This window comes from Homalodisca vitripennis, chromosome X (assembly GCF_021130785.1).
Source record: "Homalodisca vitripennis isolate AUS2020 chromosome X, UT_GWSS_2.1, whole genome shotgun sequence".
Lineage (NCBI taxonomy): Eukaryota > Metazoa > Arthropoda > Insecta > Hemiptera > Cicadellidae > Homalodisca > Homalodisca vitripennis.
Genome location: NC_060215.1, coordinates 12,196,061 through 12,268,149, shown reverse-complemented (window position 1 = coordinate 12,268,149; position 72,089 = coordinate 12,196,061). Strand labels below are relative to the sequence as shown.

The following is a 72,089-nucleotide window of genomic DNA, read 5'->3' as shown; positions in this document are numbered from 1 at the left end:
GGATGTTGTGGTTTGGAGGGTTGAAGATTACACAAAATGCTTTTAGTTAAAGATCTCTTTAAACCTGAACCAAAAATGTATAGTTTTCAAATTTAGCAACATTGAGAAGAACACTTTTAAAATGCACTCTTCGTAGAAATATGTAAAATAAATACAGTTGTGATTAAAGCATGAGGGTGGTTACATTCTTCTTATTCCAGTATACAGACGAAAATTATTATTGTTTCCAAAATATTGTACTATACCTTATCAAACAGTTCCAATATCTATACATTATTTTTTTATTATTGTTTCGAATTATTTCTTTTGAAATATTAATGTATAAGTAGAGTTATATTTTGATATTGTATTTTTACAGAGATACAATATAGCAATTATTAGGATGATTCAGCATCACGTAGACAAACACCATTAGATAGTTAAATGAATTACATTTTAACAAAGCTCCTATTTTATAACTATGCACTTTATTCTGTTTCTTCAACATCTGCCTGTTTAAGATTTTAGTTTAAAATTGGGCAATGAATTGTTAATTCACATTACTTTTTATTTATCTTAATAAATAACTTAATACATATACAATAACCAGTTAAATATATATATATATATATATATATATATATATATATATATATATATATATAATTATTTGTTTCAGAATGGTGGGCGTTAAAAATGTTACTATAAATTTAGAATTAGCAACGTGTTTGCCACTTTGTACCTTTCCTTGTGTGGAGTTGTTTTGATTTTTTGCAGGGAAACTGTATCTATGCAAACACCCTTTAATTGTATAACTCTAGTCCACTCATACATGTTTATTTTATAAAAATTGTTAGTTTACACAGACTTGGTGACTACGAACTAAGAATACGAACTATACGACGTTAACAGAAATATTTTAATGCAGAAGTAACTTTAATTTTGCATACTTCTTTACAGTACAAATAATAAATCTTTATGTTTGTTTTTCAGATTCTCTGTCATACAGAATTAATTTTGTCATACAATCAAAATTAAACCGTTCAGAGACCGAGAAACGCTATGTAAAATTTTTCAATTTTGTGGTGATATTTTCTTTGTGTACTGTACAGTGGGTATAATAAATATCAGTATTTATTTTAAGATAGTTGTATGTTTGATTGGAAAACAGTTTTTCAATAGCAAGTTTTGAATATTTCCTATTACATTTACCATTCATATGCATATTTGAATATGTTCCTTTATTCAATTGTTAAGAACTTTGGTACAACTAATTTGGCTGTTGCCTAAGTAAAAGATTAGGCTTAGATTTGCAGGAAAGATGAGTTAATTTTCACACATTGATGTCATTTAAAATGTTGATAACATTTTACCCACTCCAGATAATATGTAATCTCCGTTGATGATTCCATTTGTTCTAACTTTTTCCATCTGATTGTTGTAATCTTTGTTTGATACTTGAATATTTGTAAATGATTTAAAAGTGTAAGTAACCTACCTCACTGAATTTTAAAACTATTAATTAAGCCATTTGATCTGCTTGTTCGACCTATTGCCTATTAGCGTAAAACTTAATAAGTTATAAACTTTATAAATTACGTCATTATAGTTTTAAATAGTCAATTACAATTTGTCACTCATCTGGGGGTAGGCTACCTCGCACTGACCATGACTACGAATTACATGTTTAGGTTATTAGTATTTTAATACGTCAACTATTAAGCAGTCCTTCTCCCATATTTTAAGATAGAAACTACAAAAACACAAATTACTACTATTAAAATGAGGGTAAAAATCATAATCCATGGAATAAAAAACCACACTGATTTTCGTTAAAATAAAAATCACGCTTTGTTGTTTACCCCTTTATGTAGGGACGGGTGGGTTATGTCAGCACCTATAGAATTAATTAATGTCATACAGAACCCCGTCAGTTTTGTTCAATCTAAATCAATAGCAAAATATCACTTGAAAATAGATATAACCTTATTAATGGGCTCTGCCAATGAATTAATAGCTTCAAAATTTTTCCATTTGGTTGGGAGGAGGATGGTTACAGCTACAGGAGGATGGTGTGTTTGATTACAGCTACAGGAGGATGGTGTGTTTGATTACAACTACAGGAGGATGGTGTGTTTGATTACAGCTACAGGAGGATGGTGTGTTTGATTACAGCTACAGGAGGATGGTGTGTTTGATTACAGCTACAGGAGGATGGTGTGTTTGATTACAGCTACAGGAGGATGGTGTGTTTGATTACAGCTACAGGAGGATGGTGTGTTTGATTACAGCTACAGGAGGAGTGTTTGTTTTATGACAGCTACTGGAGAATGTTACATCGTTTAGCATAAACTGTACATAATAGTGGATAAAATTGAATTTGGAAAGTAAATAAAGGTTTGATGTTGTTCTTCTCTGAGAAGGGGATTTATATGTCATTTATATAAAACATTTATATCAAATTAAAAAAATGGAAATGAGAATTAAAAAAAAGTGTAAACATATTTTTAAACTTACATTTAGTTATCTGTCAATTTAAGTGCGTTTCCCCTTTTTGAATGAGTAGACTACATTTTTAAAATAGTAATTGAAATTGTATTTTACTCCCTTTGATTTTGACAATGAATTTTTTTTCTATTCTTTTAATTTTAAGAGAATATGGTCGAATTCTAAAGTATCAATTTTCAAAACACATTGTTAAATATGTTTTTTAACTCTCAATAATCAAGTAAGGACTGAATTCGACCAGTAGCGGAATTTTCATTTTACTCTTTTAGGTGAGGCTTCGTCAAGAAAAGGTGAGAAAATCACAAATCAAAGACTATATAAACCGATAAAGTTCGTATTTGTACTGAAATTTATGACAATTCCATATTTGGTTGTAAACTGGATATGTGGAAAAAAGGTCATCCAATCCTACAGATTTTTTATTGAGTTAGTGTAAATATTTATACTATATGTAAGGCCTACAAAACAATGGTGCATGGAAGACTGTTTTTTCATATATTGTGATCTTATTTTATTGTTAAAGACAATTTAGGCATTCAGCTAGCCAGCCACTTTCCTTCATATTAGGACCATTTTAAGGTCGTGTAGTTACTGCTTGGTAAAGTTAACTCACTATCAGGTTCAATATAAAACTGTTGAAGGTAAGCATACATTTTTTACAGTAAGTATATGAACGATGACTGGAGTAATGATAGTAAAAAATATGACACGTTTTACTTTACAAGACGTTTAGTTCTATTGTTAAAAGCACATTTATTTAAAAACATTCCATGTTCTTGAATGATGTATATTTCATAGTAAAACTTTAATAACATTAAGTCACATAACATTTTAAAAAATTATCTTCAAAATTCTCTCGAAAATATTTAAAGTTTAGAGTAAATATTTGCCTCTTTTAAACTAATTTGACTTTGAATACAATACAAATGCTGGTAATAGTTTATAACACAAGGTTCATATTTTTTTGTATTACATTTTTTTAGAATTTTTCAGCGGACACCAACAACAAATGTTTGTTCCTGTGATTTTTTCTAGAAACTAAATATGCTACGTAGTTATAAATATTTTATTTCTAATAATATTTTCAGTATATATATATATATATATATACTGAAAATATATTGTTATTATTATTATTGTTATATATATTGTTTATTAGAGTGAGTTTAGCAAAGTGCCATGCTGTGCTAAGTGTGAGAAAAGTAAAAAATACTATTCTAATAAAATCAGATAGTAACCTTGCAACGTGCTACGGTAAGTAACCGGAATAATTTTTTTATGATTCTGTAGCTTACGCTTGAAAAACTCTGTATAATATGTCTTTGTTAATGTTGATGTACTTATTATTTACTTTCAACATACAACGGTAAGTAACCGGAATAATTTTTTTATGATTCTGTAGCTTACGCTTGAAAAACTCTGTATAATATGTCTTTGTTAATGTTGATGTACTTATTATTTACTTTCAACATACAACGGTAAGTAACCGGAATAATTTTTTTATGATTCTGTAGCTTACGCTTGAAAAACTCTGTATAATATGTCTTTGTTAATGTTGATGTACTTATTATTTACTTTCAACATACAACGGTATGTAACCGGAATAATTTTTTTATGATTCTGTAGCTTACGCTTGAAAAACTCTGTACAATATGTCTTTGTTAATGTTGATGTACTTATTATTTACTTTCAACATACAACGGTAAGTAACCGGAATATTTTTTTTATGATTCTGTAGCTTACGCTTGAAAAACTCTATATAATATGTCTTTGTTAATGTTGATGTACTTATTATTTACTTTCAACATACAACGGTAAGTAACCGTAATAATTTTTTTATGATTCTGTAGCTTACGCTTGAAAAACTCTGTATAATATGTCTTTGTTAATGTTGATGTACTTATTATTTACTTTCAACATACAACGGTAAGTAACCGGAATAATTTTTTTACGATTCTGTAGCTTACGCTTGAAAAACTCTATATAATATGTCTTTGTTAATGTTGATGTACTTATTATTTACTTGCAACATATGCTTGTAAGACTTCTACGAATGTTATATTACTGCAAGTGAATATAGCCAGTTTTTCGATAGGGTTAGATGAAATAGAGGACTCTTGAGTCTTAACTTCGCCCCTATACGAAAAACATTTTCAATTTCATTTCAGTTCCAGTTAGTTATCCTCTACACACACGTTTGAGTTGTTCGTTTAGTACGCTGTTCAAGCAAGATATGACACTCATACAATGCGGGTATCTTCACACACAATTTGTTGCGGGCAAAAGAAAAACAGAAAACTCAATCCAGATGATCATCAGCGGAGTGTTCGCGAGGAGGTTAAAAGCGTGCTGAGGCAGGGCGAACTGAGGGCAAAGCGAGGGTGGGGGCGGCACGACGGCGGAGGCGGCGGGGGCGGGGGGGCCGTCAACTTGTCAGGGTTGTCACAAATTAAGCAACGCTCGCTTTGCGTGGGACCACCCAACCATTGGGACCACTCCGGCGTAACTAAAAGCGTCACAACTTACCCGACTGGAAATGGTATTATGATAATTTCATACAGATTTCATTAAACAATTCAACATTGTGCTGCTGCCGCCGCTCTGACAGGCCCCCCCTCACTACCCCCCGCCATTACTGCTAATGACGTAGTTTGGTTCAATTTGCTAAGCGATATCCGCAGCGATTGTCGCGATGCAAATATCACATTATACAGCGTTGATCGCAAACAAGGCCGTTGAAACTTGATACTGTCGTCTCCATTAGCGTCGGAAATAACAATCAGTTTACTTTTTGCCACGATCGCTTTGTCGCAGTGTTACAATGGTGGGGGGGAGTGGGGAGTAGTACACATAACCACTATTGCGTCTATAACTACTACATCCAACAGTTAATCTCTTAATATCGTCCAAAGGATTGGAGTTACTGTTAGTTAGGGGCAGACGTTTTTGGAAGTATTAGACGAATATATTTGGTCTGTGAACATAAGAATTATATTGAACTTCGCTTTATTGAAAACACAAACCGTTTTACATGAAGTTGAATGCCTGCTGCAACAATCTCTAGCAAATGCACGGTAAGTTGAATGCCCGCTGCAACAATCTCAAGCAAAACGCACGGTAAGTTGAATTTCCGCTGCAACAATCTCAAGCAAATGCACGGTAAGTTGAATGCCCGCTGCAACAATCTCAAGCAAATGCACGGTAAGTTTAATGCCCGCTGCAACAATCTCAAGCAAACGCACGGTAAGTTGAATGTCCGCTGCAACAATCTCAAGCAAACGCATGGTAAGTTGAATGTCCGCTGCAACAATCTCAAGCAAACGCACGGTAAGTTGAATGTCCGCTGCATCAATCTCAAGCAAACGCACGGTAAGTTGAATGTCCGCTGCAACAATCTCAAGCAAATACACGGTAAGTTGAATGTCCGCTGCAACAATCTCAAGCAAACGCACGGTAAGTTGAATGTCCGCTGCAACAATCTCAAGCAAACGCACGGTAAGTTGAATGTCCGCTGCAACAATCTCAAGCAAACGCACGGTAAGTTGAATGTCCGCTGCAACAATCTCAAGCAAACGCACGGTAAGTTGAATGTCCGCTGCAACAATCTCAAGCAAACGCACGGTAGGTTGAATGTCCGCTGCAACAACCTCAAGCAAACGCACGGTAAGTTGAATGTCCGCTGCAACAATCTCAAGCAAACGCACGGTAAGTTGAATGTCCGCTGCAACAATCTCAAGCAAACGCACGGTAAGTTGAATGTCCGCTGCAACAATCTCAAGCAAATGCACGGTAAGTTAAAAGGGGACATACAGGATTCAGCCCTTGAGCTGCAAATCATCTAGGAGTAATTGAGCTTGGTCAAAGTCTAGATAAATAAATAAAAATACCTTTATTTTGCATGTGTCTCTCGGTTACAAAATTGCTCTTAGGAACACCTAATATCGAAATCGCCGGATGCCAGGAACATGAGGAGTATGTATATATTAATGCCTCCACTTAAGACCACCAATATCCGGTTCTTAAGTCAAGACGTTCGCTATCCGGCTATATCTACTCTTCATAAAACTTATCAATGTCCTGATAACTGCTCAGTTTGTGACTAGGGAAGAGAATGAAGACTTCTCTGTCGCTATCCGGCTATGTCTGTTCTTCATATAACTTGTCCATGTCCTGATAACTACTCAGTTTGTGACTAGGAAAGTAAATGAAGACTTCTCTGTCGCTATCCGGCTATGTCTGTTCTTCATATAACTTGTCCGTCCATGTCCTGATAACTGCTCAGTATGTGACTAGGAAAGTAAATGAAGACCTCTGTCGCTATCCGGCTATGTCTATTCTTCATATAACTTGTCCATGTCCTGATAACTGCTCAGTATGTGACTAGGAAAGTAAATGAAGACCTCTGTCGCTATCCGGCTATGTCTGTTCTTCATATAACTTGTCCATGTCCTGATAACTGCTCAGTATGTGACTAGAAAGTAAATGAAGACCTCTGTCGCTATCCGGCTATGTCTATTCTTCATATAACTTGTCCATGTCCTGATAACTGCTCAGTTTGTGACTAGGAAAGTAAATGAAGACTTCTCTGTCGCTATCCGGCTATGTCTGTTCTTCATATAACTTGTCCGTCCATGTCCTGATAACTGCTCAGTATGTGACTAGGAAAGTAAATGAAGACTTCTCTGTCGCTATCCGGCTATGTCTGTTCTTCATATAACTTGTCCGTCCATGTCCTGATAACTGCTCAGTATGTGACTAGGAAAGTAAATGAAGACCTCTGTCGCTATCCGGCTATGTCTATTCTTCATATAACTTGTCCATGTTCTGATAACTACGCAGTTTGTTACTAGGAAAGTAAATGAAGACCTATGTCGCTATCCGGTTATGTCTATTCTTCATATAACTTGTCCAAGTTCTGATAACTACGCAGTTTGTGATTAGGAAAGTAAGAGAACAACGGCTGGCGGCTGCGAGTAAGAACAAGAACATGACTGCGTCTGACATCGACCCAGCGGTGATCAACGGTATGAGTACAGTGTTCATAAACTACAAAGGCAAATTCTTGTGCGAGCGGAAAGACGGCAGGGAGGTAGTTTTCGCAGGATTCCTCAATGGGAAATATATATAATTCCCTGTATAGGCATATAATTCCCTGTATAGGCATATAATTTCCTGTATGCCTACATCATTTCTAAATGTTTAGTCCAGCTCTACAAATCTTTATTTAAAAAGAGTGTATATAAAAAATATTTATTCTTTTAGTATATAAAGAGTTTATTATTTACATTAAAACTGTTTTCATAAGTAATACAAGTTAATAACGTGTGAGTAGAGCAATTAGATTTGGTTGACGTAACAGACTTTAGTTTAATTGCTTGTTATCTTTATAAAACCCATGCTACATTTATAATCATAATCATATATAATTAAATAACTAATTTTAATATTTTGTAAATGTTTTAATTTTTAAATATTACAGATAATTTTATTTCATTAAGGTAAATTATTCTGTGAAGGTTAAAGAGTGCTTCCTTAGCTGGGCGGGTGGTGTGTAGTGGTGATCCTGATCGTTAATGTATAAACATGATAACTCTATGTATTAACGAGTCTTTAGTACTTTTTAGTACACAACATTTTTCGTCATAAAAACAATAACTAAAACAAAAATATTTCGCTGCAATATTAGACATCATTGAAAAGGTGTTACCGACCTCCTAGGTTACTTGAGGGATATTCATGCATGGTATAATTGTAACCACTGTACCTTGAGGGGCTAGAAGGATTCGGAGGGTTACACCACTGTACTAACAAAGTTATTGTTTATTTTAATAAATGTTCAACCACAGCCACTGGCTCACAAGTAACACTCGACTTCTACGGCGTTTACTTGGAAATCAATTAATGTAGTAAAACCTTTTACATACGTACCTTTGACAGGGAATTGAATTTTTATCTGAAGTAATACATATATGTAATGTTAATATGAGAGCAAGAAGGGTATAATATTGCGTAGTACAAACATCGACTTAAAAGTAATCTACGCTTCAGAATGTCGTGGTCTCACAGTGTTCATGTCAGCATATTAGTAGAGTGCCAGTGGCAGCGATAGTACCGGTGTACCACAGGGCTCGGTCCTCGGTCCTGTGCTGTACTCGTGGTACACCAACGACATCCTAGCAGGTCCCAGAGGTAACTTAGCTCTGTATACAGCTGATGCTTTATTTTATGTTAAATCAAGAAATATGAGAAATGGACTTGCTGGAGCCATGGCTGCAAAAAATAAACACAAGCCTTCTTCACAAGAAAACGTGAATCTCTCCTATTACGAGGTGGAGATACATCAATTGCCTCGGGCTCAACTTCAACAGAACACTCACAACTACGGCTACAGCACCTTCAGGACTAAACCTAGCGAGTTACTTGCCCGCTGATGTACTAATCATCACTGCTGAATTTCAACGCTAAGCTCATGCTCATGCCAATATTCGACCTGACCTTACATATGCCTCTCCTGCATGGTACCACGCTGTTCAACCGTCCACCAGGAGCACACGGTTCCAAAACAAGACGTCTCGTCTCCTAACCGACTGTCCACGGTTTGTTAGGAACCGAGTCCATCGGCTAGTAATAGTCCAGGAACACATCGAGATCAAGACTCAGCAAACGGACACGTGAGAACTTGAGCAACCAGTGTGGGCCCACCATCAAGGAAGGCTCAACGCCCACGACACTACTAGATGATCCACGGTAAAATTTGATCCTTGGACGATCCCATCTGACCAATAACTTACTCTCGATGACCGATAACAGCACTCCTACTTCCTATTCCCCCGAATTCCTTACTTAACTAATTCACCACTACACTCCGCGACATAAATCCACTGTTCAAGTTCTTAAAGCCTACAAGCTAGAATCACAACTGACCCACAGCCACGGTGTGAACTTCACAGAAGCTGCCTGAGAAAGGGAACATCACACCCGTCCGAGTTCCTGACTACCTGCCAATGAAAGGAGCACTGAAGTGGCTGACGACTCTACCACACAGTACTGTGATGACATGAAATTTCAGTTTCAGAGGGATTTCATTTTATTGTATGGAGGAGTAGTAAGTCTTTCACAACTTTAATTATTAGTAAAAGCTATTAGTAGAAATGGTTGTGTTTTATGAAATACGTCACCACGTTTTATATTTAATCAGTTGCATATAATTAATGTTTAAGACAGTAATACGCTTCAGCATTATATAGTTAATTATCGGTGTTAATTACGCGTGTGCCATATTACGAGTTTGTTTCTACTCTTGGCAGTTGTTGTAAAATAATAAACTATCCTTAGCATTCTTGAAGAAAGTCTATTGGTATATATTATACCATCGACGGAACAAAAAAAACTGGTTTTTGCTATAAATACCCATTGAAAATTTGTACGTTATTAAAAATGTCATGCACTTAGCAAATAGCCAAGAATAATTAAAACTAACCTACTGCGTACAAAAATATTACTACACAGAATAATTGCAAGAACAATTAAAAGACGTACATACAATTATTTTTAAGTATAATGTTTTATTATTCATATAATCATTTACTGCTTTCACAGTTTGTTTAGAAAACGAATCACAATTAATTACTATACGATACTGATACTTGATAGTTCAAATTTTGGTTTGAATAAACTATTAATATTTACGTTATAAGAATGGAAGCACCACTAGGGTGAAGAGTGTTGAGGTTGAACACTGCTTCACAACCGTCAAAGAGGTAGGATTTTTAATCTACAAGAGTCGGAGTAGAAACTAGATTCCAGTCACCATCGTCAAAATTAAGAGTAGACTTACAGTACAATATTTTTATTAAAGTTTTATTACTTTATTATAAAATAATAAAGGAAATTAACCATATTTTTTAAAAGAAAGCATATCCAGAAAGCAGTTTAAAAATTTGCCATACACGTTTCTACAATATTTAATTTTGATTTTGTACAATCATACAATTTAAACTATGAAGAAACAAACGAAGTCCTGACATAGACTTCCAGTATTCTCTGGTGAAAAGGCATCGTAAAATCAAATTCATATTGATGGAGACTTTTTAAAATTTATTATTGACAAAAGACGATTTGAAAGGGCAACAGTATTGACTATTGCCATCGCTATTTGTTTTAATATATATAACTACGTTTCGAAGATTACAATCCACCCACTTCCTCAGGTGACATATGTTTAAAGCACAGTTAGGCTTATTTTTGTAATTAATCGCCACGTTTAGATGAATTAAAAGTAGTAATTTTTAGTGCATGTTTAACTTTATGTCTTTATGTGTATGTTATTATGAATTTAACACCTGAGGAAGTGGGTGGATTCCAATCTTTGAAACGCCGTGTTATATATTTTTGTAACATATAACGACCTTAATTTCTGCTACGTTTAGACACTCTCATATTATATTACTTAACATTGCGATGTTTAGCGTGTTCACTCCGTATAAACGTTCTTGTGTAACGTGGAGGGTCGAAGTGGAGATGGACGGGACGGAGTGAAAGGAGAAAGAACGAAGGTGTGGGACAGAGAAAGTCCTGGTGGTGAAAGGAGAGGGCGGGCTGAGAGAGGGCGAGAGAGAGAGGTGCTGAGTGAGCGTCCGGAGAACGAACAACGACAAGACCGGCAACGACCGAACGTCTCTAAACTACCGTCGTTGTCCACGCCTCCGAAGCTGACAATTACAACAGCCTAACGATCGATTCCGCATTAGGCCAGCTATTCCACCACACTGCTTAATTCCCACAGGCGTTTGTCCAAGACGATCATAGTTAAACCCGACCACGCCTCCTCTGAAGACCCATAAAAACTATCGATCATATTTTATTTAGCACGCTCCTAGATCCTTAGCCAGCAATGTCGGCTGGCACGCGACTGTCCCCCCTCGTAGTTACGCACGTTATCTGCTGCTGTACAAATTACTTTAAATTCTATATTATATTGTTATGGATCATTTCATTAGTCTGTTTATTACGTTTTAGTTATGCACAATGTTGTTTAATCTGTAGATTTTTTTTATTTATCTAACAACTCATTAAAGTTAACTATCATCGATATGTACTCTATAATGTCAGGTGTCAGCAGCAAGCAACACGTTAGTAGACAGCTACAACGAAAGTTTGGGCAACGAAGTTTTACAATTCAAGATTTTTCCAACCAGTTTCAAAACGAATATTAGAAAAGTAAAACGCACATTAGTAAAGAAAGGTGGATGTATCAACTTGTGTTGAAAAACAACGTAAAGCATCGCTTTTCTAATATATAAGTGGCGTTAAGATTGTTCCTTTCCTTGATGGTAACTAATTGCTCTGAAGAAAGATCGTTCTCTAAGCTGAAGCAGATCAAGAACAGACTCCGGACCTGTATGTCGGAAAACAGGCTAAACATTTTAGCCTTGCTTAGTATAGAAAACTACATTCTGAGATAAGTAAACGATGAGGACATCATAAATGGCTTCATTGCGGACCAATTTAGATGGAAACCAATCAGCAAGAATGACTGAAGTGAACATTATTTGCAGTACATTTAATTTATGTAAGTACTTTTATTATTTAAGTGAGTACTTAATAGTGACGTGTAGGCTACTCTTTTTGTTGACTTAACAAATGTACAGTAAAGTGTTCAAGTTATGCTTACTTTTGTGGTCAATTTTTACCTAAAATAAGTACCAATATTATGTTAATAACTGACGAAGCCATCCGACAAAACCACGAAGTAATTATTCGTAAACTATTTGCTTTATATGTAAAAACGCAGAAATAAACAAGCTACATTTAATATATAACTCCCGCTAATGTGGTTATGTTAGTTAGTTTGTAGTAAATATTCAAACTCGAGTATTTATATTTTTAGATCCGAGAGTACGCTCAATGGCAGCCATTAGGTCGTGGAACGCTACCGATGCCTGCCTCACTTGGTACTTTGTGATACATGTCCTCAATGGCAACCATTAGGTTGTGGAACGCTACCGATGCCTGCCTCACTTGGTACTTTGTGATACATGTCCTCAATGGCAACCATTAGGTTGTGGAACGCTACCGATGCCTGCCTCACTTGGTACTTTGTGATACATGTCCTCAATGGCAACCATTAGGTTGGGGAACGCTACCGATGCCCTCCTCACTTGGTGCTTACTCTATGATACATGTCCTCAATGGGTGCCATTAGGTTGTAGAACGCTACCGATGCCTGCCTCACTTGGTACTTACTTTGTGATACATGTTCTCAATGGCAACCATTAGGTTGTGGAACGCTACCGATGCCCTCCTCACTTGGTGCTTACTCTATGATACATGTCCTCAATGGGTGCCATTAGGTTGTAGAACGCTACCGATGCCTGCCTCACTTGGTACTTACTTTGTGATACATGTTCTCAATGGCAACCATTAGGTTGTGGAACGCTACCGATGCCTGCCTCACTTGGTACTTACTTTGTGATACATGTCCTCAATGGCAACCATTAGGTTGTGGAACGCTACCGATGCCTGCCTCACTTGGTACTTACTTTGTGATACATGTTCTCAATGGCAACCATTAGGTTGGGGAACGCTACCGATGCCCTCCTCACTTGGTGCTTACTCTATGATACATGTCCTCAATGGGTGCCATTAGGTTGTAGAACGCTACTGATGCCTGCCTCACTTGGTACTTACTTTGTGATACATGTTCTCAATGGCAACCATTAGGTTGTGGAACGCTACCGATGCCCTCCTCACTTGGTGCTTACTCTATGATACATGTCCTCAATGGGTGCCATTAGGTTGTAGAACGCTACCGATGCCTGCCTCACTTGGTACTTACTTTGTGATACATGTTCTCAATGGCAACCATTAGGTTGTGGAACGCTACCGATGCCTGCCTCACTTGGTACTTACTTTGTGATACATGTCCTCAATGGCAACCATTAGGTTGTGGAACGCTACCGATGCCTGCCTCACTTGGTACTTACTTTGTGATACATGTTCTCAATGGCAACCATTAGGTTGTGGAACGCTACCGATGCCCTCCTCACTTGGTGCTTACTCTGTGATACATGTCCTCAATGGCAACCATTAGGTTGTGGAACGCTACCGAGGCCTGCCTCACTTGGTGCTTACTCTGTGATACATGTCCTCAATGGCAACCATTAGGTTGTGGAACGCTACCGATGCCTGCCTCACTTGGTACTTTGTGATACATGTCCTCAATGGCAACCATTAGGTTGTGGAACGCTACCGATGCCTGCCTCACTTGGTGCTTATTCTGTGATACATGTCCTCAATGGCAACCATTAGGTTGTGGAACGCTACCGATGCCTGCCTCACTTGGTGCTTACTCTGTGATACATGTCCTCAATGGCAACCATTAGGTTGTGGAACGCTACCGAGGCCTGCCTCACTTGGTGCTTACTCTATGATACATGTCCTCAATGGCAACCATTAGGTTGTGGAACGCTACCGATGCCTGCCTCACTTGGTGCTTACTCTATGATACATGTCCTCAATGGCAACCATTAGGTTGTGGAACGCTACCGAGGCCTGCCTCACTTGGTGCTTACTCTGTGATACATGTCCTCAATGGCAACCATTAGGTTGTGGAACGCTACCGATGCCTGCCTCACTTGGTGCTTACTCTATGATACATGTCCTCAATGGCAACCATTAGGTTGTGGAACGCTACCGAGGCCTGCCTCACTTGGTGCTTACTCTGTGATACATGTCCTCAATGGCAACCATTAGGTTGTGGAACGCTACCGATGCCCTCCTCACTTGGTGCTTACTCTATGATACATGTCCTCAATGGGTGCCATTAGGTTGTAGAACGCTACCGATACCTGCCTCACTTGGTACTTACTTTGTGATACATGTTCTCAATGGCAACCATTAGGTTGTGGAACGCTACCGATGCCCTCCTCACTTGGTGCTTACTCTATGATACATGTCCTCAATGGGTGCCATTAGGTTGTAGAACGCTACCGATGCCTGCCTCACTTGGTACTTACTTTGTGATACATGTTCTCAATGGCAACCATTAGGTTGTGGAACGCTACCGATGCCTGCCTCACTTGGTACTTACTTTGTGATACATGTCCTCAATGGCAACCATTAGGTTGTGGAACGCTACCGATGCCTGCCTCACTTGGTACTTACTTTGTGATACATGTTCTCAATGGCAACCATTAGGTTGTGGAACGCTACCGATGCCCTCCTCACTTGGTGCTTACTCTGTGATACATGTCCTCAATGGCAACCATTAGGTTGTGGAACGCTACCGAGGCCTGCCTCACTTGGTGCTTACTCTGTGATACATGTCCTCAATGGCAACCATTAGGTTGTGGAACGCTACCGATGCCTGCCTCACTTGGTGCTTACTCTGTGATACATGTCCTCAATGGCAACCATTAGGTTGTGGAACGCTACCGATGCCTGCCTCACTTGGTGCTTACTCTGTGATACATGTCCTCAATGGCAACCATTAGGTTGTGGAACGCTACCGATGCCTGCCTCACTTGGTGCTTACTCTGTGATACATGTCCTCAATGGCAACCATTAGGTTGTGGAACGCTACCGATGCCTGCCTCACTTGGTGCTTACTCTGTGATACATGTCCTCAATGGCAACCATTAGGTTGTGGAACGCTACCGATGCCTGCCTCACTTGGTGCTTACTCTATGATACATGTCCTCAATGGCAACCATTAGGTTGTGGAACGCTACCGAGGCCTGCCTCACTTGGTGCTTACTCTGTGATACATGTCCTCAATGGCAACCATTAGGTTGTGGAACGCTACCGATGCCTGCCTCACTTGGTGCTTACTCTATGATACATGTCCTCAATGGCAACCATTAGGTTGTGGAACGCTACCGATGCCTGCCTCACTTGGTGCTTACTCTATGATACATGTCCTCAATGGCAACCATTAGATTGTGGAACGCTACCGATGCCTGCCTCACTTGGTGCTCACTCTATGATACTATAAGTATAAACTATATTAAAATAACTTTGATACTACTTATACTGGTAGTTTTTGTACTTATTAGTCATATGAAGTAATCAGGTATATTTTGTGAGCTCACTCCAAAACGTGCAGAGTTTTATATACGAAACTATAACACTTTAATAGTTATTAATGAGGTTATACATTCTGCGGATGTATATTTTACCTTGTTTTACAAGAATGGGGATAAAGTGCCGTTCTTATCTTATCTTATCTAATAGTGCCTTCAGCCATCAGTTCGCTATGCGGTGGCTCTGCACTGATGGCGATGAAACAAAATCATCCCTTGAGGTTGTGCCTGTCAGATAACATAATAAATTTCTAAAGGGTCTGATCACAATTGTTTGAGAGAGCCATCAAACATTAGAATGTATAAAAATCTATAAAACTGTTTGAGTGGCTTGGTGTTGAACAAAAAGACGCAATGACAAATGACAATACACAAGTTAATGAGGATACCGAATCATGAAGATTTCAGTCTTAACTTTGAACCCCAGTTTCGCATGTCACCACTGGACACCTTTACAAGGGTTCAGGTGACAGAGACCGTGGTGCTCTTGTGGTGCGGGGAGGCGAGTTATCAGTGATTGCTCTTTAAGTAAATAGAGTAATATAATTTCAAACACTTAACAAACAGATGATTGTTGCTGTGGCGGTGAGAGGCGGGCTGCTGTTGGCCCTACAGCTCACCAATCGCGTGCAGGGGGCGGGATCCTGGCTGCCTTAGCTGCCTTCTCTCATCACTTCTCACTCGAGTGTCAGTGTGTGTCGACAACCCGGGATCGTGACACGCAGGTAGGTAGTGTAACTCTCTACTTACATTGTTTATATCTCTAACTCAACTGTATTGCGTATCCTGTACAATAATAAAATGACTTAAGTAGAAGCAATTAATATAAAACACTACAGTGCAGTCGTACTGAACATATTTACATAAATCTATTTATTCACATACCATTAGTTATTAATATAACTTCAATCTGGAAACTTGACATATTTTCAGCAACTCTTGGTTAGTCACAATAATACTAGATTGTAAAATTGATCCTGTCACAGTTTAGTATTTGTAAGTACGCAGTAGCTTTGTTCACCTCTGTGTTATTTACTTCTTTGGTGTATTTAAAATATAACAAATGTCAATAAATCCTACAATATTATAATAGTATGCTTTAATTTACTAGTAAATTTAAAATGTCCTATTGGTTTAGGAATTTATATCCAACAAGCATACTCGGATACTACAAAAAATGTGTTATTATTTGACAGCAAACAACATATGTGTACAAGAAGGAACCAATAAATGAACTTATATTTTAATTCCGTATTTTTTTAAATGATAAGATTTTTTTCCAAAATTTAAATTCTGTAATAAATACAAACCGTAATATTGATTATGTACAATAAAATTATACAATTTTTAAAAGATAAAAACATTCCTTAGCGCTTAAAAAAAAGAATTTCTTTTGTCGCAAACAATATAGACATAACAAATATGGTTTTATAATAATTGAAAATTAAATATAGATGACGGTATTGTTGTATAAGAATGTCCATTAATGTGTATTAGTAATTAATAGAATTCAATTTAATCTTAAATGAAGCCAAATTTTAAAATCATAATACGCAAAAAGTAAAGAAAATATAACTATTAAAATCTTATTAAACTAAAAGAAATATTCTGAAGATAGGCTATAGATAATAAAGCCCAGCTGCTCGAGCAATAAATTTTGAAACAATTAATAATACACAACAATTATTGGTATGAAAATAAAACAAAACAAGACCAAGCAAAACTAGGGCGACCTTCATGTAATATGCGTAGATCCACAGTAGACAACTGTACTGCCTTTATAGCAGGAAAAATTAATATTGCGTTATTCAGTTGTTTTATTACATTTCACGGAAAGAACGAAATAAGTAAAATAAAAGATTTTATCAGTATGGGGGTAGTTAAATTAAAAACTTTGACTACACGCGCGTCGCGCACTCAGAGAAAAATATTTTAGAATAACTTTTGTTTTAAATTTTACAACGAAGAATTTCTGTCTTCATATCAATGTTATCCTTAGTCATTACATACGGGGAACGTTACTGCATGTATGCGCGTTACTATCCAGTAACACCCAGAGAACTGTTATGCGTACGCTGCCCTGGTATAACTTATTCACTAAACAGCATTACTGTAGTGAAAATTATTTTTATATTATAATGCCTATCGACAACCTGTATTATTGGTTATATATAATAACAGCAAAATGTAAATACGATACTAAAACAGTCAAAGACCCAGCTGTTATATCATTAGTGGCACAGAAGGGTATTTGGAAAAAGATACATTTATCTTAAATGTGAACCAATTAGGTGTTAATATTTTAGAATTACACGATGGCTAGTTCGAGATTTTTAAAATTTAAACCTATTTAAATTTTGTTCATGGCAAGGGAAGATCTTATTAATTTCTTTAAGATCATAACACTCTTCAATTTTGTCTTTTTTGTGCTCAGCAGCAAGCTTGGACAATGTCTTTATGAAAAATATTAAATCTGTGCCCTGTAATTCACATTGTAATTTGATTAGATGTTTTCCCAATGTATTGATTGTTACAAAATTGACAATTACTTTGATAAATTACATTCTTCTGTAGCAATTTACTTTACCAGTGATAGGATATGTTAAAACAGTTATGCTGCTTTTGAATTCCCTAGAGTTTTTCATAATTTCACAGAACAGCAACTTTGCTTGTTGCACGGTTTACACCCCTTAGTAACGGGTTGTTGTATTACCTAATTTAGGTTGGACAAGTTTTTTTTTCAAATTTAGAGATTTGCTAAATATTACTCTAGGTGCTTTAATCATAACATTTTGGATGTCTGTAGAGGTATATAAGGTATTATGGGCAATTTGCATAATATTTTTTTTGTCCAGGAAATATTGTGTAATAAACTTTGGTTGTGTTTTATAATTGAAGCTACTTGATTGAATTTTTTGGCTCATTTGTTTTTTTTTTATTTTGTCAGGATAATTAAATGTTTAAGAGTGTGTAATTTAAGCCCATATCATTCCTGCATAACTTCTTAGTTCGTATAGATACACTTTCTGGTATAGACATTTTTATATACATTGTATGGCAACTTAAAACATTTACATAGTTCATTGTATTTGTTGTTTTGAGTTGTAGTTTTGTTTGTATGTAGCCCGATTCGGAAAAAATTTATAAATCCAAAAAAGGGACCATTACATAACAATAATTTAATGTATATTTCTAAGGAGAAAGCTCTTGAATATATTTCAGTAACTCGTGCAAAGATTCCATGCCGTGATGCTCATAGAAATATAAATTTATATTGATTTGCATTTAAGTTATTTAACCCTGAGTAGTACAAATAGTATTGCAAATAGACTTTTCGAAGTGTTCGATCGGCACTCGATACGGATTGCTGTAAGGTTGGAGTGCCGGTGTTTTGGGAATGTATTAAACTTTGACCTCTAGGGCTACATGGTCCCACTCTGATCTCGGGGTCACCACCAGAGAGGCTGTGGTGTCGGGGTCCTCCTAGCAAGTGTTAGTCCGGCACCAGGGAGCCAATGTACAATGTATAAGCACACAACCAAGGGTTTTGTTCCCTGAACACCGATGGTCAGCCACGCTTCAATAGGGGTATGCCGAAAAGGTTAAAAATATCAAGTAATATGTTTCATAGGTCACACTCATTCCCTTTATCTTTACGCATTAATAAACAACCTTCAGACATCGAAATAATTACATTAACATCAGCCAACGAGATTACAAAAAAAAGAAAGTTGCCATTCTCCGCTAAAGGTCGGCTGATGTTTTTGTAACCATTATTAACATGCCTGCCGGCTCATTTGAAACGTGAAGAACTAACAAGTATGTACCGTGCAATATGACCGTAATATGTTTAACCATTTCGAAATTCGTTCATTCCTCTGACCCCACAACATCTAGCGTGGCTGACACTCGGCATATATTTAAAGGACATTCTTTTTTTAAACTGATTATCTGTTTAAGCAATGCTATTGGGTCTCGGCTCGTAGACTACCAGATACCTGAGCGATGACATTTCTTTTTGTTAGCCCGCACCAAACCAAACTTTTCTATATGTTTGTATACATTTTAATATGTATTTGAATGATCTCTCAGATATTTGTGATTAGACCCTCTAGAATTGTATTCTGTTACGTGATAGCCACTATCTATAGCCGCACTAGTCACGGGTATCTAGTGAGGCCTTGCACTATTTCGAGGGGCAGCTGTATTCCGCACTGATGGCCGTAGGAATTAGTAGATAAGATAAGATAAGAACGGCACTCGACCTCCATCTTTGTAAAACAAGGTAAATTATACATCCGCAGAATGTAATACCTCATTAATAGCTATTACAGTGTGATAGTTTCGTATATACGAATGTTCGAGGTTTAATGTGGGGGAGGACTAACAAAATAGATCTCCCGAAGGCTTTATCGGTCAAATAAAAATTATCTTAATAGATCACACGTCTTGTAAAATGGGATAATTCATTGGCTGGATCAATGGTCTTAGTTTTGAGAGTGAGCAACTCAGTGATACAAGGCAACAGAGGCTTGCAGCCTATTGCGTTCGCCTTCGTCTATACAACTCAATACTCTGTAGCTACAACTAAGTGTTCCAGTGTAACATTTCTTTGATCATTATATTAAAAAGTGTTTAAATTATTGATGAAAAATACATTTTATATCGGATTTGTCCAAAATGGTTAGTTTTTACTAACGTTTTCTCAAGTTTTCTTATTTTAGTTTAAATGCATACTATTCTGTTTTATTGAATTTATAGAAAAGTTATATGAACTGATGCCATTTATTAACGATTTTAAACGCTTTTGATATAGTCAACCTTGATATTTTAAAAGAGATATTTGTGATTTTGAATTTTATATGAATTGCAAACAAAATATTGTATGTAGTACTTTTATGACATTTTAACTATGATATAATAATTATAAAATATATTTGTAAAGCTAGCTTCTTTTTCTATTAAGCAGATGCCTTTCAATAAAATATCCATTTATTCTACTCGTAAATTTTCTTTAATATTTACCAGGGTATTGTAATATTTACCCGAAGATAATTTAAGATACAAAGTTTAATTATTCAAAATTGATTTTATGGCCTAAGCGACTTCCCATTCAATATGTGCTATATTTATTTTCTATCAATACATTTTCTTTAAGAAGAAATTAGTTAAATTTTCTTAATTGGTTCTAAAGTAGTAAACGATGTAATCAATATGTAGCTTTTTACTAAGAAATATAAAATATAATCTCAGAAACGATACAGCCTAAGATCGAAGAATATGTATAATTTAAATTTAGCCTTTCACGTAACTCAGCACTTTTTATAATTTAGATATTATATAATAATAAATATTGAATAAAACATTAGTACGCGTTCATGGTAGTTTATTGTTTTTCTTATTATTTTCGTATGTTTTGTAGTAACTGCTGTCTCATTATGTTGACATTTCTATTGGTCAATATAACTTTATAGGTTAAAAAGCCTATATCTTTCAAATTTTTAAATAAGTAAATACAGTAATCATTGACAGTGCATAGTATCATCGATAGTGACCGACCGCCAATAAAACTATGTTTAATTATAATTATTTACAATTTTATAGGAATAGTATAATAAATGCGGTATCATTAAGTAAGGAAAATATTTTGTCTTCTAAAATTTGTAAGCATGTTAATAGAAAATCATATTTTCATTTACACAAACATGTATACGAAATTAAAGGCTTGTCCTACCACTAAAATAGTTCAATAATTAACATTAATGTGTTTTAATTCGTACCCCTAAATAAAACTTTAACAAACCCATATGATCGTGTAAAGAATCGCAAAAATTGCTGCTTTAATCACACAAGGAGTTTGCCTATCTCTTATATAAGCTACTCGTCGTCACCCTTCATTTCATCGAAGATTCTTACCTGAGCAAATAAACAATTCATGAGATATATCGTTCAGAGATGTCTGATATACATGTGTTGAAGAATATTTTGTCTCCTGAGACTCGACTGAGTCAACTATTAATGCAACTACAGTGCATGCTATTATAAAATATATTTTATAAAATACTATTTCAGGTTACTTGTTCTGCGATTGGATATTTTGTAGAACTGTAATTAGAAGTCAAACTTTAAAGTGTTGATCTTGTAATTGTACGAACTGTTCTAGTTCAATATTGTGCAAATTAGGATAGTGACAGTTCTTGTTAAATCTGTAATATTTAAGGATCATTTTCAGCCGGTTTTGCTTAAATCATCATATTATTTGATTACCATTTTACAACTTTAATTTTTAGGACAACATTAAACTAGCTAATGCGTCACTAAAGCATGATTATACTTGTTTATTCCACTAGCAGAAATACGCCATCTTTCCGTCAGGGACACTATACACATTCACCATAAAAATTATTTCAGTAACGCGTATGTACTCTATAAATATTAAATTTGAAGCAAATTCCAAGGAGAAAACAAAAGACATATAGAACAATGTAAAATTCTCCCAAGTCGTGCCTTTCCATTCATACAATTATAATTTAACTACTTATCTACAGTTTGCCTAAATCAGAAAATTTCTCCCATATAAAAATTAATTTCTCTGAGGAGACAAGTAAAAATGAAGGGTGTACAGTCGGCCATCTTGAAAACAGTTTTATAACCTTAGTTATCTTGGGATCATGAGAGGTATAATTGTGAAGATGTGATTGAAACGTACAAACTATTTTTAGTTTACTTTTATATTTATATTGATTACTTAGAAAAAAATCTCAAATATTTTGTACTTCTTCGATTAAATATATTTATTTAATATATTCTAAAGAAGAAAAACTGGTTTAGATACGTATAGTCACATCTTTAAAATTATACGTCTTGCATAATCCCAAAATCCCAAATAAGGTTTAAAATTGTTATTTTGGGGTAAAACTCAACCCTAAACATTTTTTAAATAGTTATTCAGAAAAATATCAAACCTTTTTGTTCTCCATCACTTACATATTCCAAAGTATACGCTTAACACAAAACACTAAAAAGCGTTTGATTGCGTATTACTTACTAGGCCTACTTACGTCTTTAAAATGAGACGTCTCTCATAACGCAGTGATAAAAAACGAGAGCTTAAAAGTCCATTAAGAACATTGTTCTTATAAGGAAAATTTAAGGTCACTTTATGATAGCCGGCGGAAAATTTAAAACGAAACTCACTGTCAGGTAAGATACACTAAAACTTTAGTGGCATTGCAATTCACTAGTTAGATAAATTACCAATAGCGGGAAACTTTGCTGTCCAGGAGTCGAGAGCCGATATGGCGGAAAACTAAGATTTCCATTCATTCTCTGAATATTGACCATTTTCAGCCAAATTGTCAGCCTAAATTTGGTTGGTTGAGACTAGTTTTATTTTTATTTTCGCGTATGATGGGTCGTGTTAGTGCGTCAAATTTAAAAAAAGGTCTGTAAAAATATTCTCGTTTGCTTGCTATCTTTAACCCTTTTGATACCATTCTATTTGAGGCCCACAAGTGGTTGACCATCGGTTGTCCCAGGAAACTCTATGGTTTGGTTCTTGGCTCTTACCGTAGTGTTCTATGTGCGTGAACGTGCCACTAGCGCCTCAGACTCCAAAGGACGTGATAACGTGTTATCATCGCTGCGAATGTTTTAACGATACATAATATACACATAGGCCTTATTATTGTTTTTATCTTTAATTTAATTGGTCGGAGTATAATGGACCACTAGTTACAATCAAACTAACCTGCCCAATCAGAAAGGTGGAACGACGAGTGTTCAAAACTCTCCGATAACTTAGCGGTTGCAATAATATTTATATCGCGTGCTATAATCAGAACCTTGGGGTAGTGATAATAATTGGTGTCACTGTAATGCGGCCCTCCCCTCCACAATCGATACGGCTTCGACTTGTGCAGGGCCCGGCCAGTTTTTGTGACCTGTGAACTCTGCCAGGTGTGCATCTCCCGGCTCTAGGACACCGGCCTGTGGTCACAAGCGTGGTATAATACGCTACATCGGATTGACCAGTGCTATAACTGCTTCAAGGAAGGACTGAGTTTACTGTTGGATATCTAAATAAAAAACACACATTCTTCACCAATTCTTTCGTTTGGAGTTGGTATCAGATTTCATAATAACGATTCCATAATACCGTAAAACTGTTAAAACTAACTTGTGCTTTGGGTTTGATTTATATGTCTGTACCTATTCTGATATGTTCAGAATGGAGAAGTGCAGAGGAGCTAGAAAATGGGTTGGGAGCTAGTGAACAGTAGCAGTAAAACAAAGAGCCGGAGTATATTTCTAAATATCTTATATGTTATAAATATATTAGAGTGGATTTTATCCCTACGGAATTTAATGTCTTCTTCATTTACACTGACCAAGTGTGCTACGAGTGCTGACCTGTGAGCTCTAGCCTTGAGGGAAAATTTCAGAACTTGGCATAAAATAACTACAAGTGATTTGTTGATGTCAGACCTGTTAATGGATTCCTTGAGTATATAAAGAATTTTTCAAGTGATTATTTTTTAGGATGGCGTTTCAAGCGGATTTCTAATAACGTTTTACTGCAGTGAAATGCGCGCGAAACATAGACAAATGAGTGGCTGCATAACTCCTATACTAAAGCTGTTCTATGTACACCTGGAGATCATGAAACACGCCTAACAACATTGGTAGACCTCTCATGGAAAGAAGAGAACGAAGGATTGACAAAGGGAATAGTCGGCAAATGACGGAGATATATATATTTGGAGGCTACAGGGAAATTCCTATGATTGTGACTATCATTGCTATAGTGTTGCTATTATCATAGGAAAATAATGAAGACTATTGCAGAAGTCCAAACGTTAAGTAGTAGAAACTTATAATTTAGAATGTGGGTGGTAGTGGGTAATTTTGCACTGATGGGCTAGCAAGTTTATTAATTTAACTTATAAATAGTATTATTTTATTTGTAATATAAATAAAACAATTGTAGTTCAATTGCACCTGATTGCATAAAGATGATTACCTAAAACCGTCCGTAATATTCAATAATCCAAAATTACAAAAGCGGGCAGATCTAACTCTAGGGTTTGAGTCGCAATGTGTGCTAATAATTTTCCTATGAGGAACAACTGACAGTTAATCCAGGCTACCGTTTTAGTATCCTCCTTCAAGCACCGGCCTTGTTTTGTGAAGGAGGATAATACCAAGCTGAACTAGACACAGGAATAATATTCGTTTTGGTCAACTATCCACGTGCTACATTCACCCACATAGTTTTCACATTTTTACTTTAAGAGTTTAAAGTAGCAATTTGTAGAAGGACAAGCGATGTACCAGGACCTTCTACAAGTGCTCTGCTCAATCAGGAAAAGTCTATACCAAGTCCTGTAGCAATGTAATCGACCCACCATAACCTCTTCTAGCTAGTTGTTGTGTAATGCAATCATTAGAACCGGATGTTACTCATGAAGTTTTTACCACATTATTTATATATACATATATATGAGTATTTCCTTTACTGCGAAACTGCTTTACGAAAGATTAAATACTGTTAAGCAGTAGTTCTAAGTTTCCTTTTAAACTCCGTAAACAACACTTTGGAATAATGTTATTGCACGGTTGTTCTGTAATTTTAAATGTAATTCAAGATAGATTGTGGTGCACCGTATTCAACACTTAACCTCACTAGCTTATATGGTGACATCTCGAAAATTCTGATTGGTGGGGAGGGGGGAGATTTATACGCCCGGGTTGCGGGTACGTTAACTACCATACAAATTTTACAGATTACAAAGAATTATATTCTAGAAAACGGAGCCCTTAAAATGTTCTTATTGCCGCTATGTAATTGTGATTACGCAGGGAAGAAAGTTTTTCTAAATAGTTAACTCATAAACATACTAATTCAAAAAAAAAATTGTTTACAAGTTTTACAAGCAGATATTTAGAAATATTGCACTGTTGTGTCCAATGCCCCTTTTCAACAATTTTATTATTTAATAAACGATAATAACAAATCATTTAAAATCGAATAAACATTATATTTTCGTTATTAGGTATTATTGCTCTTTCTTTTTTAAATACTTCAAATGCATTTTTTGGATTTTTAGGACATATTTTAGATTATTGTATCACATACATGCTTTGGAGGACGGAATAAAAATTTTCCGAAATACGCGGTATCATCCAACTTTATAATACTTTGTATTTTAAGCTAAAGAATGAACTTTAAATTTCCGGAACATGCATTGCATACTCCCCTTCAAGAACTGAGTGTCCCACAGTTTCTCAATTTAAACCCTGTATAGATCCGTAGATATTTTTGAATTTCAAATGGTTTAACTGAGTATTTATACTCCTGTTGTGCTCAAAAAGTGGTAATAAAAACAAACTTGTGGCAATGGGCGTAACTTTTACTCTGTAAGTACGGTGTGTCCTGCAATTGTGAATGTTGTGTTCCACATAAGGTAGTGAATGTTTATGTTAAGAGAGGGAGGCATTTTTTGGATTATTGTAAAATATTTTATTGTTCTACAAATCTATGATATGCGGATAAAATCACGGAATACAGTAGTGTATGTAAAACTCGCTAATGTTCGAGCCTTTATTTATTATATATACCATAATACGATACATAAGTAAAAATATATTTGTAAATAAAATGCATACCTGCTTATTAATGCATTTAAAACTCATTTAATTGTTGAATCATCTTATGAAACTAGTTTTTTGTACACCATTTTCTTCTGTTTAGTTCCGTTTTTATTGAAAACGATTTACGAATCTGCAATAAGAAACATACATGTTAAAATCAAATTTAGGCGTGCCTAATTCATTCTTCTGCCAGTACACAAGGTTTTGTCCATGGTGTTTCTATACTATAATGTGTCTTGTTTAAAACTATGTTTTGGACGTTTTTGTCTAATTTTATACGAGACTATACTAACATTACAGTAAAACATACGAAAATCAACGATACTGTGGTTAGATGTACTCATAGATTTTCTTTATTCTACATAAACGGACAGTCTACGTAATTAATTTAGAATATTTAGACAGGTTTAAGATATTACTTATGAGAAAATGTTTTAGTTTCAGAAATACTTCATAAGCAGTGTTATATACCATTGAGAAACGTATGTTGATTGATAAATGTTTTTATTTTGATCGGTGTTGTGTACAACACTTCCATCTCTCAAACAGATAAATGTTTAATTCTGGAGTTCGTCTACAATTACGCAGGGACGAGTGACAAGGGGATACACTACCAATAAATGGGACGAGGGCCCCGGATCTGTGCAAGTTGGGATAGAACTACCGATAAATGTAATGAGAGCTACAGAACGGTACAGGTTGAGATTGAGCCGCCGGTTGATAGATAGGATAAGGGGTCCGGAACGGTACAGGTTGGGATAGAATTGCCGATAGATAGGATAAGGAGTCCGGAACGGTACAGGTTGGGATAGAACTGCCGATAGATAGGATAAGGGGTCCGGAACGGTACAGGTTGGGATAGAACTGCCGATAGATAGGATAAGGGGTCCGGAACGGTACAGGTTGGGATAGAACTACCGATAGATAGGATAAGGGGTCCGGAACGGTACAGGTTGGGATAGAACTACCGATATATAGGATAAGGGGTCCGGAACGGTACAGGTTGGGATAGAACTACCGATATATAGGATAAGGAGTCCGGAACGGTACAGGTTGGGATAGAACTGCCGATAGATAGGATAAGGGGTCCGGAACGGTACAGGTTGGGATAGAACTACCGATATATAGGATAAGGCGTCCGGAACGGTACAGGTTGGGATAGAACTGCCGATAGATAGGATAAGGGGTCCGGAACGGTACAGGCTGGGATAGAACTGCCGATAGATAGGATAAGGGGTCCGGAACGGTACAGGTTGGGATAGAACTACCGATAGATAGGATAAGGCGTCCGGAACGGTACAGGTTGGGATAGAACTGCCGATAGATGGATGAGGGCTCCGGAACGTGTTAAGGCGAAATAAAACTATCCATGAACGCTTAGCAATCGACGAAAAAGTAATTAATACAGTCTAGAGCGCATTTTGATTTCTTATCCAGTTTCCTTTCATTATTATTACCAAATATAACATTGGTTAGATCAACGATCACTATTGTGGCATGGTCAGTGCTCTCTCACCTTGAGATTTTAATTGCTCATTGGTTCCCCACACCCCTATGTATTATTAAATAAAACTTCTTTATTACCATGTACTCAACGAGTCTGACACTTTAAACTTTGAAAGAAGTCTAGCACTCTTGCATTTTTAAATATCATTAGAGTCGGAATGGTAATTGTTCGATCAAGTTTCCTATTCATTTGCGTATGCATTCTACCACGGCAATATTACCAAACTTATTATGAGGGGAAAGCGGACTTGACCAATACACAATGCGGCATCTTGAAAATATGTATTTAACTCTTTCTTAAAAATAAAAAATTAGTATTAATTGTTATTTTTGAGTAACTTCTTTAAGGAATGGTATAAAATGCAAATGTTCACAAAGTATTACCTTAAAATAACTACACTATACGGAATTATAACTAGTTTTAATCGTTAAGCATAAAGTCACAATCGTCTAAACACTGGCCTCCCGACAGCGTTTAATAGAGATTATGATTGCTTTAAACTCAACTAAGCATTTTCTAAAGTTAATGTAAAACAAAATGTTTTAATGGGTATTTTAAGATAGATGCGATATTTCCGTTGAAAGTCTCATAAATTGTAATTATCTCATAAGCACAGGTGGACGAGCTGTATTTATTAATCATGATCACGGAGTTCCTTAGGCGTTAGCCAAATCATCTTCGACAGGGCTTCCACAAAATCCTGATTATCGAGGTCGTTCTGTCGTTGTCAATTGCTGCATATTTTAAACAAGTAAATGACTCTTTTAGTACATCGTCTCCACGACTTTTTCGCCACTAAAATTTTTAATATAACAGTGAAAAAATTAAGAACTACGATCTACTTTAATGCATATATTTAATTTGAGGGAGTTCTCAACATCACAACACACACAAACTAGAAAGTGTATAAGAGGCCGCAGAGAACAATATGGTAAAAGTTGTTCTCTCCTTATAGTGTAATCTGAAGTATATTTATTAAATAATAGAAACAGTACTTTTTAATTTAGAAGAAAATCTCTCAAGCTTTACAAAGCTGAATAACTCAAACGGCCACTGTTATTTCATGCATTGTTTTCATAAATATATTTTTATTTATCTTTGCTCCATTTAGAGTTCACTCATTTTGAGTTTTGTACCCAACAGCATGTTTTATCCCAATTGTGGACGTGTATGTGTTTTTTGTTTCTTTAAGAAAATTAGACATTGAGGAAAAGAGAAACGTGAAATATAGAAAATTCTAGAAGGTAAGGCATCCCAGTTCACAATAATTTAATTATTTCCTGTTCATAAAATTCTGATACTTTTGGAAATCCTGGATACAGCTCTGGTGGTCTTTTCATACCATTTACTTGAATGTCATATAGCTGTCACACGAATGCCCTTCTCAAATGTGAATCCCCAAGGTCTGAGAAGACTAGATAACCAAGATGCCTCTGCCTTGCATATAACCATATCGCGTTGTTGCACATTCCTCCTAAAGGTGGCGTTGTTGCAGGTCGATGATTCGCTGTGCGGTGCTATGAGTGGACAGTGACCGTGCGATGGAGGAAACGACATCCCCAAGTATCAGTGTTCGGGCCAAGTGTTCCCAGCCGCGGCCGTTCTCCATAGAGTCCATCATGGGACTGGTGGACAAGGCGAAGGCCCAGGACCTCAGCGTCAGCCTGGTCAGGCGAGAAGAACCGCCGCCCCCGGGGCCGCCCCCGCCGCTCCTCATCCCTCCGGAAGCTCACCGTTCGCTAGCCCACGGCCACGAGGTCGACCGCTGGGTGACCGAGCCCTGCCTCAACCTCAATCCTTTCCTCTACCACTCGTGGCTCGCCTCCCTGCCTCTCCGCCAGGATCTCACGCCGACCTCGTTGCCCCTCTTCTGCTCACCTCCGCCCCACCATTCCGACGACTCGAGGTCTGACTCGCGGTCGCCCGTAACCCCGCACGACCTCACTCTTCCCAGAAACCACCCTGTTGGTGAGTCCTACAGATAAAGCATCAGATAGTGTTTTACTATTGTTGTGCATGTTACTGTATAGCAACCTTACCTCTTTTTTCCTGAAGTTATAACATTAATCATAATCAACCTGTACCAGTTTATGATATTATATTAGTATGCCGATAACTTCGGAGTATCGGACACCACGATCTAGTGATGCTAATTTCCGTACAATAAAAATAAATTACGAAACACATTTCCCAGTGGTTTAAATATACAAGGTGTCTGTAACTTTCAGGACTTCATAAAACAAGAACCTTGTAATAATTGAAAACACAAGAAGAGGTTTATATCGTACATTTACATAATTTAAATGCACGTTTTAAACTGGAATTGATTTGTTTACTGAACCGTGATTTACGTGTTTGTCAGTGCCTTATTTTTGCAGTGATTACATTTCAAAGGGAACAAATAAAGGAAGAGAAACAAAAAGAGAAATGAATGATAATGACAGGGAAAGAGCTGTGGTTGTGGGTACCCTTCTAGTTCACAAACTCTTAGGACTTGACAAATTCCATTGAATTCTGCGTTTACGATTCGGTTCATCACCACTGGCTACTTTTTTCTGGAAATGTCAAGGGATGTTTTTCTTTCATCGCCATCATTGTGGGGCTGCCGCATTCCGCAGTGATGGCGGAGGCAGATAAGATAAGACAAGGTGTTATCCGACCTCCAATATTGTAAAACAAGGTAAATTATACTTCCGCAGAATGTAATACCTCATTAATAACGATTAAAGTGTGATGGTTTTGTATATACTTTGCAAGGTTTGTGTGGGCTCACAAATAGACCTTTGCCATTAGGCCCAAGCATGCTACACTTGAAAAACACGAGATCTCAATTTTAACTGCCAGTAACATTTAACTACTTGTTCACACTCTCCCACAAACTATTCTCTCATACTAAATACTTACCCTTAACTTTTAGAAGTATTTGTGTTGTAGTTCCATGTAATGAGTTTTCGTAGACTTACTTGAAATGGTAAATGTTAAATCTCAAAATACTTTTACATGCTATTTGGTCATAAAAGTATGGGAGAGGTCTCATTTTGAAGATATAAATAATAGGGACATTATTAAATGCCTATCTACAGTAGATGTTTTTAAGTCTGGATACTTTTGTTGGGTTTTCAGAAAACTATCAAACCTTATAGTATACTTTATTATTTGAATATTTATCATAGTGAGACATCATTCTACTATCAAAATTGAGGGATTAAAATTGTTTGAACTCAAGGTCTTTTCACTAGATTTACTCAACTGAACATATTTAGCACTACAAATGTATAAATATTTAGTCTAATCTTATTGGTACAATCAAAATAGTTCGTACTTTTGTTAGTTATCGGTTGTGTAATCGGATTTCGTTGCGTTATTATTTTAAATTTCTTAATCACAATCCGCTTCTCTAAAGACAGGAAAATAAATTATAAGCATTTAAAGGAGTATTCCGGACATATTGCAACCAGGCTCATGGTAAAACAGCTGAAGGTAATGTTATGATTTAATACCTGCAAATTTAATTTCCGTAGTTCTCAATTCATCAATAAACACGTCATTCACTTTAGTTTAATTAGTATAAATCATCTGAAATTCATATCTGAAACATTTGTCTTCGTTCTATGGGGCTTATTACAAATTGAAAAAATAATGAAATTTAGAAAAAACCAATAGCACGACCTTAAGGGCCGGATCGACTGTAATGTTAATTTGTGAAATGGCTGATAATTTTATACTTTTTTAAATATCTAAGCTATGAAATACAGAAAGGTTTGGGATCTTTTCCTGAGCAACTGATGAAAATGTACAAAAAGTACACAAGCGTTTTGACGCATATTAGTCACGATTTAAAAATGAGACATCCTATAATGCTGCAATTACTCTTTACTACGTAAATGTGTTTGAAGTTTAACTTTCTTCCTATGGGGCTGGAGCTAAACTGTTCTATCAGTTGCTCGCATTTCCCAAGTAGGGACAGCAAGAAACACGGCCAGGGATGTGGCCGCCTATGCGACACTACGATTAATAAATAGACTATATTATAGTTGATTGCCTATATTATACTTCATTGCCTATATTATACTTAATTTGGCGATTGATTCGGTATGATTTTATGAATCACGAAAATTGTGAGTGGCCGAAAACGCATAGCTCTGCATGAATACTCAACCGTTCTCTTTATCATACTTGTATGAATGAAATAGTGTTAGTTAATGTAATAACACATACTTACAAAAGAGTTGAACAATAGATCATTCTTGTACACAAATATATCATTTTCACCCACGTATGTAAAGTTGTTTTACTAGTTATATGACGTTTATTCATTTATTCATAACTATCATTAACCATCGCCGAATACAGCGAAACTGCGGATCTTTCGTTATCACTGTAGCCAATGTTCAATGTTAATTCGCTTATATGAAAGGATCGAATAGGTTCGAATTTATATTAATTATCCGTAAAAACGTAGAATTAATTCCCTATTATACTGGTCTATTACCCTACTACAGTAATGTCTTAACTTCTCGTCTAGATATGTTATCAATACTTTTGTAAATTCAATTGGTTGTTGTAATATGGTTTTTTACAATACCATTCCAACATTTATTTAATGATATAATATCTAAATTAGCTTATTTTCGTTAATTTTATGATATTTTACCACATTTCGGTTTGGTTTAAGTCTCATAAATAAGTGTTTATTAACGTTTTAACATAAATACGTTTTAAATAATTTGTGCTGATTATTTATTTCAATATCAATTACTATTTTCATTTTATATTTAATTAATTTATATAAAAGTCCCAGGTAATCGAAATTTCCATTTATTGTTATTCTGTAAATCGTGATACGTGAACGTTAACAGAGTTGACTCCGCAAACCGAGGACGGAGATGTTACAGCCCGGGCACTGCGATAGGAGTCGTTTCACTGCAGTATTTAACGCTCTCTCCATGTCTAAGAAACCGAGCTATAAATTCAGCGTTTGTGGTTCTTTTCTACCGCCCCTCCATCCCGCCCCCACCCACTCGGAAGCTTTTTATCAGAAATGGAGCATATGTTGGACAATAGCGACTGCATTTTCTCCCGCACATGTGAACAAGTCAATATGGCTGATGTGAGACTGCACACGCCCGTAAATGTAATGTATGATTAATTCATGATGGTTTTTGTTCGGTGATTCGCAAACACCGACCCCACTGTGGAATTTGCATCAGTAATTGAAAACATTAACGGAAACAAAATAATTGAAACCAACTGTCTAAAAGTGATTCTCAAATACGCAAGGAAATAAAAATTTCAAAATTCGGTGCTAACTACATATTAAGATGGTGCGATCGGGTTTCGTTGGGTATACTTTTTAATTTCAGTGTAACAGGTCTTAAGTATATTCACTCTGATGATACAAAACTATAAACAAATCTTTTATCACTCTAATATAAAAACGAAAGTAAGAATTTGTGCAATTTTGTTGTCATACGCAAAACAAATGTGAAGCCGGACAGCAAAAGCGGCAAGTATATTGCGGTGATATTTATTGATATATAAATAGATAAGATAAGAGATATCGTTACTATTTGTTATGAATCATTACTGCTAGAAAGGTGTGATTATTATTACATATATTAATACCGGTCATCAAACATGATAAAGAGAACGACTGAATATTTATAATTTATTGGCAACTCATATGTTGGTGCTACATTATATCGTGCCGAATTGATTGACTGATTTCTAGATTCCACTAAGTATCCAATAACTACAAAATTCTCTATCGAATGATAAAAACGTTGATAAAACGTTTAGTTTTCCTGCCTTGTATCTTTGATGGTCGTGGCTAAAAAATTAAATTGTTTAATTAACCCAATAGAAATCCGATCGTTCAATCTTAATCCATATTCTCTGACTGCTTGATTTATTTAAACTGTAGTTCAAAGCATAGAATATTGAATTTCGTTTAAAGATATCGTTTACTGGAATCATATATTAATTAATCAGTGTAATGCTCGTATTATTTGAAAACAACACGTGATAAATCATTGGAATACTTTATTGAAAAATAGTAATACATCTAATTTTAAATTGCATTTGATGAACTAAGAAATATACATAATACATGTATAAATAATTATATTTAAAAAGTCATATATATTATATTAAGTCCTTTATAATTCATTGGGATTTGTAATTCTACCTTAGTACTTATTTTGCATTATGATATATAAATATTTAAATTATGAGGAAACTTACATAAATTGTATACGAAGTAAACCACGTGGTTTAGTATAACACGTGTACTAAATGTTCTTTAATTAATTATTATTTTTGTATGTTATATTTGTAGGTCGTGTTATATATAACATTGTGATCATGTGCGTAGCACTGAATCATGCCAATATTTTAAAACTTATCAAGACTTAGATTATTACAAAACTGTATTTAAGGTAAATCAAATATTGAGTAACGGGTTTAAATGTTGCAAGGCAATATACCAGTGTGAATGTTTGGACTACACGGAGTTCCATGTAGTTGTTGAAGCTCAATCTCCGGTAGAATAACACTTTTTATCTGTACTAGAACGTTAACATATCTGTACTAGATACCCCTTTTCAGACAATCTCCTTTCAAACCGTACATGGCCTGATAATGAAACCTTCCTTCCAACAAGCTTTAGCTACTTACCCATTACTGTTATAGGTCTTCATCATTTATCTCGTTTTTATATTTTAAACGCGTTAATGTTGTAGGTCGTAATGAATAAAATTAGTGTTAATTAAAGCTGTTTCAATCCGCTTTGAGTAGTAAATTTTTGATTCGTTAAAACAATTCCTTAGGCCTTCAGTAAATTGATGTAAGGCTTCCTTGTGAGGAAGGCCACTTAAAAACGGTTTTCTGCAGCAAGAGGGAAAGTCGAGGCAATATGTTCGTACCTACATGCGAGTACAAGTCAATTCGCGGCAAATCTGACATAAACTCCTATTCCACAAGCCGCCTTCCTTTCGTCACTAATTACGTAATGCTTTTATAAGTTGTGGATAAGTTACGCTTATGGTATGTGAGACCTTTCACCTGACCAATGCCACTGGAGCCTTGTTACGAGAAAGTTACATATTATTAATAACCTTACTTATTATTGGGGTGTATAGAGGTGGAAATATTAAACTGGACCCTTCTCAACGCATAATCGTTTTAGTGAAGTAATAAAAAGATAGTCTTTTTCTTGAGTTCTATAGCATGTAGATAATAGAGCTATAGTATTAGAAAATAGAAAGAGCTAGGTAGTCGCTTCGCAAACCCGCACTCTGCAGAGAGTTGGTTATTCTCTGTCCCGTGATATTCAGTAACTATTTATTAAATCTTTTCTTTTATTGCATTTTGGCAATAAAACATTGCATAGTAAAAGTTAGTTTGATATTATTAATTAATATCTCTGACTATTCACCTTCATACTTACAATAATAATGTACATTTCTTGCCCATTCACGTCAACATTCATTCAACGTGAGACTCGGGCCTCTAGCGATTTCATTTTAATTACATTTTGATTCTCCCAACGACCAGCAATGAACTCTGCGACAGAATAAGACGCATTCTGAACACCAGTAGGCGCTTCAGAAGAGCTTTAAACTGGTTTAAACTATCCGACTGTATAAAACCCTCAGGGAGCCGATTGAGAAATTTACTCCAGCCTGTGACGGCAAGCGTTCGAAAGCCACCGTCCTGTGCTGTTGAGCACGGTAACTCTCCCTGCTTCTAGTTTCATAGGAGTGAATTTCAATACCCCCGTATAAAAACCCATTTTGATCGACATTACAGGACAACCTCCAATATATAGCGGCAGGGAAATATACACACCTTAGACTCATGAGTAATTGTATGTTGCATGGTAAAAGTTTTCTCGTTATAATGTTTAAATCTATATACAAATCACTTTAAGGTAATAATACAAATCACCAAAATCTAGATTTGATTGGATAGATGCACTAGGTCACGAATAGGGTGAAAATGCGGTCGGTCCTAACATTGTTTGTACTGGTGTAAAACTACCTGGCCCCAGCTGCAGTCACTATTTGATAATACTATAGTGCAGGTTATGTAAAAGGTTCGGATGATACTGCAACACGAATTCTAGAAGTTCAATGTTTCCACAGGTTCTGAGACGCCATAATGCAACTCCTGATGTAACTATTAAATATTTAGGAAGTAAAGATGTGGGAGGGACTTCATATGATTGAAATGAGTGAAAATTCGCCCGTTAACCACTTACGGCACGCTCTGTCGCGCCGCGCAGAAGAGATGCACTGGGGCCGGGTAATAAATGGGGAGGACGCTTCGGCGACCCGTCCGCGTGGTCGTTTTAACAGAAACACGTCTAATTTATAGGCGGAGCAGGTGAGACCAGGGCTGCCAACACTTGTCGCTTCGACTCCTCTCAACGGTCCAATCCTAAATGAATCTACATGCTAGTTTAGGCAACGAGGCAGAGACGAGCTAAATGGTCTAAGCTCTTAGCGTCCGGCACCGGAGGCCTAGGCCCCACAAACACATTTATCCTGGAAAACACCCTTGAAGTGGGTGTCTACAAAGCCATCGCACCCTAAAATGAAGGGAATATTGTGCGGTGTACTGAGCATCACTCTTGGTTTTAACAGTGTTCCGAGTTCATGAAGGAACTCCATGAGCTGAGGATCCGCATGAAGGTCATATCCTTAAAATATACTGAAAAGAAGTGCCAAGAGAATAGAGCTCTAACTAAGAAGAAACTGGGTGAAACTGTCTATGAAGAAAACTCAGACAATCAGTCTTAGAGATCTGGAATGTACTAGCAAAAAATAAAATACATTTTCTGTGTTTTTCTTTATTAAAAATAAGTTTTTAGTTAAAACTTGTTTTCCCCCAAAACTGCTTGAAAAATGTCTTCGCTATCTTTAGGGATTTCTGGAGGTTTTTTCAAGCGGAATATGGGATTTAGTCAAGAAACTATAAAAGTAAACATAAAACAATAAAATAAAATCACCCAACGTTAAAACTAAATAATAAAACGTTAAGAATATTTTTAAATCCCTTTGTGTAAAATGCTCACTAATGAATACATCTAAAAGAACTTATATTACGTGCTTCATTACACTGCATTATGATTCGTTTAGAAATATTCTTGCATAATGTATCGTGTAGGTTATGTTTTTTACACAGCAATTTGTGTAATTATGCATTTGTATGTGTATGCATATATACGCCAGTGTCATATATATGTTGTGAATTTATAAAATAAACTATATTGTTAAAATATAAATTGTCTTGAAATGCTCTCTATGCTAATATTGGTTACATTATTTGAACGTATAATTCATTTTGCGCGGATAAATATCTTTTAGGAAAATTATTTATACACAGTTTATATTGCAATAACTAGATTTCTTCTTAGTGTTTAATTCAAGTTATTAGAGAACATCCAAATAACAGGCAATTCGGTCTACCATTCATACTTCAAGAACAATCCAATTCTAATTGCACAAAAATAAAGAATCAGGAGAATCCAAAAATGGTATTTAATTCTAAATGTTCTGTTATTCTTTCACTCGTGTGTCCCTTTTTTACAAACGGCACCATTTAATTACTTAAATTTAATTTAAACGTCAAATTTTTACATCGCCCTCTGATGAAATAACATATTCAAGACTATTGCAAGGCTATTTTCCAGGCCTTAAAAGACTAATTAAAAATCAATGCTTACAAACAATTTTGTAGAAGAGATCGAGGCCATTTATCACCGCTGACAATTAATTGTTCTAAAATCGAAGTTTAATAGTCGGTTGTATTTGCTCGATCTGTAATATTGATTGATACCAGTGCAATAAACAGGGAACAAAATTGTAAAGAAAGTACCACAAAATAATTGTCCAAAATGAAATCATTTTGGCAATTCTAGACCTTGGTAGCTGCCTGAGCGTAAAATAATGTAAAGAAAGACAATTGTATAAATTACAATTGCCCTTCGAGTTATATTTGTAAAATTGAAATAAGTTTGGTTGTCAAGGTTGTCAAGGAAGGACATTTTTATTCCTTGTAATCATAATCCTCCTACTGACTGATTACAAATTGTCATCGGTTGGATATAATAATTTACATTGTTTGTCTGCGAACGCAGTAAGTACGGTATGTAGGCTCTATTGTACACTGTGTGCATTGTGCACATGTTAGCCAGATATACGAGTATGTTGTCTCTGACAGAGGTGACTCTAGGTATAGAGTTCGGCTCCTAAGATCATGGCAAGAGACGAGCAAAGTAGTATTTTGATGGAGCGCGTTTGGGTTTATTTTTGTTGTTCGCGGTACTCCAGGTCGAGGCCTGTCAAAAAGAGTAGTATCATCGCCCGAGAAAACCTCCACAAACAGTTTCATTTTGTCTGCAGACAGACATCAGAGAGCCCGCATACGCACATCCTCCTGGTCGTTGTCTTAGGTGGAGTCCTGAGGAACTCATCAATTATACTTCATATACCGCCACTTTTCCTTAACAGAACTGCAAACTTGTGTGACTCTCATGAATTCCGATATTGACGCTGTTACTCAATGGACTTGGAAACATGGACTAAAATTAAACGTAGAGAAAATTCAGTGTATTATGATAGGTCATTCAAAGCTTGTTCGTAAAATTGACTTTACTACGGCTCCCAAATTAAAACTAAATGATCAAGAGCTAGAATACTCTGAGAAAGTTAAAAATCTAGGACTTATTATTGACAAACACTTAAGATGGACTGAACAGGCTTCTTTGACATGTAATAGGGTCTTTGCCGGTGTTCACAGCCTCAAGCGGCTGGCTTCATATCTACCATACCAAGTTAAAATAATGCTGATAAAGACTCTTGTACTGCCTCACTTCAACTACTGTGACATAGTCATTAATGAAAATATGACTGTGGAGCTTTCAAATAGACTCCAGCGTGCTCAGAACTTTTGCATTAGGTTCATTTTCAATCTCAGACGTGATGATCACGTAACGCCCTACTTCAATCAATTATCTATCTTAAAATTACAAGACCTTCGAGACTATCACTCACTCATGCTGTTGCACGCTCTTTTAAATACAAATTGTCCTAGTTATCTTTCAAACAACTTTCGATTTATGTCTGAAATAAGTGAACGAAGTACAAGGAGGGGTACATCCTTATTATCTATCCCAATTCATCGAACAACTACCTTTAGCAAATCGTTTAAAGTTTCTGCCTGCCGACTGTGGAATGCTTTACCTGTTAACATCAGAGCCATCGATAAGCGCGCTCGCTTTGGGGCGGAGGTCAGGGCCTTGATGCTGGGGGTTTAGGGGATATAGCGGTTGGCGGCTTTGGTGTGCGGTACTTAGGGCAATTGCATGCAAGTTGAATGAATGCGAGTGTGTGTCTTGCGATATTATTGTAAATTTGTATATAGTTACATTAATTATTGATGATTGTTTTGATTTTAAGACTCATTTAATACGTAATGTAAATAAATAGACTAAGTTTTAGTTATAAATGTATACATATGTTAGTTTAATTTGTATAAGGTTAAATGGTAGAGAGGACTTTATACTCCTAACTTCGCCTCTAATAAAGTCATTTTTCATTTCATTATGCAAAACTGTTTAACAGCGTTGAACCCCTCATAACGGAGGCCCATTTGTTGTTCGAGTTGACAAAATGTTATGAATGTAGATTTTGAATTATTTGATTCAAATTCAGGTCAGAAAGGTGCTGAATTCACGAATTTAGTTCAACAAACTACCTTATTCATAGTTTTTAATTGATTTGAATGAACACAGAGAGTCGTGGCACCAAAGTACTCAACCAATACTCCGTTGTAGACCGACGAGTTCAAATTGTGGACGTAAATGAGAAAATGAATTGGTCCAAGAATCCCCCTAGGAACTCCATAGGGAATTTGAGTGCTGTCTAATTATATATTCACGGTTAATTTGCAATAGTCTTAACATAATTCCAAATGCTGTCGTTGTTGGTGCTAGTCGTGTATTAGTGATTTTCTATGATAATGGACACCGATAGTGCTAGTAGTAACACCCTTTAGTTTTATGATTTTAAATTACTTTATTTCTTAAAATTGATTAGGATTTCACAAGCTGTTACTTAATCACATCGATAAAGAGAGTAAAATTTATCTCATTTGACTCAGCAGAGTCACTGCTTTTAGAACAAATAAAGAAAGCGGAAATTTTGGGAGAGATTATGGAATAGCCCAGATTAAGATGAACATATTGTATAATTGGGTTCAAGGAAGTAATACAGTACAGTAATTGACTTAAGTATGCACTGTAGTACAGTAGATTTTGCAATATGGAGAAAAGTACCATTTTGTCAAATATGTTTTAAAAATTTTAGTAATACATATTGGCCTTAATCTATGAAGGTTAAAATTTTAAGTTGTTGGATTAGGATAGCTTTACTAATCTTTATACCAATTAGAAAAACATCTTCAGTATTCGATAATTTTTACAAAACAGTCGAGTAACAGACAGCTCGAAACACACTGTTTCACTTGTGAGGAAGAAGAAAAAACAATCTCCTGAAAACCTTTGGGATCCCTTCAGACGAACACGACTCCAGATTACAGGAGTCAAGTCCATGACAGCGTCAGATTCCAGACGCTACACTAAGAGGAAGGTAAACTGGAGTTAAACTGAACATTCAATGAATCAATCCTTCCCACCATAACTACGACATGTGTAAAAGAAAAATAAGATGTAATACTCTTTGAGAGACGAATCCATCTAGAGACTCAGTAAAATTTAATGAAATGTATTTTTATATTTATATTGAACAATGTAAAGACTGACCCGTTTACTGACATAAAAGGATTTAGATTTTAATGTAGCAGCGTTGTTGATAAAGTTAGTATTTAAATCTAAAGAAATGTCTTGGAGACCGTGTTTAATAATCCTGTTAAGTTTCAATTCACCCATACCACGTTTAGATGACGAAGATTGTACAAAATTGGTGATAATTTTAAGGTTGCCCTCAAAGGGTTGCCACTGGCCACTGGAACTTTACTCCAGTAATAATTTTTATGTTTAAACTTCTTTAATTTATAATCACGGTTTCATCCTGGTGAGCCATTGATCTGTAAACTATTCGCATGTTGAAGTTCTTGTCTGTTATTTCTAATTGAATGATTAACAACTTCGGCTGTTAAAACTGATATTGTTTAGTGAATTAAAGGGAACGCTTTGTTGAACAGTCTGTAAAAGTTTCTTTATAAAAATTAATTAATTGTCTTTCAACGTCATTTTCAGTGAAAACACTATTCTAGTTTTTATGCTGCAATGTTCTTTGATAGTTTCCTTACTAAAAATTATCAGTTTTATTTTTTCAGGTTTAAATTACTTGCTTATAAGGAAATTTTAAATAAAAATCAAATTTGTTATGCTCAAGAGTAAAAAAAAATTGCCTATAATGTGCCTCCCCGGTCAGATCTCAGGTTGATGCCTGTAATAAATTGTTGGACTAAAACTGTAACAATGAAATCTCAAATATGGCATTAGAGTCTTTTGTTATGTATAGTAGGATAATAATAAAATCACCAATACAAACTATGTAATACATAATAAATATAAATAAATCAAGAAAATAGATTTATTTTCGTCGATCTACATATTCGTGTACGATTTATTATTAATTTATTATTACGATAGTTATTTACCGATCGCTTTAACGTGTTTCGGTCACACTTTTTGTACGAAAACCAAAAATTAGATTACCAAAGTAACGAAATATCATACTTAATAAATAATAATTGACTTGAAGTTTAAATTTTCTATGTCTATGTATATTTGACTATCGCCAAGCTTCTGCAGCGTCCACGCGCAATGCACGCAATGGACGTCAAGTAATAAAAATATACGCCCCTCTTTTCACGTAAAAGAAGTGTATCCTGGGAGAAGTTATAAATACTGGGTAAAAGGTGGAAGATGTGTCTTGTAGTTCTTACTATATAGCCATCTTCCTGAGCCTCTGTTACTCCCTTTAATATAGCATTGTTTTCTTGAAATTCTTTTGTGTTATTGTGTGGTCTCTAAAAGGTTACAGTTGAAGCCGTTTTTGAGAATGTAACAAGAATAATGTGATCTCGGACAGTTGTCATACTTACAGTCTTTAACATTATTAGCATTTAACACATTCCGGCGAGTGCTCTTGTATCCTAGGTACGGAATATTTGTAGTGGTACCCCCCCCCTTCATTTGTTCATCCTAGATATTCAAACTCACACTCAAACTCAAAATTCTTTATTGTTGTTGACAATGTAAATTGCATCGGCAGTACAAAAAATAACTACAACTAAACAAAGTACCTTAAAACTATAAATTATAAATTAAAAAGCAATGGATGCTGTAGTATTCTTTTAGAATTAAAACATTGTTTAACTTATTCCTAAAAGAGTAAAAGTTAGTGGCCTCTTTGAATCTTGCGGGCAAGTTGTTAAAAAGCTTAATGCATGAATAACACGGTGTGTATTTCAAAGAAGGATGTGCTATGTTTTGGAAAGGCCAAGGAATTATTTCCTCTGAGGTTATAAGTTGTTTGTTTTAATAGAAACAAGGCTTTATTTTGTCAAATATCAAGGCAAATGTCAAAACACCTTTACATGATTGAGATCAGCTGAGTCCAAACTGACAATGACGCCTTCTTTTGAAGAACGAATAGGGATTTAGTATTGGAGGATTCATAACACCAAATGACTTCTCTACTTGCGAACGAGGCTATCCTGCGCAAGACAGACTACTGCTAAGCGTTTTTGAGACTTAATGGATATGGTAGTGGAAACATAAGTTAGAGTCGATCTCAAGACCAATGAAATGCCGTAGAAGAACTAGAGCCATGGCGGAAATCTTCTATAAATATATTAGGTTGGCGTGCATTATTTTCATAGGATTTTATAAAAAAATCAATGAACTTAGTCTTCTCTTTATTTACGTGAAGACGATTTTGCTCAATCCATTGAAGTATAGAATTTACCTTGAGTGAAAATTTCAGTCTCTAAAAGTTCTTTCACACTATTAGAAATACTGAAAGAAGTGTCTTCTGCAAAGAGACAAAGGTCACCCCGGTTTATTGCTGAGGGAATATCATTCATAAACAGTAAACAGAAGAAAAAGTATCGGTCCCAGGACGGAACCCTGAGGTACTCCTGCTAATGTGGGCAGTTCAGTAGACACAGATGTTCGAAGGCAGCCTATACTGTCGATGTAGGGGACAGCCACAACCTGCTTACGGTTGAGATTGAAGGACGAAACCCAATCAAAGGCTTTACCTATAATACCAACACAGTAGACGGCTACGTATGATAGTACTGTTTTTTAAATAAATAGTAATAATATAGATAACAAATTTAAGGTAACTTCTCTAGGTATGAATATATAGCCATGATCAAGAAACAAACTAATGTCGGCACCGGTAACCATGTAAATACAGTAAGATAATGTTGTTCTAAGAAAAGCATACAGTTTTTTATAGCTAATTAATAAAATTACCTTTAAACTAATACTAATTTATAGTTTCATTTCCCCAAATTATTAATTATAATCGCTCTACTTAAAACTTGAAGCAATATCGATTACGATACTTTTACTTTACTTTTTTACGATTAGTTTACATATCGGGTGTTAAAATATATTTTAGGGCGTTTTGCATGGGTACTTGGAACTGTTTACCGTAGAGCACCTGTCTGGAAGTGCACTTCCTGAGAGCTACACCCTTCCTAATAATCGGTCAACATCCGCCGAAAGAACTGTCCGGACAATAGCATTTGCCAGATTTACGACAAACCCTCCGCCCACCCGACCATCATTCGACAGCGAGAGCTGCTACGCCGCAGGGTGCCCTGCAATTTCGATCTGAAAATCTGGATATGGTGCGTCGCGTAACTTTGTAGCAAAACCTTGCAACAAACCAAATTTATATTTACTTCTCTCCTTTATATATGTAGAAAAATAAATTTAAACCTGCTACTCTACACCTGAAATGTCTCCCAAAAACATTCTTAAATACCCAACTCCCTAAAGCTGTATTTAATATTATTTATCCTAAGAATGTTAATATCTTCCACTAAATCTTGGTTAGAAAATTTAACTGCAGATCCTAACAGCCTCCTCTGAATTCCTCATAGTTCTTATAAGACAAATATATAAGAACACACACACACACACACACACACACACACACACACACACACACACACACACACACACACACACACACACACACACACATATACAGTATATATATATACAAACAAATATATACATCATGATATATACATCATGGCCTGCAATAGTAAGGCGTATACAGAATGTAATAAGAGGTTGGGCTGGCCATGCATTTTCAGATTCTATGTGTGATTCTAAGCTAATAATGAACCTTTAATAGTCAGTTTAAATATTGCATTTTAATTACAGTAACAACTGATTTACATAACATCTGTACAAAGACTGTTTAAATGTGTATTTAGTTTGAATGTGTAAGACGAAACTTTCCATAAAATAGTTATTTCTTAACAGAGTTTTACATAAGAGGTACCTTTGGAAAGAATAAGTTATTAAAAAATTGTTTTGTGTCTTATTAAATTTGTATAAAAATTGTGGTTTTATAAGATATTTCATAAAACAAAAATTAAATAGCTGCCATTTTGAAAATATTCAAACAAATTTAAACATATTTTTCTGATATAATACCTTCTGAAATGGACCCATTCACCAAGTTTTGATACAACCGTAAAGACAACAGAAAAGATAAAATTGTTTTAATAAAAAACAGAAATGGCTTATAGCTGCTAAACGAAGTGGAAATTGTAAAAAAGTTATTCTTCATTTATAGCTTAGAATCACACATAGAATCTGAAAATGCATGGCTAGCCCAAACCTTTATTACACCCTGTTTTTCGAATGTAATTTAGAATAGTATCAAATGTCGGGAACCAAAAAGATTGAATGATAGTCTCTGGGCTAGCAGAACAACACATTTCTCCGACTATATTCGATAAAGCGAGGATTATACGCGTACATATTTCCTGAGTCGGTGTAGCGCTGTGTATTCTGAATGTTACGGGATCGAGATTTAACTTTCACGTGATGTTGTAAGTGATCAGTCGTTAGTTTCGGTTCCTTTTTTAAGGAGTTGTGTTTGTAAAGTTTTCCTAAAGGTCCGTTATTGCCAACTCCGAGTTGACATTCTACCTTCCATGTTGAAGACATAAAGAGCTTACTATGGACAGAGGGAACAGGTAAAAAAATTTTTGAGTATGTTTTCGAACATTTTTCATTATTATGACTATTTTCTCGTTAAATAGTCGTCCATTATTCATAAAAATAAGGATTCAGAAAGCAGTCATGTAAGGTCAGCATCGTGTAACGACTCAAACAATTAGCCTCATCCTTACTAGTAATGAGCATACAGACTTAACAATGACATCCCACCTGTACGTGTTTTATCTAGCGTTAACAAAACTTATCACAGCTTGTACACTTATTCAGCATAATATTACAGAACACTATTATCAGTGTCTTGTCATTCTTCAGTCGAATGAATGCCTTGCCCTCTTGTGTGACATGCAATTGGCATGACACGAGGGACTGACGTGGACTGCATGAGTAGGATGATAATAGGAACACTCGACATCAGAGGCACTCAAGGAGACAGGATGTCGCCCATCGTAAAATTTTAAGAACCTAGTCTGTTACAAGAGTACCTATAATTTGATATTGGAGCATCAAAGAAGCTCCAAACTTAACTTAAAGGGACGTTAACTAAGTGCATTGTAGAAAACCAAACAGTATAAGTGGGATTACCGATAGCTGAGGGGTCTCAGAGTCGGACTTAGGGTCTCAGTTAGAGATAGTGAATGTTCAAATACTGTCTATGACCTTAGTACTTTTTATCAGTACCATTGACCTTGTACTGTGTCGACTCTCCCCCTTATTCTGTTTGGTAAGATCCTCGCACAGGCCAGTGACCGATAAGGATGGGCAGAGTAAGGCTTAAAAGGGGATCGGCGTCTCTTTTAAAAATATCATGTTTATTAGCGGATCGTTATTGTAGTTACCAACTAAACTGTAATAACATAGATATATGGTTGGCATAACATTAGTCTACATCAAAGGATAGAGGTGAGCTTCGTACATAAAAAGAGTAGGCCTAATGTTATACGACGAGATGCAACTTTCCTGGAGTGATCTGGCAACGTTGCGCCGCGAGGCGTAGTTACTGGTGAATTGTTACTTATACGTTACTTATACGTTACTTATTGTTACTTATCGCTACTAGCCTTATCTACTGACCAACTCTAGCGCTGTCTTGGTTTGTCGGAACAACCTTCCTCGACAGAGGCCAAGAAAATTAATCTTACTCCGCGCAGTTCTTAGTGGAATAATAGATACTGTATTTCTTGTGGTGCTGAATTTATATTCGTCATTTTTTCACTACTCTTTCTTCTGCAGGTATTTTCGCCTTGAGGTACCTCCAGAGGAAAAAATTACAAAGATCTTCGTCAAGGGAACAACACTCTTCATATTCGATTGTAAAAAAATGAAAAAAAATGAAATGAAAATTTGTTTATTTAAACATGCAAAGTTAGGGCCTCATGGCCCTTTCTTACACTTAACCTGTAGAAAGAGAGAGATAATTGTAGGCTGAGAGAGATATATATAACGACTTTATGTAACCAAAGAGACCTTCTCCTTGACCATCAGAATTCGATCCCCAAAGCTAACGGTAAAATTTTTATCTCGCAGGATAATACCTTCAGTTTTAAGAGAAATTACTCGTATATGGAAGACCCGTCTCTCGGTGTGGGTACATATTGACCTGCCCAAACTGCCGGCTCCTCTAAAACAATTTTAAGTTAGATACTCTTACAAAAAATATTATTTACACAATTGCAGAAATCCGTTCAAATTGGTTAATTATTTGTGAAACATTCCTACGTGCTTAAATTACTGCGTTATGAAATAAGAATACTTTACCCAAAACACAAATATTTTTATTTTTTATTTATTTAAAAAAAATGGAGAGGCCTATCCCCTTTTAAGCCTTATTCTGTCCGCCCTCGTGGGCCACTGGCCTGTGCGAGGATCTTATCAAACAGAATAAGGGGCAGAGTCGATACAGTACATGGTCGGTGGTACTGATAAAAAGTGCAATGGTCACTAACAGGATTTGAACCTGCGTTATCTCTAACTCAGACCCAAAGTCCAACGACTTAGACCGCTCGGCCATCGGCACTCCCAAAGAAATTGTACTCGTAGAAGAGGGTCTTTATGTAACGAGTCTTATTTGGCTACTCCTCTATTTATATGTTAACGCAAAGCGCACCTAACGTATATGATGATGTACTTATTTATTATACAAAAGTCTATTGGAAATGCACTTAATTATACTTGTCTTGAATGAGTTGTAGTCTGATATGTTCTGTTTTTTCCAGAAGTTGGCCAAGCGTATAAGAATTCCGAGAATATAGTATCATAAACTTTATCTGCCTTTTTGTCTAGCATAGGCTATATAGATTAGGCAATAAGCCAACTGTTTCCCTAAATAAAGGTCATATTTGTTATCGTTGTGGAATTTGTGTTCTAGTGCTAAAAATGTAAATCATGCATAAAATAATCTGAAGAGTAATTCATATAGATATGTTTGGCAGTGCTAGCCAAAATGGGAGTGTTGATTGCTGAGCGGTCTGAAATGTCGGACTGTGTATATGTGCTAGAAATAGTGCAGGTTCAATAAGGCCTTAAAGGAGAAGAGCCTCTCCTTAAAAGAAGAAAAGGTTTACCGTTAGAATGGGTCGTGTAACTACTACTTATATCTTTATATTGCGATATAGAGAGACTTTTTTTATGTGCACAGTTCAATAGCATGTTGAGCATCTGTAAAAACACTGTATCATCTCTCTAAACAATGTTATTAACCCTTAATCTGTTGGCTTCACAATTCCGTTATTTCTCGAGCTTCTAAGATTGTTGATAATTGTATTTTACCTCGCAAATCACATTTTGTTCGTTAATATGCAAAACCCATACCAAATATGCAATTATAGTCCTGTTTCACTTCTTCCAATGTAAATATTAAATAAAAATATAAAGACTTACACCTTCGCACAGCGTTGTCTGTGATCTTTGCACGTTTTATCAGTAGTTTCGATCTTGTACTGTATTGACTCTCTTAGTATTCTGTTTAATATCATCCTCGGGCAGCTCTGGGCTATGAGAATGGGCAGAATAATGGAGAAAAGAGGATCGGTCCCTCCTCAAAACAAATAATTTTGATAAAACCAATGTATTATTCTTATTATACCTAGGCTTTTAATTCTAAGTGTGCATTCTTTTTTTAATGACATTTGTATTAATCATTCATTTTACGATATGAATTTCCTGGATACTACATATTCTTGATAAACTAGATTTCCTGGACAATCGACAAATTTAAAAATATAGAACTTTATACAAGTTTTTTGTAAAAACCAAACATCAACGAGCAACATGTTTGGAAAAGGTTTGTATCCATTCTTCCTCTGCCTGCTTGTAGGAATTAGAATTCCTGAGTAATGATAATGAGGAGGTGGAAGTGCACGGCGCTTGAGTGCAGGGCGGCGCACAGCGGCGAGGGGCGGCATGGCAGAGAACGGTAGGACAATGGGTGCCAGGCCAACAATAATTAAATAGGCGTCTGAAGGTGGAACGATTCAGGAATACATATGCGGTGGTGGGGCGGCCCTTCTCAAAGGATGCCAAAATAGTCGGATAAGTCGAGGTGAGAATGGTAATGTAGACAGATTGTTTCCCACACCGTGACTGTTATATGTATGTTGCCGACACGATATAACGTGTTCGGCCACACTCGATTTTAAACGTTATATTCCATTCATCGAGTATGTAGAGCCATGCAGGACAGCATAGTCAGAGTCTGCAGCAGCCCCAGGGCCACTCCGTGCATCCCTGTAAAGGCTGTGGTGAAAGGCCAAAATCATTCGTTGGTTCTAGCTACCGAGTCATACACTCCTTTTCATTTTGTAATTTCTCTTTTATTTAAAATACGCATAACCCTTAAACTAAAAGATATGCTGCCCCTTAACAAAACTCTTACTCTCCATCCAGAATTACCTTCCCACAGTTAGTGTCAAACTGTTTATTGCTAATAGACAAAATATTTCATAGCACAATATCGGTGTATCCGAAACGAAGCTATGCAAATTAAAATACGTTATGAAAACTAATATCTTAAAGATGATCTACATTCAGACTATGAATTTATTTACAGTTAATATGGTTGTACTTTAGCTTGTCAAAATGTTAGTAACTCAAAAATATCTTAAATGATAAATATTCTTAAAAGCTAATATTACAATAAACTAACATACAAATCAATAAAGTGTTTCTAGAAAGTAACTATTTATCCAATATAACACCCAAGTACTTGAATTGGCTACACTTTTCTATTCTATAAAGAAACTATTAAATTGCATGAGTGCTAATGGTATTTTATAGGGAAATGTGTGTAAATATCAAGACATGTATTTTGTATTTCTTACATTTACTAGCATCTTATTATTAGACACAATTTTCTTCTATGTTTAAAGTTTGTTAATGTTACTAAAATTAGAACACTACGTTTGTACAGTTATACACTATAATTGTGTTAGTAACAATAAACACTGATCAACAAAATATCCAAACATATGGGGGTCTTTATGTAAGGAAGAAAAACAATGTCACTAGTAAACATATTAGTTTTACCATAAAAATTAAAGTTCAATAAATAATTTATGAGCAAGAAACATGTAACTGCAGGTGTCAACGGATAACTTTTCTAATAAGTAAAAATATAAACAGAAAGTCGATTAGTTGAACTACGTTGATTAGTTTTATTGATGAATTATTTTAACCTATCAGCTTAAAATCTATGGAATAAATATTTTAATTTTTAGGGGAAATACCCTGCATGAGTTCCACAAAAGTCTCCACAGTTTCATTTACAGTAATTGATTTACACTAATAATATAAAAAATGGTAGACTGTTTTACTTTTTACAACTGATTCTATTTCATGATCGTTAGAAGGTGCTATAAAGAAGGACCGCAGGCGTGAACAAATCGGTGGTAATATCCCCGTTACTGGAACATCAAAGTACTCATCACTTCAGCCAGGATATCGCAAGGATCAGAGGTAACAGTTCCACCTACCAATTCGTCCTGGTGGGAGTTTTATTTGTAGCCTGACCGGTTAAAATTGTTGATTATTACTACATTTTTGGGATGAATCACAATTAAATAATAAATTAGGATATTATTGATTTTGTCATGATAGACTAAGTTAATTTAATTCAAAATTGCTAAAACAAGTTATTCTTAACATTTAAAATTTTTGGGATGATCCACAGTCTGAATATCCTGTCTTTCAACAATTTATTTGATTTATCAACCTTTTAACTGTATTCATTGATAATATTAAATGGTATATCGACAAATCAACAATAACTGTTTTTTATATTATTTTAGACGACACATTTTGTTCTAATTCAGACTTATTTATCTACCTTTAACTACAACGAAATAGGTATTATTATTTGATTACTTATTACTTTTCACTGTAATGTTCAGTTATACCTAGTCATAAATAACAGTCTTAAAATAGTTTGTCTGTTTTGTTAGCCCACATCAAACCACTAAAATCTTTCAAATATTCTAATATTTGATTGCTCTTTCAGGCATTTGTGATTAGACCCTCTAGAGTTGTATTCTGTTAAGTGATAGGCACTATCTCGAGGGACGCTTTTCTTGCATCACCACGCGGGGTGAGCTGCCGCATTCCGCACTGATGCAGAGGCATTAGTAGATAAGATTATATTAAAACTTTAACTGACCCACATTATTGTAAAACAAGGCAAATTACTCTTCCACAGAATATAGCATTACAGTGTAATAATTTCGTATATGAAACTTTGCAAGGTTTGTTGTGGGCTAATAAAATAGACCCCGATTTCATGGTCTGTAATTTAGATAAACATCTCAAGCAAAAGAGTATTATCTGGTCGTTGAGATCAGGTACATGATTGTACGACATGAATGACACTGTTATCGTACTGACTCGCGTTACACATAATTGTCAAATTTCCCATCTCTCTTTGTGTAGATTTTAAGGTGTAAATGAAAATAATAAGACAAGGTATGAAGAACTGAATAATTTTTTAGGTTCTATTAACAAGCTTTTTTATTAGTATTCACTAAAATAACTACATTTTGAGGTATATAATAACAAGGTGGACAAAAATTTCTGAATTACATGGGCATTGCATCACCAGACTATTTCTCTTTTAACGTATGGACTGAGAAAGATTGTTGTCATTTCCAAGAATTGTTCGCCTATACAGTACTTCATTTAACGAACCTTTAAATAACGTTCTCAACTGATTTCTGTAAGCACCTTTAGTGCTTTACACATTCTGTCCTCTTATTCTTTCTCATATATGCACAATTATCACAATGAGTTTACCAAAGATCTCCATTAATTCCAGCAATTTCACACCCTTTAACTGAAACCACCCTGCACATGTCAAACTGCTCGAAGACAGCATTAACATTTCAATAATAAATTAATAGTAATACAAATTTGCTTGGTTCTACAAAACTAGCTATTTTAAAAAGAGAGGTTTTTATTACTTAAAGGTACACCACGCTAGTTTACTGAGTACCAGTAAAACCAATTTACGATAAGCAGACTTATGGTCACTTATTTTTGTATTTCTATTTTTCATCCCCTTCGGCAAATGTGCCATCAAGAGCCTTGCAGCCCATATTGCTTTATATTATAACTTTTCAACGATAACACTTGTATAATAGAAAAGTTAAACACAATAATTGGAGGATACATTAAATTCATAGTTTTTCCTGTAAAACTCCAGGTTTTATACATTATCAGCAAACTTTATAAGATAATTAGGCTATATCGAAATGTTTATGAAGCGTAGCATGTTCGGTAAACATCTGAATCAGACAACATCGACACGTCATAGTAGACTAAATCGTCTACGGTAATCATTTTAGACCAGAGACTTTTCATTTGGAATCTGTTTTTCTTTGTCTTCACTAATAATGTTGAGTTGTGCATTGACTATGTAGGTGAATTCCCTTTATGCGTCCATCATTAATATTTTTGACGACTTTCACTAAACGTCATCATCAACGATTTTGATTATAAACATTCATGTCTTTAAACTCATTTTGCCGATATTAATACCGATCAAACCACATCATAACTTAAGCCGTTCTAAAGCCTATGCATTTTTTATTATGTTTAGTGGTTTTTTCGATTTCTCGTACTTTGTACCAAATCTACATCATTTTCATCAGCTGTTGTTTCCAGCAAAATGTGTTTGCATTGTTTGCTGCTCAGATACGAACGTGTTAATTTCGCTGTGTACAGTCTATTTTGTGCTTGTTTTCGTTTCAGTTCGTTGTTAGTTAGTTCTTAGTTCCAACTTAGTTCGTTCTTGTAGTTACTAATTGTTAGAAATTATATTATTGCATGTAAATATTTGTTATGTTTTTCATAAAAGATAATCACTATTTTAACTTTCCTCTATATACGTAAATATTATAATTGCTAAACAAAACTAACAGCAATATATAATTCTGTATTCATGCCAAAATTTGCTACAAGTAGGCTATTCTAAATGTTGCATTGCTACTATATTTAGTACAAGAACATTGTTATATCAATGTGTTATGTTACTACCGCAAGTGAGACTATATTTCAAATGTGCACTTATTCATAAAAATATGTTTTTCAAACAATTATTAATATAAACAGTTCAACATTTCTGTCTTCAGGACAAAATTTCCTTCAACTTGGCTATTCCGAATATGTGGAATATTTGAAATAAATGTTCATACTTTGTTGCAAATTTTGTTCTTATTTTTCGTTTAACTGTTTTTAAATTTCTAGAAGTTGTTTTTTTAACTTCATAGACACACAGTCTGAAAGCACAGTTCTTTGCACGAAAGTGGTATATAAAACTTTATATAGTTGCTATTTATGATAATATTATTATAAATTTTACAAGGACAGTCTGCAAACCACAAAAAATGCATTACACAAAACATGATGGACGCTCGGAGGAGTGGATTGTTGTCTGTGTAAAATTCTCTGGTAAATTCATACTTGTTTAATGGTTTCATACTTAATCATGTTTATAACCTCAAATAAAGAAATAAATAAGAAATAAAGAAATATTTCATTTCATTTCATAACCGAGAGATATCGGTGGCGTACGCTGATTCAGATTCTATCACTTATGAATAATTTAGGGGTAATTTTGGGAGATCGACTCGTAGAGCGACTCTTCAGAAATGTGGAGCGCAGCTGGGAGTTGGGGCCGCGCGGTCCAGGCAATATTTATAAATGCGCCACACTATTAGAGCTAGACTTCAAGCCCAATTGACATCAAAGCGTGGTGAGAACCGAGCGCTAACTTGAGTGTGCAGACAGAGAGATGATTTATTGGATCGAGCGGTCGGCGCGACGTACCGAGGCGAGGACAATAAGAGGGTGTCGAGCCGACACGTATTCCCGAGGTACACATACACACACGCGCCACGACACCGGTATCGCACTTTCATTACGGTCTCAGCGCTAGAGAGAACATTTCTAGCAAATTACGATGCCTACTGCCAGTGCAGATATTCTGTACGCAATTCTGATCAAGAGATGTATAGCACGTTTGAGAATGAACCACATCTCGTGTCTCCTCGATAAAGAATTTTATCAATGTAATATTTGCGTTCCAAATGGCTAGGGCCCATTTGGAATTCGTCTGTACGTTTAAAATCGTAAATGATTGCGGAATTAGACTATGGCAAATCCATCCAAAATACTTAAGTGTTGTAACGTTATATGTGAAGTATTTATGTATCAGTATGTGCCGTAATACAGACACCTCCACTATTTTCAGATACTTCAGCATATATGCTAACTATGATGCATCTGTAACCGGCTCTGGCTATCCAGTGAGCAGTAGGTTATAAAGGTTCTTTAGGTTCTTGTACCATTCCGCTAGAGCCCTCTTGTTAACCAAGTTAGCCACTGTTAGTGAGTAGAGGACTGTAACGGGTACTGCGAGCTGGTATTAAGATCTAGGATTCAGCTAGTCTCGCAGTCAGAGACAGTGTCTGGAAGCTTGACCCCAAGTGCCGAATTCCTGAAAATTTTGGTAAAATTCGTCAGTACTCGAGTAGAGAGTTTCCAGGACCTTGGAGGAATAAACCAACTAAACTATTCTTGGGATGCCACTTACTATTGAGTTCTTCTAGCCTTCAGGACGTCTGACGGAACAAGAGTACTGGATTATGGCTCACCGCTGATCGATCCGTAGCGTATACTCTCTGTGGTCTTTGCCGCTGTCCACGGCAATGGTTAACCTTCTACCGTACAGTGTGGACATCAGTCGACTCCGACAGAAGATCGAAATAATACCATAATTTTAGTCCTCTCTAAAGCCGGATCCTATGAGCGAGGGGAAGTATTTTAAAATAACTGGATATGTGCTTCCAGGGAGTCCAGGAGGTAGTGGCCTGGAAAGTGGAGACGGCGAGGACGATGAGGCTGCAGCCCCTCAAGTGTCCGCCGCCAACAAGACTCGGCGTCGCCGCACTGCCTTCACCAGCGAGCAGCTAATGGAACTAGAGAGGGAGTTTGTCGCCAAGAAGTACCTCAGCCTCACAGAACGGTCACAGATCGCCAATGCGTTAAATCTCAGTGAAGTACAGGTACGCAATTAACGGAACAGTTCGACTATCTCTTGCTCATGAATTATACAGAAATTTGTTTTTGCTTTTCTAACACTTGCATGTAAAACAATGCATATTTTACAAGAAAGGATAAAAAGTAAGAGAAGTTTAAACAGTTGTAAATACTGAGTTTACTGAACTGTTTAAGGTTATTTTATGAAACTTAATCTAGTTATTCGGAGTACCGGTGACCGAGCGGTCCAAGTCGTTGCCGTTTTGTTCTGAGAGATAGCGCAGGTTCAAATCCTGTCTGTGACCGTTGCACTTTTATCAGTACCATCGACCTTGTACTGTATCGACTCTCCCCTTATTCTGTTTGATAAGATCCTCGCACAGACCAGTGACCCATGAGAACGGACAGAATAAGACTTAAGAGGGGATCGGCCTCTCTTTAAAATATATATATATATATATATATTTAGATATAGAATCAATTGCTAGCTCGAGCATAATTGAGCGTTTCAATAAAAATACTACGGCTCTAATTTCCTGCAGATTACACAATAGTAAATTAAAACTTGTCCATGAGTAGAAGGCCAAGTCCTGCCTTTACTTGAGTTACTCAGAACAAAACATGAACTCTATAACCATTACTGATAAACCCTCTAGCCCCAAGATCAAGTTCAAGAATACGATTTTGTTGTTTGGAAACAGGCTTTCTTTAACAGTGAGCGGTTCACAAAATTCAAATTGCCTACCACCACCCATATAAGCCGGTCCCTTTGAAATTCGGCATATTGAAATTAAAGGGATACGGGAATATATTTAATTTGTTAAGTAACAAAAATTACAGAGCCCCCCTCCCTCCATTGATAATTAGCCAGTTTTCCCAAACTACGTGACAATCTATGAAAAAACCAATATTTTTTAAATCAATGAAAGGTGGTTTTAACTATGGGAAATAGAGGAGGTTACATAACTTATAAAATAAAATATTTTAAGATATATTGCAGTGGCGATTTCTGATAAGAATATTACAGTATACGAGTCAACGGAGGGGGGAGGAATCAAGAAAAGATAAGTAATTATAGTGTGATAACATGACGGTCTACAAAAGTGCCCACTATAAAGTTCTCCAGTTTCTTGCCCAAGAGGTGAAGGATACATGAACATTTAATATATCACAGATCCTATTTTTAACGCAAAAGCAAAGTCACTGTAACAATAATTGTGAAGGTTTAACTATCTGTATTCTATCCTTGTTGATAAATGATACTCGTCGTTACGTCGTACGTATATCGTTTTCTGAATAGTTCGAGATTAGGATTGTCGAAATAAGTCATCATGTATTTTCTTGTGTCCACACCTCCTCTGTAAATGACAAATGGTTTACTAGAGGTGTCTAGGGAACCATCCACGAGAGAATTTGAACGGAATGTTAGCAACCTATCCTCTTGTATCTACACTTAGTTACTTCAAAGTCCCCGTGGCCCACATATTGTGTAAAACTGTAAGTCTATCCTCATTTTCTCCCATTATTTGAACACCATTCTATTTTAGTCGTTGAAAATATTATATCTCACTCACCCCATACACGCTCATTTTTCATTGTCATTTGTCATAAAATAACCACATATCTCCAGTAAATATGAATCCTGAACTAAATGATATTTAAACATTCTCAGTAATTTGATGTATAATCATTTGAGTTATACTTGTATATTTCTTGCGCGTATTCATCAAGATATAATCGTTTGTTTCAGGTTAAAATATGGTTCCAGAACAGAAGAGCGAAGTGGAAAAGAGTGAAAGCTGGCGGGATGTCTTCGTCTTCAGGTGGGGGCAGTCATCGAGCCAGTGCATCGGGCGCCAGCAACGGCGGATGTAAGATCGTAGTCCCCATACCGGTCCATGTCAACAGGTTCGCAGTGAGGTCTCAGCACCAGCAGCTGGAGAAGTGTGGTCCAGGACTGGCCCACCTGCAGGGACTCAGGATACAGCCTCCTGGACCGGGTTGCTAACCGCGACACTCCCCTGCTGATCGGCAGAGTGTGCCCTCACCGGACGTCCAGGACTGGCCCACCTGCAGGGACTCAGGATACAGCCTCCTGGACCGGGTTGCTAACCGCGACACTCCCCTGCTGATCGGCAGAGTGTGCCCTCACCGGACGTCCAGGACTGGCCCACCTGCAGGGACTCAGGATACAGCCTCCTGGACCGGGTTGCTAACCGCGACACTCCCCTGCTGATCGGCAGAGTGTGCCCTCACCGGACGTCCAGGACTGGCCCACCTGCAGGGACTCAGGATACAGCCTCCTGGACCGGGTTGCTAACCGCGACACTCCCCTGCTGATCGGCAGAGTGTGCCCTCACCGGACGTCCAGGACTGGCCCACCTGCAGGGACTCAGGATACAGCCTCCTGGACCGGGTTGCTAACCGCGACACTCCCCTGCTGATCGGCAGAGTGTGCCCTCACCGGACGTCCAGGACTGGCCCACCTGCAGGGACTCAGGATACAGCCTCCTGGACCGGGTTGCTAACCGCGACACTCCCCTGCTGATCGGCAGAGTGTGCCCTCACCGGACGTCCAGGACTCCGAGAGCTAGAAGGAAGGTCCGGCAGCCCGCCGACTGAAGGAGGCGGGTTCAGAATCTCCGACTACACCGACCGGAAGGGTGTCGAGAGAACATGTCTGGGAGGAGCCAAAACTCTTCTCGGACACAAGAACCTTCGCGGCCTCGCAACTTCAGCAAAGCCGTGTGATTCAATGTGCAATGTAGTGTATATAATACTTTAAAAACTAACTAAACTGAACATTTAAACAATATTGCTCTGTCGTTTGACTTAGACAGAAATGACTTCAAAAATAAGCATACCTGTTTTTTATCCTTGGTTGTAACAGTGCTTCATATATTTTTGTCCTGGAATTTCAAAGTGCCATCTCGAGTTAGAGCGTGTTTGCTGTCAAATTGATAACAGGAAGTAGAGTATCGTAAGTAATATAGTGTGACAGCCAGAAAGTACGTACAGTACCTCGATGGGTGAAATCTGCCACTTTGACATAGAACTAAAGTTTTGGGTTCCGAGTTGCTGGTCTCTATATTCAGCGTATGTACTAAATATTATTGAGGTAGTGCAATCGATTTTTGGCTCGGAAAATATTCTTTGTGGTTAAATGCATAGCCTTTTTTACCAATTCAAGTAAATTACAAGCATTCAGATTATGAAAATTTTTAATCATGTCCAAATAAAATCCCCTGAAAATAAAATTGTGAAATTTTTACACCATTTGCATGAGCTATAGCTTCGGGGAGTGATTTCTTTTATTTATAACAAATTTAATTTTTTTAACAAATTATTGAAAATGTCTAATATAGAAAGAAAGAAAGAAAGAAACTTTATTTCTCACAAATAAAAATTACAGATACGATTTTTATAAAATTTTACAAACTAACCAAAAAACATTACATTTACTTACACATAAACAATACATACATATGCAACTAAAACTACTTATAACACTATCACTATGAGAAATAAAGAGAAAAACTCCAAGGCAAAGCCTGTTTGGAGTAATAAATATCATAAAATTAACAGAAAACTAGCAGCTTTACAAACAGTACAGTAATATTTTAGTAAAACTTATTTATTTTTACTCTACATGAAGTTCGTGATAAACACAACTAAATTAATAAAAAATCTTAATAAAAAATTAAATCTTAATATATTCTTGATTATATTTAAATACATAAATACAGTTTCTTTAAGTTACAAATGAACTTAAAACACACCATTATCTGAAGCTATAGGACATGTACAATACTGTGAAAATATCGCAGTCTCACCTTCAGCCATTTATTTTCGCTAGATTACAAAATCGTCAAAATGTCCTACTTTAAATACCTGCAATTTCACATATAAATATAAATAAATAAATTTTCCTACTTTTCCGTACTCTGGAAAGTTATCTTAAAAGGGCTGTTTAACACATTTTCCAAATCCAACATCGATTGATCCACTTCACACAACGTGTCAGCGCGTAGGACCTAGTTTTGAAAATACTCCGTTTTAAAAAGTTAACAATACTTGTACTCAAATTTGAAACTATATAGTGTTATAACAAAAAATAAATACGTTTCAAGAACTCGTGTATATATAACATTTCACTTATTGAAATGGAAAGAACAACAGATAAAAAGCTTCTATATTTCATGGGATTTTATACCCCCATCTTCAGGAAGCATAAAATAGGAATATAAAAAGAACAGTAAAGACCACAGTAGTAAGAAAATAATCACAAAATTTAAATACTCAACTAAAACATTCAAAGACCCAGATGTTATATCAGTGGCACAGAAGTAAATTTGGAAAAGTTCAATTTACCTTGAAAATTGAAACCAATTAGGTATTTATATTTTAGAATTAATGTATGGACATGTTCGAGATTTTAAAATTTTAACTTATTTAAATTTTCTTCAGGACAAGGGAAGGCCTTATTAATCCCTTTAAGATCATAACACTCTTCACTTTGTTTTTTTTTTTTTTTTTTGCTCAGCAGCATGTTTGGCCAATGCTGCCAACGACAGAATGTGTTAAACCAGTTACGCTGCTTTTTGATTCCCTAGAGTTTTTCATAATTTTGCAAGAACCGCAACATGGTTTGTTGCACGGACATATACAAATGCCATCTTCAGTTAGTAAGTGAAACACAAGATTTCACATGCAGAAACATTTTCAAATAAGACACTAGGCAATCTCAAATGTAGAGCGTCTCAACTGCGTATCAGCTTATCGCCTGAAACCAAACACCGAGATCAGAACAAAACAACACAAACGAAACTACCAAGCACCAACACAAAACACGTCCTTCACGCAACGGTTAACTAACTGTAACTACAGACAGTCATGCAAGCGTGCTCAGAGTCATATATATATATATATATATTGTTGTGTTAACTTTTCTGATTGTTTAAATCTATGTTTTAGTTATTCCACCTAAAAATAATCATATATCTGTTTTAAAATGTGATGTTTTTCGTGTGCTCACACAAAACTAATGAATACAAATAATTTGAAATAATCTAACATCAATTTAAAGTTTTAAAAAAGTAGGAATGGAATGGTGGACAACTATTCACTAGTAATGGTGACTTCGAAGTTTACATGTAAGGAGTGATTTGTTTCGAATTGTTCCGACAAGTTCACATATGTTACTGTAAATGAGTGCGCAAAACTGGTGGATTTAGCAGCCGATATCAGGTAAGGCTCCTGTGTTCATAACATTTCTAATTCAATAATAATTAATTAAATACTAGGTTAAAAACGTAAACGCTTTTTAAAACCTAAATTAAAACTGTTTTTAAAATTCGAAAGGAAGATGGAGCTTCTAGATGGTATGCGTTAATCAGTACGAAATGTATGGGCAGACAACTTGAATTTTCGCGAAATCAAAGAGGATTTTCCACAGAAAAAGGAATTGACGTCAGCAGCTTAAGTTTGGGTTAAGAGGTTAGCGAAACGGTTAAATATGCTAATTGATAAATTAGTTGAAAACGCTATTGTTTTAGCTAGACACGCGATAAGAAGTCTCTATAATTTATTGACTGTCGTACTATTATTTACATGTCTGACGGTTGGTTATAAATGTGTTAATCTGATAATCACGTAAGTTTTTAGACAATTTTACGAGATTTCACGTTGCTGATGCAACTTAGCTGCTGCAGGATTAAAGTTTCAAAGATTGAACGAAAGCTACTCCGAAATATGCAAATCAACGTATTCCTTCAGCGCACCTAATCCATCAGCACACATTTTGACAATCTAAATATTTAGAATCGTTAATACCTAGGCCGCTTATTCCGAAGTACGATAAACTGACAATGTTTTGTACTCTTATTACCTACTCTTGTCCTGAGTAATCAATATACAAACACGATCCATCATCCACTAAAATTAACGTTACATTGAAAGTTATCTGATTAAACTAATTAAGAAAAATATAAATCTAAATATTTAGAATCGTTAATACCTAGGCCGCTTATTCCGAAGTACGATAAACTGACAATGTTTTGTACTCTTATTACCTACTCTTGTCCTGAGTAATCAATATACAAACACGATCCATCATCCACTAAAATTAACGTTACATTGAAAGTTATCTGATTAAACTAATTAAGAAAAATATAAATCTAAATATTTAGAATCGTTAATACCTAGGCCGCTTATTCCGAAGTACGATAAACTGACAATGTTTTGTACTCTTATTACCTACTCTTGTCCTGAGTAATCAATATACAAACACGATCCATCATCCACTAAAATTAACGTTACATTGAAAGTTATCTGATTAAACTAATTAAGAAAAATATAAATTTATAATCGATTAACATAGTTAAAATAATTGCTTTTAAGATTGTTTTGCTTTTTTTAGTATTTATTGCAACCTTATTTAGTGCCTGAAATTACTTTTAAAGTACCAGTAACAACAAAATTCCCCAATAAGATTCTTATAAAAGATAAAAGATATGTACTTCATTTGTTATTACCGGTATAGTAATATAATAAGTATCAGAAATCAAACATTCATTAGTGATAATATTAAATCAAAAGCTTTTTTAGATTTATCATAATAATGTGTAAGTGGTCTTTTAAATTTTCAATTTAGTTACTTTTAAAAATTAACATTTTAATATAATTTTAGATATCAGATAGTTTGCGGATACTCATGACAAAAATAAAACTACATTTTAAATGTTTCCGATTATATTAGATATTTTTATTTGAGTTATAGCTCATTGCCCACAGTAGGATTTCTGAAGTCTTTTTATCACAACAAGTTTTTACACTTTTAATATGTAGTTGATGTACATAGGACAAAAATTAATACACTCTATTCTTTTCAACAAAAAACTTACACAACCAAAGACTATAAATCTCAATACGAAGTGTAAATAGAACTGTACAGATTAGGTTATGAGTAGCAGTATGATAGTGTATGTAACGATTATTTGTTGTACATATTTATATATATGTTTTATATAAGTTAATTGATTTATTACACTGAAGTATTAATAAATGTAACAAACAGAGATGTTGGCGACTATAATTTCCTATTTTTAAATGTTATAAAAAATAAAAATTTAATTATAGCTATAACTGTGTGTATGAAGTTATAAATCCCCCTCCCCCAAGTACTATTGCATTATCCCTATTATTAAGTTTTTAATGTATAATTATTAGAATATAAGAAAATAATTTATACTATGGACTTTCTGAATAATATATAATACTATAATAAGTAAATTAGTATTATAGTATAAATACTATGCTAAAGAGCATTTGCTAATTGAGATCTGAAACACGACCTTTCGAGAACTCGTATAAGCTCTCTTCTTCACTTGTTGATCCATGATGTAAATTCAATCATGCCTAAAATCAACAAATAAAACTTGCAAATATTTATTATATTAATAAAGTAGCCTCGTACAAATAGTTCGAAAATGATGATATGTGGTGTACATTGTTGTATTCACACAAAGGTGTTACTTTCACGAAAGAATATTTTGCAATTTTAATACTCTAAAACTTAAATAAATTGTCACTGGTAAGTGATTTAGCCAAACTAGTAAATGTTATTGGTTAAAATAACAAAGACTAATCTTAATGGGTTAAAAGCAACAGTATCGAGAGCACTTGGCAGCTCAGGCAATGTTGAAGCCAAAATTGTTTACTTGTATTGCCATCTTGATGGCCAATTGTTTCAGCTTTAAAACATTAATTGACTGTTAAGTTGGCAGACAGTGGTTTGATGTGGCATTCGATAGTTTACCGTCCATGATTGCTCTGCACTGTGTTGGCTAAAGAAACATTACACAATTGGGCAGCTGAGCTATCCTAGACTGTCACTTGGCTGTCACGAGGCTGTAATATTCAAAACAATCATAGGGCTGCAATCTTGTAAAACAGCCACTGCATTGCAATATTCAAAATAATCATAGGGCTAGAATGTCTAATACTCTTGTTGAAGGCAAGGCACGGGTTGTAGGTTCTGATAAAAGCTATATGATTATAACACATTTGTTATAATTTATTGTTAAGTAAATAAACACAAAGCATAACATAAAACATCTGTTTGTGTTTCAAGTTTCAATCCGGGTCAGCTAAATCCGCAAGGACAAAGAAACGATTGGGGTCATAGTCCCGTGAGTGCATGTGTTGTATCATGGTCAATTATCCAATATGTTGGGGACAGGGAGCTAGGCGTCACCCTCCACAGATTTAGGGCACTCTGTGGGGAGTTAACTTTTAAAAGGGGGGTGAATGACAAAGCAGGCATCATTGCAGTGACACTGTGTCAGCCACCCCTAGGGCCAGCCGTAGTCAGCCCTCGGGCAGCCCGGTTCACAGGCAGACACCAGCCTTTGGGCAGGAATCAGTGTAGGCCTACCGGTTTGAGAATATAGCTGATAAAAATTAACAGTAATTTGCACTGAAGTCGTTAAGACAACAAAAATCCGTAAGTTCAATTTGAATGCTTAAAGATCATTTAAAAATACAAAAGAATTCATAAGCAATTTACCACATGCCAAATGTCACAAATATGATTTATCTGATTTCTATATGAAATTGTTAACGCACACGTGTAGGTACTAACATGTTAAACACACTACCTTTATTAGTCCAAGTCACTCCAGCATAGTAATCCCCAACCGAAACTGCATAAAATTGTAGTGAATGAAACTTACATCACACAGTTTTTCCTAAAAATTATTACTAAGAAATAACGACACTTAAAATACTATACAATCTAATAACCAAAACAAAAAATCAAATGTTTTTGTCGCGTTTTTAACGATATGTTTCAGTTTTCGTCAATAATTTTTATGACATGCCATAATTCCTTGGCAATTTTCACTCCACATATGGATGAAAAGAATGGTACAAAGAAAATACACTCAAACATCAAACTATATCCGATCCAACTGTCGTTATTTCAAAATAATGGCACTAATTTTTACCGTTTAGAGCGTGGAACACACTTCGTGACAGCTTGAGCGGTTGTCGAACATTGGTGATTGATCAAGGATTGGAAAAAATTTGCCAAGGAATGTAAATGTCGAATTTAATTTCATCTACTGCATCTTGCTGCCAGTCGTTCTCGTTAGTCCTCTATGGTACTTGCTCGAGCCTCAGGATGGGCGAATTCTCATTTTGTTTGTAAATCCGCTTCTCTCTGAAATATTTAAATGAATGCATTACCTCCCACAGCTAAAAGTACATCCTTCAACTGGGTCTTATGTTTGGTACGAACCGAAAATCTGAAGAGCACCTTCCCCTTGTTAGTCCAGGAGCCAAGACCTAATTCGCAATTTATTTTAGCACATAATCTTATTTTTATAAAACGATAGAAAATTTATTCTGAATTATGATTTTTTTCATTTGTTTCCTTAAGAAAAAATTATATCATCAGTGATAATTTTTGATCGTAATGAGAAAATATGGAAAGGGGTAAACATATCCCACAATAATTTTTTTCATGGGTTGACAAAAAAAATCAATCGACATACTCATATCCAAAAGTTACGCGTACATCACTGATAGCCAACGAGATGTACTCGTAGACCTTATATTTGACAGAAACGGCTACTTTCAGCCTCCTTATCTCTATGGCTGACGATTATAACTACTAGTGTCTAACTGTTGGTAATAAGTGTACAAGCCAGAAAAACTTGACTTACGAAAACAGTGTTAGCGCGTCTGATAATCGATTTCTTTCTTAGTTCAATTCATTAATCGACTTCACAAGAAAACTAGATTTGTGCTTACACAATGCAAATTTATTCTCTAATCCTAGACTATAAGATTCCTAATTCAGTACCTCCCAGCAACAAGTGATCGATTTTACCATTCACCCGAGATTATTAGTAACTAAGAAACGAACAGGGAATTAGAATACCGACAACAAATTTTAGTATTGTTACTTAATGACGGTCATTCAAGTTCATATTCACGTACAAATACACAATAATATTAGTCAAAGTCTTTTTAGGGAGTCTTTTTGTTACACCGTTCCACTAAAACTGTTCTATAGGTTAGTACAAATTCTAATATTGGATTGCTCTCTCAGATATTTGTGATGAGACCCTCTATATATTTATTCTGTTACGTGTTTGGCACTATCTCGAGGGATGTTTTCTTTCATTGCCGTCAACGAAGAGAAGAGGCTGCCGCATTCGGCACTGATGGCCAGAGACATTAGTAAATAAGATAAGATAGGAACGTTACCTGACCCCATTATTGTAAAACAAGGTAAATCATACTTGCGCAGAATATAAAACCTCATTTATAACGATTACAGTGTGATTAGTTTTATATATAAGACTTTTGCAAGGTTTGGTTTGTGCTAACAAAATAGGTCCTTTTTTAAAGTACCTATAGAGTGTCCCAAATTATATTTTTTAGCTTTATAGAGTGTACTGGACGCTCTTCATAGCTGTATAATAACAAGTATATGTTAAAGAGTTATGAAAATGTAAAGTTAATGTTTCAATAAAGTTAGTCAATTTATTATACATTTTCGACTCGGAAAAATGTGTATGATCTCGAAGCACTAAATATTTTAAACATTTAATATTTCTTTTAATGTTAATTACAGGTCTTTAAAATACCACTCCTAAAGGCAAGAAAGTAGAAAAAAATATTCCACTTTTGTATTTGAAGCGGAATTTTGGCACATCTTGTAAATAGGCCCAAGGGGAACTGTTGAAAATCAAGGTGTACTTTTTTACTGAATTTTACGGAAAAACTATTGGAGATATTACTGTATCTTTATTCATAATTTATTTGTGTGTTAAATGACATTTTTGATTATATTTAATTAATAACTATAATACCTTTAAATTACGCATGAATAAAAACAATTTCATCCCCTGAAACTACCCAGTCAATAACTTAGTAAATATTTTCAAGTTTTACACTTTTATTTTTAGTCCTTTTTAGTTTAACCAAATTGCCTAAGTATCCTACTTTGAATGCCTGTTTTCCTCGTGGAGTGAAAAAGATTGTAAAATAAAATAAGAGCCGACTTAAAAGTGATATGAAAATGTATTTAGTTACGTTTTAATCGTTACAACGGCCTACGTCGTTAATACAATTAGTGTACAGCAATTATATTACTGCTGTGATAGTGAATTCTGATGAAAGTTATTTTGTGAAAACCCTAAGCTGGATTTAGAGAGATGAGCATATATGTAACATATATCCTGTTATCGATTATCTTCTGTCCTTTGGCATCCACTCACTGAAAACTTAACAGATTACACTCCTCGTTGTGTTTTAAAACCTACACGAGCATTCAATAAAGGACCGACTTTTAACGACGAATCTAGAGTCTTGACAGATTCCGATGCCATCGAAAAAGAGGGAATGGAAGGATATTTCGTCATGTAATTATGATAACTACAACGTAGTCCATATAATACTCAAATGCTATCAAACAATTTAGCAAATATCAATGTAAAAAGTGTAAAGAGTTTGATATCTTTCTAAATACCTTTATAAGGATCATAATTCTTATTAGGACGTTAGAGAGCTCGATGAAGTAAAAGATTTATATTTATGGGGGGCAACGCAATGATATAAGTTTAACATAAAGAACATCTGTCCATATTTCAAACTTTACAGGATTGAATATTGTACTTTAAATATTGTTTTTATTAATATGAACAATTTCTACACCCTGTTCATGACTAGGACAAATCCTTAGGTTTGAAGGAATGTATTAATTTATTTCAGGAGCTTTGGTACTTAAAGTGTTAAAACTAAAGTAAATTTACATAACCTTAATAAATATAGTCCATTTTGATATACCGGAGCCTTATAAGTCCCAACCCCCTCCCTATTAACTTTCTTATAAATAGAGATGGAGTGATTTACTTTGGGGGATGTTGATATGACCAATTGAGGAGTTTTTATGCATGAACATTTTGACACCCCTCCCCCTCCAATTATGGAATTTGGGGGTAAGATTAAATTTTAAATATAAACCGCTAGTAAGTGACATTTCATCTTAAAATTATCATAAAAAGAATAAAAATGGCGCAAACTAGAGGTCTCTAATGTTACTTTATTAAATTTGGTGGCCAATTAGAGTTTGAATTGTTTTATAAAACCCCTACAGTTTAAGTTAGATTTAAAGTTATTGTAACCAGATAAAACATTAACTTACTAGTTATTTGAGAACTTACGACACAAAATTATTGCATTAAAATATTTACTTCTACATCAATCTGTAAGATGTTATTGTTCTTAAAACTTACTGTCAACGCAAATGCTTCAGTACAAAATACAGGAGCGTAATCTAATCATCGGCTATAAAATAAAAACTATTAATTTCTATTGTTTATTTTATTGCTACGGCTAAAATTACCAGATTATAAAATAGGTAGTTTTATTTATGTTTGTAATAAGAGAATAATCTATACATTTATATCTCCGCGACTGTCGTCACAGGAGTGACTTGTACACTGCCTAACTGATGACAGCAAGACGCTGTAGTTAGTGTCAATGCTAGGCAAAAGGACATCTCTGTGCCTTTGTTTTATATCAGAAGGCGTGAACTCCTTCCGGTTCTCAAATATAACTCTCGTTATTCCCCTCGCGTCACCATCGCCGCCTCACCGCCTCAGACCGTCACATAGCGTCGCGTCGGGCGATCCTCCTCTGTTCTAACATAACCGTAACGAGGTATTAGAGTGTGCCAGGATTAACTACCCGTCAGTCGTTTCATTGTGAATATGAGATGCTCATGTGTGTTCTGTAAAGTTAGGAAATGTATTATATCATGTTTTATCAAATTCTCCCAAAATCTATAATCGTGACTTTGTATTTGAAATTAATTGAAAATCAAACTAAAACTAAGTAGTACATCAATACTAGTATTGATCTCGTAACAAATAATAATATATGTAACAACAACAAAGTTACGCATTTTGTTAAAATAAGAATGACACTAAAATCAAACCTAAACTAAGAATACATTGGTTGCGTTAGTGACAACCATTGTTCAGAGCATAATTGGTACAGCATAGATTAAGGATATGAAACATAATCTATCAATAGCTATTGACAGTTTGATACATTACAGCTTTCAAATCATATGCCTATATAAAGGATGATATTAGGAATAGGCCTACCATCGACATTAAATGCGATGCGTAATAATTATATTTATTTTAATAATACATTTCCCATAACGCTACGATTAAAAATAAGGGCGTAAAACATGATACTACAAACATGATATTCACATGCGGGAAAACCTTAAGGTCATTTTACTACAGCCTGTTCTTAAGGTAATAAGGATATCCATATCTACTTGTAAAACGTAAACTAGAAACACTAATAGTTCGATCTAAGGACTGTTCCATATCTTGTGAAGTGTTTTATATTACAGATATTTACAATATGTAAGTGTGTACTATATATCATACAGGTGTGCAGATGCATTACTCCTGCAGAGCCCTGCGACCGCGATCTCAGCCGCCCAAACCACCAGGGGTGGGCCTGAAAATGAGACCGAGTCAAGTCGCTAAACTGTTTACAAAGTAGCAATTGTAGGGGCGAGTGGCGGGTCAAATTATGGCGGGTGACCGGGCAGGTTCACAGTTGTGCTCTTGTGCATCTCCAGATCTTCCTGTACTCCTGCCGGTTGACCGGGCAGGTTCACAGTTGCGCTCTTGTTCATCTCCAGATCCTCCTGTACTCCTGCCGGTTGACCGGGTAGGTTCACAGTTGCGCTCTTGTGCATCTCCAGATCCTCCTACACTCCTGCCGGTTGACCGGGCAGGTTCACAGTTGCGCTCTTGTGCATCTCCAGATCCTCCTGTACTCCTGCCGGGTGACCGGGCAGGTTCACAGTTGCGCTCTTGTGCATCTCCAGATCCTCCTGTACTCCTGCCGGGTGACCGGGCAGGTTCACAGCTGCGCTCTTGTGCATCTCCAGATCCTCCTGTACTCCTGCCGGGTGACCGGGCAGGTTCACAGTTGCGCTCTTGTGCATCTCCAGATCCTCCTACACTCCTGCCGGTTGACCGGGCAGGTTCACAGTTGCGCTCTTGTGCATCTCCAGATCCTCCTGTACTCCTGCCGGGTGACCGGGCAGGTTCACAGTTGCGCTCTTGTGCATCTGATATAAAGTTAAAGACTCTTAACCATTAGACAAAAGGAAGGTTATAAAAGTACGTCAGTAATAATTTTAGATGTAAAGATGACTGAACACTAGACAATTACATCCTACTTAACAAATACAACTAAAGCACTCTATAGATCTATACATGGTAATACTTTAAAATGTCCGGAATCGTTCACATTCACAATAGAGGGATACATTTTTCTGGATTTAATATAACTAGTTTACAAGTAATCAAATTAAGTATATACAGTAAGAAAATATTATTATATGATAAAAGTAGAAAAATATATGTCATACAAATTTAAAAAATCTAAATAAAGTAAAAATTTAAAATTTCAATTTGATAAAAATGTATATTTAAACGACTCTACGTAATTTAAATGAATAGTTTATATTAATACAATTTCAAATTACATGTATATTTGACCAGATAACATTATTTCATAAATAATCATTATTTAATTTATATCACACTCAATAAACTACTCCATCTTTTGAAACTATTATTCAACTCTGTCATGTTCTCTCTGCCAACTTCATTTCACTTCCACTTAGTGCAGAGTCTGAGGTTTTACACTGTCACAGACTTGACTCCTGGATCTGGAGTCCACGTCTGTCTCAAAATGATCCAGCGAACCGAAACAGTAGAGTACCTTGGCAATACTTCTTAGTACATGTCATGATTTCTGTATTCAAAAGGCACGTCTCAACTTCAGACACTCAGGCTACAAAATAACTCTGCCTGGTTTACCCAACATAAATCCAGTGTAGTTGTAGATGAAGAGTGGGCACACTTCGGCGTTTTAGACACGACACCAAAACATGGCGGAGCAACTTATTTTACTAAAAATAACACAGTTATGGTGAGAAGGGTTACTTTAATGTGCATGTCGAGTTTAGCTCCATTTCAACTTCCCCTAAGTGCAGTGCCTGAGATTTGAACTTTTATGTCATTTTAAGTTGTTGATCGTAAAACAATAATTCATAATTCGGTTGAAAATTAATCAGGATAATCATTTTAGTTATCGGCATTAATGTCCACGACTCATCGCAGATTCCAACATTAAATATTCAAAATCTGAATTAATTAAAGAAAAAATTTAATAGAGGTTTAAATCCGATTAATATTTAAATTAATTAATTCGACGGTTCATCCTAAATTTAAAAAATAAAGCTGGAATAATCACTTTGTCGATAAAATGATAATCTCGGTTATCGCAGATACTTATCGTCAGTATATCTCAGGACCACTTGTTTCCCCGTGAGTAATCACTTCGCCAGTAAAATGACAATCTCGGTTATCGCAGATACTTATCGTCAGTATATCTCAGGATCACTTGTTTCCCCGTGAGTAATCACTTCGTCAGTAAAATGACAATCTCGTTATCGCAGATACTTATCGTCACTATATCTCAGGACCACTTGTTTCCCCGTGAGTAATCACTTCGTCAGTAAAATGACAATCTCGGTTATCGCAGATACTTATCGTCAGTATATCTCAGGATCACTTGTTTCCCCGTGAGTAATCACTTCGTCAGTAAAATGACAATCTCGGTTATCGCAGATACTTATCGTCACTATATCTCAGGACCACTTGTTTCCCCGTGAGTAATCACTTCGTCAGTAAAATGACAATCTCGGTTATTGCAGATACTTATTGTCAGTATATCTCAGGACCACTTGTTTCCCCGTGAGTAATCACTTCGTCAGTAAAATGACAATCTCTTTTATCGCAGATACTTATCGTCAGTATATCTCAGGACCACTTGTTTCCCCGTGAGTAATCACTTCGTCAGTAAAATGACAATCTCGGTTATTGCAGATACTTATCGTCAGTATATCTCAGGACCACTTGTTTCCCCGTGAGTAATCACTTCGTCAGTAAAATGACAATCTCGGTTATTGCAGATACTTATCGTCAGTATATCTCAGGACCACTTGTTTCCCCGTGAGTAATCACTTCGTCAGTAAAATGACAATCTCGGTTATCGCAGATACTTATCGTCAGTATATCTCAGGACCACTTGTTTCCCCGTGAGTAATCACTTCGTCAGTAAAATGACAATCTCGGTTATCGCAGATACTTATCGTCAGTATATCTCAGGACCACTTGTTTCCCCGTGAGTAATCACATCGTCAGTAAAATGACAATCTCGGTTATCGCAGATACTTATCGTCAGTATATATCAGGACCACTTGTTTCCACATGAAATGTAACACAAGACAGCGGATAGACTGCGCGGCGTAGAGGGTGTGAATGCTACAGCACGGCGTAGCACGGTAGCGGAGCTGTAGCATAGCGCAGATGGACGTAACGGGCCTGTGTCGTGCTGGGACACGCCCAGAAGGGACGAAGCTTTTGTCCGCGTCCAGCCCTGGCTCAATAAATAATGGAACACTGCGGTTATTATCAATTATTATTATTGATGTCAAGTAATTATGTGACTACTGTTGCAAATGCACTGTGGGCCATTCCGTCCCCTCCGCCCGAGAATTGCTTCCAATCCTAACTGGCGTATCTTAATGAGATACCTTACAAGTTCATTTAATGTTTATGTTAATATTCCAAATAGTAGATTATCAAAATTGTTGAGAATAGAGCGGAGTCTCTTTTGTCAGCCCACAACAAATTTTGCGAAGTCTTATATAGAAGGTTTAATTCCAAATTAAGTGTGTTTCTCGACTTAGCAAAAGCAGTTGACTGTGTTGACCACGTCAAATTGCTTGACAAACTTGAATTTCATGGCATCAATTTGTCTCTATTCAATGGGTTAATAATGTTTAGGTCTAAAATCTAGTTGACCAAGTTTCAAACAAATTCTCTGAAGCGATTCCCCTCAGTCCCAGTGGCGTATATAGAGATCCAGCTGGTCCAGATCCCCCCCCCTCTGGCCACTCCTTTAAACCCTAGAGAAATTGAAAAAATTGTACACGTAGGTTATTTTAAAACTGTTGAATAAATTATTAATGTATATTTAATCAATTATAAACCCAGTCGAGGGTGAAATAAGACTGCTCAGGTTTGGTAGAAGACGTTACATCAATGCTTATCGGTGAGATCACTCAAAAAGTCGGCTATACTCGGAAACGGTCGTGTATTATGTGTCGCGTACAACTCTTCGCGCTTCCACAGATCTCTCTCACACGCTTAACATATCATTCAAACTTCTAGACGTCCAAGTGAGGTAGTGATACGTTGTGCGTGTTAGACAGGTCGCTAGGACCGGCTCCGTCAAGGATCTGTAGGAAACAAACTGTAGTAAACGGCGCAAGGCGGCGGCGCTCCGAAATAAATTCTTGGAAAATATAATCCTTAGCTATTTTATAAATGTGTTGTGTGATTTTCCAAAAAAATTACATACGTTCTGATATGTAGGCCTAATGTTAGTGGAATATCTGACACGGCTGAGG

The 72,089-nt window shown here is 35.8% G+C and overlaps 2 protein-coding genes across 2 annotated transcripts in view; one reads left to right on the top strand and one right to left on the bottom strand.

The window, feature by feature from the left end:
• Positions 1 to 16,249: 16,249 nt before the first annotated feature.
• On the top strand, positions 16,250 to 57,897 carry LOC124368691 (homeobox protein unplugged-like). Its single transcript, XM_046825988.1, has 4 exons — positions 16,250 to 16,294; positions 29,225 to 29,697; positions 54,311 to 54,525; positions 56,250 to 57,897. The coding sequence occupies exons 2-4, from the start codon at positions 29,271 to 29,273 to the stop codon at positions 56,505 to 56,507; spliced, it is 900 nt and encodes a 299-aa protein (XP_046681944.1). The 5' UTR covers positions 16,250 to 16,294; positions 29,225 to 29,270; the 3' UTR covers positions 56,508 to 57,897.
• Positions 57,898 to 68,118: 10,221 nt separating this feature from the next.
• LOC124369360 (protein SPT2 homolog) overlaps positions 68,119 to 72,089 on the bottom strand; it is a 4,621-nt gene continuing 650 nt past the window's right edge. Inside the window, exon 2 of the mRNA XM_046827338.1 lies at positions 68,119 to 68,672. Within this exon, the coding sequence (XP_046683294.1) occupies positions 68,119 to 68,672 (554 nt within the window). The remainder of the gene's footprint in view (positions 68,673 to 72,089) is intronic.

Bases quoted from the DNA above. Each gene is read 5' to 3' on its own strand.
- LOC124368691 (XM_046825988.1), top strand. From the start codon at position 29,271: ATGGAGGAAACGACATCCCCAAGTATCAGTGTTCGGGCCAAGTGTTCC. The intron at 29,698-54,310 runs GTGAGTCCTACA...ATGTGCTTCCAG, and splicing joins TCCCAGAAACCACCCTGTTG to GGAGTCCAGGAGGTAGTGGC. The intron at 54,526-56,249 runs GTACGCAATTAA...CGTTTGTTTCAG, and splicing joins TAAATCTCAGTGAAGTACAG to GTTAAAATATGGTTCCAGAA.